The sequence below is a fragment of the Monodon monoceros genome, unplaced genomic scaffold (genome assembly GCF_005190385.1).
Source record: "Monodon monoceros isolate NGI ecotype Baffin Bay Population unplaced genomic scaffold, NGI_Narwhal_1 Super_Scaffold_9, whole genome shotgun sequence".
NCBI classification, from domain to species: domain Eukaryota; kingdom Metazoa; phylum Chordata; class Mammalia; order Artiodactyla; family Monodontidae; genus Monodon; species Monodon monoceros.
In genome coordinates this window covers 30,975,822-31,032,815 of record NW_021703786.1, presented here as the reverse complement: position 1 = coordinate 31,032,815, position 56,994 = coordinate 30,975,822, and the positions used below count along the sequence as shown (strand labels likewise).

General features: G+C 46.9%; 2 protein-coding genes across 4 annotated transcripts in view; both read left to right on the top strand.

Moving 5' to 3' along the window:
- The first annotated feature begins 2,659 nt into the window (after positions 1-2,659).
- LOC114889611 (CMRF35-like molecule 8) lies at positions 2,660-42,585 on the top strand. 3 transcript variants are annotated; one of them, XM_029213004.1, is made up of 7 exons: positions 2,660-2,895; positions 7,921-8,250; positions 8,973-9,114; positions 11,612-11,706; positions 15,600-15,637; positions 16,085-16,192; positions 42,424-42,585. In XM_029213004.1, exons 1-7 carry the CDS (start codon positions 2,835-2,837, stop codon positions 42,433-42,435), a joined length of 786 nt encoding a protein of 261 aa, XP_029068837.1. In that variant the 5' UTR covers positions 2,660-2,834; the 3' UTR covers positions 42,436-42,585. The 3 variants fall into 3 exon arrangements, with proteins under 3 accessions (XP_029068837.1, XP_029068835.1, XP_029068834.1); XM_029213002.1 differs by lacking the exon at positions 42,424-42,585 and adding an exon at positions 25,919-26,078; XM_029213001.1 differs by lacking the exon at positions 42,424-42,585 and adding an exon at positions 17,022-18,658.
- Positions 42,586-52,936: 10,351 nt separating this feature from the next.
- The window catches only part of RAB37 (RAB37, member RAS oncogene family), a 71,234-nt gene continuing 67,176 nt past the window's right edge, over positions 52,937-56,994 (top strand). The window contains exon 1 of the mRNA XM_029213121.1: positions 52,937-53,453. Coding sequence (XP_029068954.1) covers positions 53,382-53,453 — 72 coding nt within the window. The 5' untranslated portion in view covers positions 52,937-53,381. The remainder of the gene's footprint in view (positions 53,454-56,994) is intronic.

Below are 56,994 nucleotides of genomic sequence, written 5' to 3'. Positions count from 1 at the left end.
TCAGAGAGGCCAGAGGAAGGAGGGCGTCTTCTGAGAAGGCGGCTGGGCACGGAGGTGGAGGAGGGGGTCTTCTGAGAAGGCGGCTGGGCACGGAGGTGGAGGAGGGAGTGGCAGGCATGGCGGAGGCTGAGGATGAAGGAATGGCCTTGGGGAGCCGTCCACACCCCTGCCGCTGTAGGTGACCCATCCCTGTGATGACCCTGAGGACTTCATGACCATCTCTTCTGCAGCGGAGCCAGGGGCAGCCCCAGAGGGACGCCACCCCACCCCCTGACCACGGTGCCCAGTGAGCTCTGCAGGCCCCCGGTGCACTGGCTCTCGATCCCAGCTCCTCCTTGAAGGTGGAGACATTCTCTCCAGGTCCAGGTACCTGCAAGGAAGGACAGGGTCTGCGTAGAGCAGGGGCTCTGTGGACAGGAAACCTGGAGGATCCCTCCAAGGGGGGATCAGTGAGGGCTCTCAGGCCCCTGGCTGGCACTGCCAGCCCTCTGCTCACCCACAGCTTCCTCTTCCTCCCTGTCTCAACCACTGCACGTCCAGACCCAAGCAGAACAGCATGGTACGGCCGTCACGCTGGCTGTGGACGGTAGCCCTGGGACTGTGGGCTGCCCCGGAACATGGGCTGCTCAAGCCACCTGGGCCCACAGAGGGTCAGGCCACGCTGGGGTAGCTTCCCTAGAGAAGGGCAGGAGGGTGAGGCGTGGGCGGTCCCGGGGAGCCCCCCAGAGAGGCAGGCCAGGCCAGGCGGGAGCTTCAGGGTTAGGCCGGGACGCCGGTCTCACCCAGGCTGTGGCGGAAGGGAAACTAGATGCCCCCAATCCTCCATCCGTCCCTCCCCGCTGCCCTGCCCCTGACTGCTTCTCATTTGGAGTCCATAACTTTGCCCTACGGATCTTGCAGTGATGAAACTCCGAGCGGGTGTGTTCCACCACCACGCAAGCACTTGGAGAGTAGCAGGTGCTCAGTGGACACGGCAGCCCCCTTCCGCCATCGCCAACTAACCCAGGTGTCAGGCTCCCCTTCTCACCACCAGCCACAGGCACCCGCTTCATCCTGCTTCTCAGCCCAGCCTCTTGGCCACAGTCGACCCACTGCAGTGGGTAAGACACTGTGGGTGAGACACTCCCTCCCTGAAGGCCCCCTGGCTTTCCTTCAAGCTCAGGAGGAAGAAGAGGCAGAGCTGACGGGGAGCTGCTGACCTTCCTGGGGTGGCGGCTCTTAGATTGTGCTGCTGCGCCGAGGGAAATTCCGCCGAGCAGCCCCACCCTTCAATCTTTTCTGGCCCCTCCTTACTGTTCTCGGGGCTCAATGCTGCTGCCGCCAGTCTGCCCAGGGAGCCCCCATCCATCACCACGTCACCCTTGCCCGCTGGTCTCTGAGCATGTGCATCCACACAGGGAACAGGACCCCAAACTTGGTGAGAGGCTCTATGGTTGCAGGGCCTCCCTCCCCCCACCCCGAGAAAGAGGGTTCAGGCCTGCAGCTGGCAGGTTTCATCTTCCCCCACCTCGTGTGCACTAATGGTCACCAGAGAGCAGTGAGGCAAGTGCCACTTCCTTAATTTTCTGATGTCATGCGGTAAATTTGCATCATTCTATTTCTTGCTGAGGGCTCGTGGACAGGTTAGGGCGACCAGGAGGCTGTGGCGGGGATCAATTCCTCTGGCCCTTTCCTCTTTGCCGTAGTTCAAGTGTTTCTCTATCTTTTCTTTCTAAAGACAAGTGCATCCCGTAGACTATTTGTAAAGCATATGTCTCCCTAACAAATCCTATTTTCCTATCGCCTTTCATTGGAGGACAGACTTATTCCGTCGGGAAAAAAACTGGTTTGAGGATACCATTACCCCATATTCAGGTATTTTTATAATTATGATACTATTTACTCCGTCAAATTAGCTATTATTATTATTTTTAAAAATAAATTTATTTATTTCATTTATTTATTTTTGGCTGCACTGGGTCTTCATTGCTGCGCGCAGGCTTTCTCTAGCTGCAGCGAGCGGGGGCTACTCTTTGTTGCAGTGCACAGGCTTCTCATTGCGGTGGCTTCTCTTGTTGTAGAGCATGGGCTCTAGGCGCATGGGCTTCAGTAGTTGTGGCCCACGGGCTCAGTAGTTGTGGCTCACAGGCTCTAGAGCGCAGGCTCAGTAGTTGTGGCGAACGGGCTTAGCTGCTCCGCGGCATGTGGGATCTTCCCGGACCAGGGCTCGAACCCGTGTCCCTGCATCGGCATGCGCCACCAGGGAAGCCCCTAGCTATTATTATTAACATTTTACAGGAGTCACAGGTTTTGGTCAAGGTCACGCCAGCGGTACGTGGACAAGCCACAGCCTAGCTTCCTGCTTCTTCTCAGTCCGGTGCATCTGCCCCTTAACCTTGACATTCAAGACCTTGGCAATGACTTTTGGTGGTTGAACTGAAGGGTATACATTTCTGGAAACTTTAGAGCCAGAGCAGGAAGGGAAGGGCATTCTAGGGACTCCGGATGGCGACATTCGGAGTTGCTGTCTGCAAGCCCTCAGGTGACACATTAGCCCTCCTTACACGTTAGGACTAGTTTCCTATGCTCGTGTGGCCATTCTGTGCGAGCTGGGGGCACTTGTCACGAGGAATATGTGTGTGTATATTTAGAGTCTGAGATCCCCAAAGGAGGGGTCCCTGCAGGCTTGCTGGACCAGGAACAGAACTGAAAAGAAGCTGAACGAGGAAGCAGCGAAACACGAAGAAAAGCAGAAGTGGGAGCCTGGAGGCCTGACACTCCTCCTCGAGGGGGGACTGAAGCCTTGGGGCCAGCTGTGGCCTGGCGCTGTTGCACGCGACATCTGTGCTGGAGAGATGGCCTGGTGGTACCAGGCCACATGGCTGCCCCTGGCTCTGCTGCTTCTCTGGGTCCCAGGTGAGGGGCTGCGGTGGAGGGGGTGCGGGGCAGGGGCGGAGGGAGGGTGCGAACGCAAGAGCTGCAGGGGAGGTGTCAGGAGACTCAGGATGGGATGCCCTCTGTCCACCGCATAAGACACACATCCTCGGAGGGGTAGGGCTGAGGGTCTGTCTCCCCTTCTGCATCCATCTGGCCTTAGATGAGCCACAGTGGGGCAAAGATGTGGGCCCAGAGGAGGGGCTTTGCAGAAGGTTTGGGGGTGAATTATTACACACCAGAGTGAGTGGCAGAGTGACCACCAAGCGCACCCAGGGACGTGTTTATTGTCAGGAGGCGCCCTGTGGTTCACGGGTCCCAGGGGGTGGAGGAAGTTTGGGGACCGGACAGGGGCAGGCCTTTGTCTCAGGGTCATGGAGGTGAATGACTGTCCAGGGCGGCTCGAGGGGCAGAGGCCTGAGGACTAGGGGGCCAGTGGTCTCCAAGGAAGGGAGATGGGACTTCCATCCCATGGGGAGAGTGGGGCAGAGCAGCTGTGGGACAGAAGGGGGAGGCTTGCTCCGGGCAGAAGAGGGTGTCCTTGCACTTATTTCTCTCCTAAGCCTCCAGGAGCTTTCAGGGCTCTCCTCAGATTGCTCCTGCAGTCTTGCTAGGTTTATTCCCGGCATTTTTAATTTGGGGGTCGTTTTGCTTATAAATTGATGTTTTCTTCAATTCTATTTGCCAACTAGTTGTCGATAGGAAAGCTGTGAGTTTTTGTGTATTAATTTTGAAACTGGTCATCCTCTCACCACTCATTTTTTTAAAATATTTATTTATTTGGTTGTGCTGTGTCTTAGTTGCGGCCGGTGGACTCCTTAGTTGCGGTCACCGGCTCCTTAGTTGCGGCACGCAAACTCTTAGTTGCGACACGCAAACTCTTAGTTGCAACATACATGTGGGATCTAGTTCCCTGATCAGGGATCAAACCTGGGCCCTCTGCATTGGGAGTGGGGAGTCTTAACTTCCCCACCAGGGAAGTCCCACCACTCATTCTTCTACTGACCCTCTAGGGTGTTCACGGGATCTGCCTGCATGGAGGGTTCGCTGTTTCTCTAGTTTCCTCTCTCATTGATCACGGGCTGGTTTGGCCAGAATGATGCCCAGGAGAGAGGCGACAGCAGTCATGCCTGCCTTGTCCCTGACTGGGCCGGTGTCCAGAGTTTCTGTTAAGTGTAAAGAAGGCATCCCCTGTGTTCTTAAAAACAGCAGCATCAGGTGTCGTTCGCCTTTTCGTTATCTATAGAGATGATGACAGGCCACGCCTTATCGCGCTCCATTGATACTGCGGGGGGTCTTTTGGTTTGTTCTGGTGTGTTTATTTGTATTATTTTTACAAATTGAATGTTTGTGGCAAAACCTGCATCAAGCAAGTCTATTGGCTCCATTTTTCCAACAGCTTTTGCCCACTACGTGTCTCTGTCACATTTTGGTAATTCTTGCAATATTTCAAACCCTCCACCAGCAAAAAAGATGACAAGTCACTGAAGGCTCAGATAATGGGTAGCATTTTTTAGCGAAGTATTTCTTAATTAAGGTATGTACATTGTTTTTTGGTTTTTTTTTTGCGGTACGCGGGCCTCTCACTGTTGTGGCCTCTCCCATTGCGGAGCACAGGCTCCGGACGTGCAGGCTCAGCGGCCATGGCTCACGGGCCCAGCCGCTCCGTGGCATGTGGGATCTTCCCGGACCGGGACATGAACCCGCGTCCCCTGCATCGGCAGGCGGACTCTCAACCACTGTGCCACCAGGGAAGCCCTGTACATTGTTTTTTTTTAAGACATAATATTATTGCACACTTACTAGACCATAGAATAGTGTAAACATAACTTTTATAAACCAAAAACTTCACGTGACTTGCTTTATTGTGATATTCGCTTTACTACAGTGGTCTGGAACCAAACCTGCAATATTGTCTAAGTATGCCTGTGATTTTTTCTCCTTTGAACTATTCAAGCGGCGAATTATATTAAGAAATTTGGCTGGATTTTAGTCTTGATGTATTATACGGACTTCATGATAAGAATTAGGGAGGTTTCCCTGTTTCTTTATCCTCTGCAAATGTTTAAATAAAATTGGGATTGTTTGGTCCTTGAAGGTTTTGAGAGAACTAACTTGTGGAACTGTCTGGGTTTCACTCCTCTTGTTTTGGAAAGGAAAGAAAAAGGAACTTCTTTTTTTTTTCTTTCCCCCCAGCTTTACTGAGGTATAATTAACAAATAAAGCTTGTGTATATTTATGGTGTATAATCACGGTGATGTTTTGATACCCGTATACACTGTGAAATAATTACATCACCTCACATAGTTATCATTGGGAAAGGACCCCTTGATAACACTTACCAGTATTGGTCTACATTAAAAAAAATCTTTTCTGGGCTAATACTGGTGATTTATACTTTCCTAGAAAATCACCAGTTTTGCCCAAGTTTACAAGTGTTTTTGTAGAGACTTGCAAATTACCCCGGGCTATTTTCTTTTTAATTGTGTATGCGTGTCTTCTCCTTTTTTTCTTGCTCTAGCTACTCACAAGAATGTCTATTTTGTTGTTTGTTTCTCCCAAAAGAAAAATCAGCTTTTCAGTGTATGTACTAGTTCCATGGTTTTTCTTTTCCTAATTTACTAACTTCTGCTCTGGCTTTACTCTTTTCTCCTGGGTTGGGTGCATATGCATGCGTTCCTCTCTCGACTTCTTGCGCTGGATGATTCACTCGTTTATCTGGGATTTAATGGGATGAGACTTTGTGCTTCTAAAGTAAAACATTAGGACAAAAAGGAGCATCCTGTTAGAAGAGATAGAGACAGACAGATAGACAGAGAGGGACAGACAGACAGGGAGAGAGAGATAATGAGAGACAGGGACAGAGACCCACAGAGAGACAGAGAAACAGACAGAGACAGAAAAAAAGAGACAGTGAGGGAGACAGATGGAGAGAGAGAAGGACAAACAGAGAGACAGAGACACAGGGAGAGAAACAAAGAGAGACGGAGAGGTAGAGCAAAGGGAAGGTAGACCATGGAGACAGATGGTTGGGTACTGTGGGTGGGGTTGATGGGGTGACCCAGACCAGGGAGGGGAGCTGAGAGCCAGGCAGAGAAAGGTGACAATTCACAGTGAAGGAGAGGCAGGGAATCGAGTATGGATGTGGGGGCCAGGGGCAGCATCTTACGTGAAGGAAGGTCTGGGATAGACATTTATCTATTAAGCACTTGGTATGTGTCAATTTTACTGATTTTTGTTTCTCTAGAAAATCACACATTCATCCAGATTTACACATTTATCTGTAGAGAATTTCTGCAAAGGACCGTCTCTGATTCTTTTAATTTTCTCTTTCTCTGTGATTATTTTATCTTTTCGTGTCTTCATTCAGCTGGACAGAGAATTATCTATTTTTATTAGATTGAATTTTCTGAAATTCCTTTTTTCTTCATCAAAAATAGTAGAATGTCAGCAATTTCGTATGGTTCAACCTAATATTATTTGCCAGGCATTTTACACCCATTATCTCATTCAACACCCCCAAATGTCATGTGAGGCTTACCGATCATCACCACATAGCAGATTAGGCATCTGAAGCTCAGAGAGGTTAAGTTACTTGCCACCAGAACACACAGCAGATATGTCATAGTACCGACAAAACCCAGATTCTTCTGCTGCCCTTTCCACTTCACCATGGCCATGGCTGCAGAGCATCTCAGGAAACGTCACACCTGTGACGGGGCTAGGAAAGGTTTATCTGAAGGGCGTCTGCCACCCAGGCCAGGAGAGGACGTCCTGATGGGCACCCGGGAGTAGGAGGATGGGAGTTTGCAGTCAGCTTTGGACACCTGTGGACTGAGAGCTGCATGGGGTGGGAGATGTGCTCACACCCAAGTGTTTGTTGAGGGCCTACTATGTGTCGGGCACTTGTAGACATTGAAGATATAAGAAGGAGGTCCCTGGAGTTTACATTCCAGCGTCTTCATGTGATTTAAGAACCTGAAAAAGCAAGTGAAATTAAAGAGTTCTAACTCTAGCGAAAGAGAGCAAGCCACCCCTCCCCCACCACTCTGGGGGCCTGATCACAGAATTACAGGGGTGTGAGGAGTGGTACCCAAAAGCATCAGGGAGGGGGGCGTGTCCTCGGCTTGGTGGCTAGCATTAACGTCACATGCATCGTCTTCGTCCCCCAACTCCCCTTAGCTGAGGACTCTCTGGGAAAATGGCAGACATAAAATCTTAGAAACAAAACATGAGGTTCCAAAAAAAAGAACAAACAAACACTAGCTTCCCTTGAAAATTAAGTCTACAGGAGCTGCGCAAACGGAAGTAAGACCCAGGATGAAATGATGGCTTTCATCAGTAAACTTTCTGTGTGTGTGAAGGATTGTTTTTTTTTTTTTGCGGTACGCGGGCCTCTCACCGTTGTGGCCTGTACCGCTGCGGAGCACAGGCTCCGGACGCGCAGGCTCAGCGGCCATGGCTCACGGGCGCAGCCGCTCCGCGGCATGTGGGATCTTCCCGGACCGGGGCACGAACCCGCGTCCCCCGCATCGGCAGGCGGACTCTCAACCACTGCGCCACCAGGGAAGCCCGGTGTTTTTTTTAATCCACAAAGTTTACCAAGTGTATCCAGTCTTCTTTTGTGCACTATTTGGCAGCCCTTTCTTGGCCTTGGTGCATATTCCCTCGGTGGGAACAGATTGCTGTGAGGGCTTCTTCAGGTTACTGAGCTGCTCAGGCCTCAGGGCGAGATGCTGTCCCTCAGGAAAAGCCGGGTGCTTGGAGGCGAGCTCTTATTGTCCAGATAAGTTCGGAAGTGGGAGGTGTCTGGTTGGTGAGGGGTGGGAAGGGCAGAGGAAAGGAGCTGCTGTGATCAAATCTTAGGGGTGACAGCGTGGACGGGGAAGGACTCTCTGGCTGATGGGAGGTGGTTGGCATGAGATGGGGGAACACTGGGAGGTGACCCCAGCGCGCCCCTGACCCAAGCCCACCTAGTGAACAGCCAGACTCGGTTGTGTTTTCCAGGCTGTTTGTCCCTGAGGGGCCCCAGCAGAGTGACAGGCGTCGTGGGGGGATCCCTGAGCGTGGAGTGTCGGTACGCGGAGAAATACAAAGACAATAGCAAATACTGGTGCAAAGCCCCATGTTTGTTACCGTGGAAGACTGTGGAGACCAAAGAGCCAGAGAGAGAAGTAATGCGGGGCCACGTGTCCATCAGGGACCATCCTGCAAACCTCACCTTCACAGTGACCTTGGAGAGCCTCAGGGAGGACCAAGCAGGAACGTACGAGTGTGGGATCACGGTACCATTTTCACTTGACCCCACCGTCCAGGTTGTGGTGTCTGTGTCCCCAGGTGAGCCGTGCACACCCCTTCCCCCTGTACCAGCAACAGGGTTACCTGAAGAGTTACCTAAAGTTACCTGAAGAGTGTCAGGTTGGATTAGCCAAGGTAGAAATCTGATCAGAGACCAAACTGTGTGTGTGTGTGTGTGTGTGTGTGTGTGTGTGTGTGAGAGAGAGAGAGAGAGAGAGAGAGAGAGAAAGAGAGAGAGAGAGAGAGAGAGGGAGAGAGTCAGGGCGCTGGCACCTCTCCTCAGTCTTGAGCGATGGGAAGGTGCCTGTCAGGGAAAGGGGAGGCTGAGAGAGTGAGCGTGCAAAGGAGAGAGGAGGGCGTGCTGGGGGTGGGAGCTGAGTGGAGAGGGGGTGGTGGCCGGGTGCCCAGTGCAGTGGGGGTGCTAACAAGATCTGCAGTCCAGACAGCCGTCTCTGGCAGGCAGCGTGTGGCTGTGACTTGGGGTGGGGGGAGAACGAGCCTGGGAGTGGGAGTGACTGTGGGCCCTCCAGAGGACCCTGACCTCATCAGCGGGATGGAACCGGGGCTGTTGGGGACCTGCGTCCTGGTAGGAAATGCTCACTCAGCCCCGGGAGGGTCCTGGGGAGACTTTGGCTGCAGGGTCCTCCATCCTGCCCTCTTCCTGAGTGAGCATTTCGTGTGAAATCAAACAAAGAAGGTATTGGCGAGTGGTGGGAGAGTCAGAGAGCATTCCCTGGGTCTGATTTGTGTTTCTGCACCAGCACCAGTGCCAACCCACCCTACTGCTGTGGCCGAGACCTCGACAATCACAATCAGTATTTCAACAATGTCATTCACCGCCCTGGCCATGGCGCATCCCACCTACAGCGCCAGCAACGAGGAGGAAGCCATGCAGGGGTGGGGGTAAGGCACCTGAGTCCCCATGTCTTGGAGGTGGGCTTCCTCTTGTCCATTTGGGGCCAGGAGCCCCATCCCTTTGGCTGGGGACCTCTGGGTCTCTTTGCATCCAGGCTGGAAGCCGGTCTGCATCTCCTAGCTTGGGTTGTAGGGGTCAGGGTGAACCTGCCTTGGGCTCTGAGAGAGGGCTCAGGCAGGGCAGAAGCTGGGGGGTGGCTGGAGGGAAAGTAAATTTTTTTTTTTTTTTTTTTGCGGTACGCGGGCCTCTCATTGTTGTGGCCTCTCCCGTTGCGGAGCACAGGCTCCGGACGCGCAGGCTCAGTGGCCATGGCTCACGGGCCCAGCCGCTCCGCGGCATGTGGGATCTTCCCGGACCGGGACATGAACCCGTGTCCCCTGCATCGGCAGGCGGACTCTCAACCACTGCGCCACCAGGGAAGCCCGGAAAGTAAATTTAATGAGAGCTGATGATATCCTACCAGGCTCGTACTAAATGCCTCACGTGAATGTTCGCACTTGTTACTCACAACCTTTACCATTATTACCCTCATTTTACAGACCAGTAAACCAAGGCTCTGAGAGGTTAAGTGATTGGCTGGGTCACGCAGCCACAGAGGCAGGCTAGGCTCCCAAGCCAAGTTTGTGAGATTCCAAAGTCTTAGTTTCTTTCTTCTAAATTCGTGATTCTCGATCCTTTTTTTGGCGGGGGGGGAGGCCAAAAACCCCAGGAGAATCTGACAACATTTATAGATTCTCTCCCCAGAAAATACATACTGTCAGAAACCATTTCTGGGGTTCACAGACTCTCTATTCTGACACCACCTGGTGCCCTGCAAGGTGATTCCGGCACTGACCACCTGGAATTAGCACAGACCCCAGCGTCCCATGAGACTCCTAAGGCTCACTGCCATAAGACGGCCTGACTTCAGAAATGCCAGAGCACTTTGGGGATTCCCCAGGTCATCACATTTCTGATCAATTGGATACAAATTTGGGGGTTCCCATGGGAAGTGCTGTACTTACGGTTTTATCATAAAGGATAAATGTCAGGACCAGCCAATGGATGGACACCCAGGGCGAGGTCTGGGAGGATCCTGAATGCAGAGTTTCCGTGCCCTTTCCCAGTGGAGTCAGGGGGCATCACCCTCCCAGGACATTGATGTGTTCACCAGCCAGGAAGTTCCTCCAAGCCTTAGTGTTCATCGTTTTTATTTGGGTTTCATGACACAGGCCTGACTGATTAAATCATTTTCCACATGACTGACCTCAATCCCCAGCCCCCCTTCACCTCCCTGAAGGTCAGGCTGGCTCAGAGCCCCAAATCTCTGATTACGTGGTGACCAGCTTCCATCCTGGGTCATGCCATCTCTCAGCAAGAACTCAGGCAGATCTAAGGGGCTCGTGAATAACAAACGTACTCCTATTACTAGGAAAATCCCAAGGATTTAGAGTCTTCCTTCCAGGAGCCAGGGGCAAAGGCCAGTCAGGTTCTTTATTACATGACACCCCCAAGGCCCCTCCACTGGCTTCCTGACAACCCAAGTGACAATCCTAATAACAGGCAAGGTGAAATTCAGCCCCCAAATATGCCACCTGGCTCTGCAGATGCACACCTGGGGGACAGAGCTGGGTTTTGTATGGCTGAAGCCTATGCAATTTACGGGGGGCGGGGAAGTGCATCTTTAAGAAAAAGACTAGAACATTATGGATGCAAACGAGGCATTAAAGAAGGGGCCTGAGCAAGTGAGGGACCAGAAACTCCAAGTTATGTCAGCATCCCAGGAACTCAGCTGCTGCTTGGCCAAGTGTGAAATGGTATAGTTACAAGGTGAGTTTTTGCAGCCATGTTTGTAATTGCAATAGACTGGGAGAAATGCCCATAGAGAGGGAAGAGTTAAATAATTTATGGTCCGTCCATGCAATGGAATACTATGCAGCTGTAAAAAAAAAAAAAAAAAACACCCTGAAGGACTTCTTCATGTACTGACATGGAAAGCTCTCCAAGATGCATTGTTAAGTAAAAAAACTAGTGTTTAGGGCTTCCCTGGTGGCGCAGTGGTTGAGAGTCCGCCTGCCGATGCAGGGGACACGGGTTCGTGCCCCGGTCCGGGAAGATCCCACATGCCGCGGAGCGGCTGGGCCCGTGAGCCATGGCCACTGGGCCTGCGCGTCCGGAGCCTGTGCTCCGCAACGGGAGAGGCCACAACAGTGAAAGGCCCACGCACCGCAAAAAAAAAACAAAAACTGGTGTTTATACCCTGCCTCTTTTGTGTGAAAAAAAGACATATGTAAAAATAATGTACATTCGTATTTTCTTGTATCTGAATAAAGAGCCTCTGGAAGGTTCTTAGGTATACCGTGTGTGTGGGGGGGGGATTTAGGTAGATGGGGGATGTGTAGAAAGGAGACCTTATACCATCTACATTTTTTCAATGGGACCTTATCTATCTATTGAACAAGAGAGGGAAGGCGTGATGCCCCACCTCACCCTCTCTCCCCTCAGGCTCCAAGTGCTGCTGGCCTTGTTAGCACTTCTGCTGCTTCTGTTGGGGGGCATCTCACTGCTGGCCTGGAGAATGGTTCAGAGACGGATCAAATGTGAGTGAGTTCCTTACACCTGCCGCCCCGGGGTAGGCAGGCCCCGCCCACAGCCTCTGGTCTCTGAGGCTCTGTGTCCTGGTTCCCAGAATGGTCTTCAGATGCATCCCCTGACACCACATATCCTGGGTGACCCTAGAGGGCAGACCCCAGAGGCGGTGTCCTGGCATGGCAGATCCAGGCTCTGGGAGATGGCTCCCCGAAAAGAGGCGTTTCCCACAGCGGGGCCTGGGGTGGGTGCTTGTGAAGCAGTGTCCCTCTTCTGTCTAAACCCTTCTGTGACCTCCCACACTCTCCAAAGTCCAGGTCCCCACAGGACACTGAAGGCCCTCTGCAACCTGCCCAGCCTTACACTCTGGAACAGCTGGAAGGCAGCTGTTTCCCAACTTCTTCTGCGTTTGCTCTGGGCGCCTGGGGTGCCCCCCTGCCTCTCTGTGGCTCACTCCTGCTGGGCCCTAAGCACTGCTCTCAGATTTCCTTTCCTCTGGGACTTTTCTTGGCCCCCCAAGAGCAGCTTAGGGGCCCTTTCTGGGTGGACCTCGGTTCTTCCACCACGAAAGCCCTTTTCACACCAGATTGTCACACCTGCTTCCATGCCTGCCTGTCCACCAGCCCGTGCGACTCCTTAAGATCAGGGACCCTGACTCGAGAAAGTACAGTATTTGTTGAATGAATGTATTATTTAATATCGTCACGTTGGGCACCCCAGGAAACTCCAGGCATCTTGTGGTCCAGTCACTCTTCTCTGAGCTCAGATTAAAAGAGAGAACGTAGGGTGCACCCAGCATCCTGTCCAGTGCTCAGTAAGTAGGTGCTCAATAAACAGTTGAGCAAATTTAAATAAACAGAAGAACAGAGGAACCAGTGAAGCTGTGGTCCTGTTGCTGGCTGGAGGCCCAGCTGTCACCTGGAGGACAGTCGGTTTCTGCCCGAGATGGAACGTGAGCCTTAAGTTTTCTTACTGTGCTGACGGTTCTTGATTCCATGCGCACAGGGTTCTGGGGGGATGTTCGTGCGTAGTTACAAATGCTGAGCCTTTCAAGCTTGCTCTGCTCCATAGCTGCAGTGCTAACTGGGAGTTGGTACTTTCTGGGGGCCGGGTAGAGGGGACCCTGCATTACTCTCTCACCTCCAGCATCCCCGTGGGGTTCAGCCTCTCCCCCCAGCATAGCTCAGGCCTTTAGGAGAGAAATCAGCCTCAGCATATGTATCCTTGGTGGATGGAAAGAAAACCACTTCCTCTTCCCCATCTGCTGCTCGCATATCATTTTTGGGAACCCTCCCCCTAAACTTCAACCCATACTGCTTACCACATGGGGATTTTCCCAGCCTGGATTGCCTCAGATCTGTGGGTCCCAGCCATCTCCACGGTGCCCTTTCACCTAAAAAGCACCGCCCCGCCCCCCCCGCTTAAAAAAGGGATGCGTGATCACTGTAGAAAATTGGAAAAGTAAGTAAAGCACAAAGAAGGAAATAAATTCACCCTAGTAAATAAAAACGGAAGCTCGCACCACCTAGAGAAAACCAATCACGGGCATTTGAGTCACATCCTTGCAGTCCCTTTTGCACATCTGACTTCTTAAAATGTTTGCATCGTACTGTAATTCCACTTTTAAACCTTAACGTATTGTATGATTTTCCCTGCTAACAATGTTCTTCCGAAAATCCCTGACTCAGAGTTGACTTGTGCGGGTGGATCACACCTTGTTACGTGATCTTTGTTTAACAGGAGAAAGGTTTTCTCTTCATGTAGCCTGACTGTCCCTCCCCTGCTTTGCGTCTCAGCTCCTGTCTCCTGGCTGCATCTGGGGTTGTTTACCCAGTGTCCTTGCCCCTCCCGCCTCAGCCTGATGCCTGCCCTACCACCCACTCATGGTTTTTCCCCTCAGCCCACTCTTGTTCATTCGTTCATTCACTCACACAGCAAAGCTGTCCTGAGCACCTATTGTGCACAAGGGCCTGTACCGGGCTCTTGGGGACACTGTCATGACCAGGGTAGACTGGCTCCACCTTCAGGGTGCTTCCCGTCCAGCTGGCTGCCACCCAACTCTTTCAATGCCAACTTCCCTCCCCAGGAATGGACTCCCATCCCTTCCTCACCAGCCCCCTTCCTCCTTATCATCAAATCACCCATCTTAGCTGAAGGGACGGAGGGTAGTGGGGCACCCGCCTGCAGCATTCGGAACAAAATGTGTTCATATCTCAGAGCCCCTGGTTGCATGTTCTGCTGAGTCAACTGATGGGGCTTAGCAAACACTTCTGTCATACGTGCCCTTGTGTCTCCTGAAGGTGGGTATCTCACCTTTGACTTCGGGGCTCCCTCCCTGAGGCTGGACAGTGTCTCCCCGCAGCGTTTAGTGGACTGGGCTCTGGAGTTGCCTGGCGGTGCACCTAGACCTATAGGACATTCTGGCTGTGTGTGCATCACCTGTCCCCATCGGCTCCTGGGGCTCCAGGTTGAAAGGGCCAGGGGTGCACAGAGTTTTGCTCGGAGGCAGGACACCTGCAGAGCCACGCTGCAGGAGCCAGAAACAAAAGGTTGTGTGACCTGAGCTGCGATCCCTCAGAGCTGACAGGGCCTCATGTCTGGGAGGGGTGGACGCCCAGGCCAGGGGTCAGAGCAGATGACCCTTGTGACTTTGTATAGTTTGATGTGGCTCTAGGTCTCCACAAGAACACTGCCTTTTTCCGTTGTGGAGCACAGGCTCCGGACGCGCAGGCTCAGCGGCCATGGCTCACGGGCCCAGCCGCTCCGCGGCATGTGGGATCTTCCAGGACCGGGGCACGAACCCGCATCCCCTACATCGGCAGGCGGACTCTCAATCTCTGCGCCACCAGGGAAGCCCAAGGACACTGCCTTTTATTTTATTATTTTATTTAAACAAATTTAGGGCTTTGTTAAAACACAGATAGCTGGACTTCATCCTCACCGTTGATAATTTAGTACATCAGCAGTGGGGCCTGCAGATCTGCATTTTTTTTAATTGCGGTAAAAAAATACGTACCATAAATTTTTTTTTTTTTTTGGCTGAGTTGGGTATTTGTTGCTGCGTGCGGGCTTTCTCTCGTTGCGGTGAACTGGGGCTACTCTTCTTTGCGGTGCGCCAGCTTCTCACTGCGGTGGCTTCTCTTGCTGCGGAGCACGGGCTCTACGTGTGCAGGCTTCATTAGTTGTGGCTCACGGACTCGAGGCACACAGGCTCAGTAGTTGTGGCGCACGGGCTTAGTTGCTCCGCGGTATGTGGGATCTTCCCGGACCAGGGCTCGAACCCAGTCCTCTGCATTGGCAGGCGGATTCTTAACCCCTGCACCACCAGGGAAGCCCCTGCCATAAAATTTGCCATCTTAACCATCTCTGCATTTACAGTTCAGCAGTGTTATGTATATTTACATGGTTGCAAAAGAGACTTCTAGAACTTTTTCATCATACAGACACTTCCTTTTAAATGAGTGTCCTTCCTTTCTTGTCTCTCCTACCTGGGAACTTTTTTTTGTTTGTTTTTGGCCATGCTACGCAGCGTGTGGGATCTTAGTTCCCTAACCGGGGATCGAACCCATGCCACCTGCATTGGAAGCGTGGAGTCCTAACCAGGGGACCGCAGGGGAAGTCCCTGGGGAACATTTTTATGAGTGACTGTTTGGAGAACTACCTTTGTTTGGCCCCTCTCCCCAAGCTGGATCCTTCCTGCTCATTTGTTTATTCATTCATGTCCTCATTGACTAATTCACCCATTCAACAAACCCTTGAGTTCCTACCATGCTACCGCCCTGAGGCAATAGGTCTCCAGGGCTGAAGTCTCTAGGGAAAGGCCTTCCTCCAGTTGGACCGTAGGGATCCCCATCCCTGCCTTGCGCTGGGATTCGACCTCCTTTCTCTTCTCTTGTCTCTTTAGCTGGTGAGAATCCAGAACCTCCCCAGAAACCCAGTCAGGTAAGAAAGGCTACTGCAGAAGGAGTGTCTGGGTAGCTGCGGGGAGCACAGAGGATGTTGGGGGCCTGAACTGTCCCATCAGCCAGTGGAGGTCTGTGTGGATCACACATGGATGGAGCGAGGTGCTCACCCCGAACGGGAAGAACAACGCCTGGGAGATCTGGTCATTGGGTCATCATGAACTCTAGCCAGTCTCTTCCCACCCCAGGGGAAAGTGGAGTGAGGGAGGGTCCTCCCAGCCCAGCTGTTGACCTGACCATTCAAATTCTCCCCTGAGAGGACCAGCGTGTGGGAAGGGGGAGGCCGAGTGGGAAGACTGGGACGCTCAGAGCAGAGAGGGAAAGGGGAGATGCTTGCAGAGAAGGAAGGACAGGGGGCACTCTGGGCTGGACCACGGAGGGGCTCTGTGGACACCCACCAAGCCCTCACACCTCCTGCCCACCCTAGGCTACTGAACAGAGTGAACCCTGCTATGAGAATCTAGAGCTGCAGATGTGGCCCCTTCTGGAACAGCCCGTTCGACCCACACAGGAGGAGGTGGAATACAGCAACTTGGTGAGTGCAAGGGCCCAGCTCCTGTCACAGGGACCCCGGGCTATGACAGAGACATCACCTAGTGGGGTGGCAGCAGGCAGAGAGGGGAGTGAGGGGATCAACACTGTTTCTCTAGGACAAGGACACGTAGAAAACGGGGCAAGTGTAGATTTTGCCAAAGGTTGTCCTTGTAGCTGGGGGTGGGGGGTGGGGTGGGAGATGAAGGAGCTCTTGAAATGGCCGGTGATAATCAGTACTCAATAAAGTACAGCATTCGTCAGGCACCGACCATGTACCATACACCCAATGTCAAAGACTGCGATTTCTCACTGCTTTGGTCCTATGATCTCTTTGGTATGAACTCTGCTTTTCAGGTTTTTATCAATGACCCTCTGTGGGTCAACCCACAGCCATTGTAAAGTAGAATAATGGAAGAGGCTGCCTCCCAACCCCACCCGGCCCAGGGTCGTAAGCCTCCCATTAGTGGAACAGTTTAGGCAGAGGCTGAGGGATCAGTTGTTAGAGAAGATGAGGGGGAGATTTAAGCATCAGACACGTGGCCCTGAGACTAACAACATCCTTGTCTTTCTAACTTGGTGACTAATGACCTCAAAGTAGACCCCAGGGAATCCCCCGGCTCTGAGGCCTGGGACTTTGTGCTGTGTCTTGACCAGGTCGGGTGGAGCAGGTGGGTGGACAGGATCTTGGAGACCAGCCCTTGCAAGAGAAAGAGGCCAGGACAGTGGGGGAGGGTGGAGCCACCGTCCCCCAGTGGAACCTCTCTAAGGCCCTAAGCTGGGGGTTCCTGCTTCCCCTGCCTCTCCTGAGCCTCTGGTCTCTGTCTCTGCAGGGCCTCCCCAGTGAAAACGTTCACTACACCTCAGTGGTATTTGATTCCCGAAGCCAGGATTCTAAGACGGACAGAATTCCCTCCCAGAAGCCCCAGACGCAGGAGCCAGTGTACAGCGTGGTTAAGAAGACATAAGCTTGTGTCTCCAGCCTTGCCAACTGGAGGGCTGTGTGGGTCACAGGAGGCCCGGGGCTCAGCCCCCACCCACGTCTGCCTCCACCTGCTCCCCTTGATGGTGACCGACAAGGCAGCTGGGCTCCCCAGGACTGTCCCTCTTGTGCCATCAGCCAGGCTGGCTTCATTGAGGATGACCAGGAATGGGGCTCTGGATGGACCTGTGGGAAACCTTCCATCCTACTGGCTCTCGATGCATCTTTCCTGTCTTAGCTCTGTGTGTGGACGGCAGGAGGTCAGCCCCATGTGACTCCAGGAAAAGATGTGGCTCATGTAGGGTGGTACCTTCGAATAGCTTTGTAAATCACAGCCCCATGGAAATGTCTGGGATTGCTGGGGAGTGGGGAGAACAGATGCAGAGCCAGAAGCATATAAAGGCACTGCAGGCTGGGTCCTCCTCATCTTACAGACAAGGAGACTAAGACCCAGAGAGAAGAGAGTCTTGCCCATGGCTCCCGAACTAGCGGCACGTTTCTCTGGACTCTTAGGTTTACTGTTAATATGAGAGATATTAATAAAGCTTAAAGTATCTTAAGAGAGAAGAAAAAATTAAAAGAAAAATCCTTTCTTTTGAAGGCTGAATAATATTCCATTTATGTACATATCACATCATGCTTATCCATTCATCTGTCAGTAGATACTAGGGGTGCTTCTATGTTTTAGCTCTCGTGAAAAATGCTGTTATGAACACGGTGTACGAGTATCTCTTCGAGACCCTGCTTTCAATTCTTTTGGGTATATACCCAGAAGTGAAATTGCTAAATCATAGGAGAATCTATTTTTAATTTCTGAGGAACTGCAACAGTCTTATCTGCCATAGATGTACCGTTTTACATTCTCACCAACGGTGCACAAGGGTTTCCAATTTCTCCACATCCTTTTCAACACTTGGTTTTTATTCCTGCTTTTTGTCTGTTTGTTTTTTAATAGTAGCTACCCTAATGGAGGTGAGGTGGTATCTCATTGCAATTTTGATCTGCATTTCCCAAGTGATTAATGATGTTGAGCACTTTTCATGTGCTTATTGGCCATTTGTATATCTTCTTCGAAGAAATGTCTATTCAAGCCTTTTGCCCATTTTCAAACTGATTTTTTGGTAGTTGTTGAGTTTTAGTTGTCTGTGTATCCTGGATGTTAATCCTTGTCAGATACATGATTTGCAAATATTTTCTCTCATTCTGTGGGTTGCCTTTTTACTCTGTTGATAGTGTCTTTAGAGCACAAAACTTTAAAAGTTTCATGAAGTCCAATTTGTCCATTTTTTCTTTTGTTGCCTGTGCTTTTTGGGTCATATTCAAGAAATCATTGCCATAGCCAAGGCTGTGAAGACTTTGTCACATATTTTCTCCTAAGAGTTTAATGGTTTTAGGTCTGACATTGAGGTCTTTGATCATTTTGAGTTAATTTTGTATATGCTGTTACGTAAGGGACCAACTTAATTCTTTTTTTTTTTTTTTTGCTGTATGTGGGCCTCTCACTGCTGTGGCCTCTCCCGTTGCGGAGCACAGACTCGGGATGCTCAGGCTCAGCAACCATGGCTCACGGGCCTAACAGCATGTGGGATCTTCCCAGACCGGGGCACGAACCCGCGTCCCCTGCATCGGCAGGTGGACTCTCAACCACTGCGCCACCAGGCAAGCCCCAACTTAATTCTTTTGCATGTAGATATCCAGTTTTTCCAACACCATTTGTTGAAAAGACTGTCCTTTCTCCATTGAATGGTCTTGACCCCCAAGTCAAAAATCATTTGACTATATATGTGAGGGTTTATTTCTGGACTCTATTTTATTCCATTGGTCTATGTGTTTGACTTTATGCCAGGATCACTCTCTCTTTTTGAAAATCTATTTGTTTATTTATTTATTTTTGGCTGCATTGGGTCTTCGTTGCTGTGCACAGGCTTTCTCTAGTTACAGCGAGTGGGGGCTACTCTTTGCTGCGGTGCGTGGGCTTCCCATTGCAGTGGCTTCTTTTGTTGTGGAGCACGGGCTCTAGGTACACGGGCTTCAGTAGTTGTGGCTCGCGGGCCCTAGAGCACAGGCTCAGTAGTTGTGGCACACGGGCTTAGTTGCTCCGCGGCATGTGGGATCTTCCCAGACCAGGGCTCGAACCCGTGTTGCCTGCATTGGCAGGCGGATTCTTACCCACTGCACCACCAGGGAGGTCCCCAGGATCACTCTCTTTTAATTACTGTGGCTTTACAGTGAGTTTGAAACCAGGAAGTGTGAGTCTTTTAATGTTGTTCTTCGTTTTCAAGATTGTATTGGTTATTGGAGGTCCCATGAGATTCCATATGAATTTTTGGATGGGTTTTTCTATTTCTGCAAAAAATGTCATTGGAATTTCGATAGGAATTGCATTGACTCTATAGATCACTTTAGGTAGTATTTTTATCTTAACAACATCAAGGCTTCCAATCCATGAACATGGGATGTGTTTTCATTTATTTACGTCTTCTTTAATTTCTTTCAGCAACGTTTTGTAGTTTTCATTGTACAAGTCTTTCACCTCCTTGCTTAAGCTAATTCCCAAGTATTTTGTTCTTTTTGATGCTACTGTCAATGGAATTGTTTTCATGATTTCCCTTTCAGATTGTTAACTGATAATGTACAGAAATGCAACTGATTTTTGTGTGTTGATTTTGTACCCTGCTACTTTGCCAAATTCATTTATTCATTCTAACAGGGTTTTTTTTTTGTGGAATCTTTTTGGGTTTTCTACATATACAATCATATCATCAGCAAACAGATAATTTTACTTCTTTCTTCCCAATTTGGATGCCTTCTATTTATTTTTCTTGCATAATTGCTCTGGCTGGGATTTCCAGCACCATGTTGTATAGAAGAAGCCAAGTGGGCATCCTTAGCTTCTTCTTAATCTTAGAGGAAAAGCCGTCATTCTTTCACAGTTGAGTATGATGTCCACTGTGGGTTTTCTATATATGGCTTTTATAACGTTGAAGTAGTTTCCTTCTATTCCTAGTTTGTTGAGTGTCTTTATCATAAAAGGATGTTGAATTTTGCTAAATGCTTTTTCTGCATCAATTGAAATGATCACATGGGCCTTTCCCTTCACTGTGTTAATATAGTGTACTATGTTGATCAATTTTTATGTTGAATCATCCTTGCATTCCAGGAATAAATCTCACTTGGTCATGGTGTATAATTCTTTCAGTATTTTGCTGAATTCTGTTTGTTAGTATTTTGTTGAGGATTTTTGCCTCAGTGTTCATAAGGGAAATTGGTCTTTAGTTTTCTTTTCTTATAGTGTCTGGCTTTGATATCAGAGTGATACTGGCCTCATATAGTGATTCTGGAAGAGTTCCTTTTTTTTCTATTTTTTTGGAAGAGTTTAAGAAGCACTGGTATTAGCGCTTCTTTAAATGTTTGGTGGAATTCACCTGGGAATCCATCTGGTTCTGGGCTTTTCTTTGTGGGGAGGTCTTTGATTACTGATTTAGTCTCCTTATTTTGTTATTAGTCTGTTCAGGCTTTCTATTTCTTCTTTTTTTTTGCGGTACGCCGGCCTCTCACTGTTGTGGCCTCTCCCGTTGCGGAGCACAGGCTCCGGACGCGCAGGCTCAGCGGCCATGGCTCACGGGCCCAGCCGCTCTGCAGCATATGGGATCCTCCCAGACCGGGGCACGAACCCGTGTCCCCTGCATCGGCAGGCGGGCTCTCAACCACTGCGCCACCAGGGAAGCCCTCTATTTCTTCTTGATTCAATCTTGGTAAGTTCTAGAAATGTGCCCATTTTATCTAGGCTATCCAGTTTGTTGGTGTACAGTTGTTTGTAGTACTCTCATAAACGTTTTTGTTTCTGTGGAATTGGTAGAGATGTCCCCACTTTCCTTTCGAATTTTGGTAATTTCAGTCTTCTGTTTTTCTTAGTCCATCTAGGGAAAGTTTTGTTGATTTTGTTGATCTTTCAAAGAACAAACTTTTGGTTTCGTTGATTTTCTCTCTTTTCCTCTATTCTCTATTTTGTTTAGCTCTGCTCTAATATTTATTATTTCCATCCTTCTGCTAGTTTTGGGTTTATCCTTCTTTTTCCAGTTCCTAAAGTTGTAAAGTTAGGTTTTTTATTTGAGATCTTTGCCACCCCCCCCCGTTAATGTAAGCATTTAAATTTCCCACTTAGCACTGCTTTTGTTGTGCCCCATAAGTTTTGGTAGGTTGTGTTTATGTTTTCATTTATCTTTAAGTGTTTTCTAATTCCATTTATGATTTCTTCTTGGATCCATTGGTTGTGTAAGAGTGTGCTGTTTAGCTTCCACAAGTTTGCGAATTTTCCAGTTTTACTTTTTTTCCCTTTTCAAGTGTTTATTGAAAGATAAATAAACATAAATTGGTTATGTGTCAGTGTCAATTAGTTTTTTGAATTCTGTCTTATAATACTGTGTAATCTCTTATAAGAAAAAAATTTTTTTTGAGCATTAAGTAATGCCCTTGCAGTATGAATTGGGCCAACCATCAGATGTGGCTCCTCTCCTGTCTCAATATGAATAAAATGCAGTTAAAAAACAATGAAGAGAATCCAGTTTAACATTTGTTATTTATTTCTAATTTCATCCTGTTGTGGTCAGAGAAGAAACTTTGTGTATCTATCTTTTTAAACCTATTAAGAGTAAGTTTGTGGCCTCATATATGGTCTATCCCGGAAAATGTCCCATGTGCACTTGAGAAGAATAAGTATATTGTTTTGGGGTAGAGTGTTCTGTATGTATCTGTTAGATCTGGTTGATTTATTGTGTTAAGTTCTCTATTTTCTTACTTATCTTCTGTCTGGTCATTCTATCCATTATTGAGAGTCGGGTAATGAAGTCTCCAACTACTATTGTAGAACTGTCTATGTCTTCCTTCAATTCTGTCTGCCTTTGCTTCACATATTTTGATGGTCTGTTGTTAGGTCCATAATTATGTATAATTGTTGTATCTTCTTGATCTTACTACCTGTCCACGTTTATGTTGTATGAGACAAGTAAACCTGAACGTCTTTAGGTGACTGTTTGCTGGAGTTTCTGCGATTTACAGGAAACTACATTCCAAACTGAGGCAGAGCTCTAACCCAGAATCTTTTCCTATTTTGTCAGGGATGTTTGTTAAAACGTCACCATCCACCCAGATGGAGGAGACATCTGTTTGGAGTTCCCCCAGTATGTTCTAATCAAGTCTGTATTCATTCGTTTGCTCATTCACTCATCCATCTACCTAGTCATTGGTTCAACAAAAATTATTTGAACACTCAAAAGTACTATTAAATGCAGCAGTGAAACTCTAGCAGCAAATACAGTAGAGAAAAAGATACACCATAAAAATAAATAAATAAATTAAAAAAAAAAGATACACCATACCTGTTTTCAGAGAGCTTGCTGTCTAGTGGGAGCAATATTAAATTACAAAATGAAAACAGCCAGAGGAATAGCCAGGTGGCCTCATGCATCTGTGAAGCCTGACCACGACACGACAGTAGGTGGAACCCTTCACATACAACACGGTGTTGAGTGGTGTCCCCTGATGCCGTGCAACATGGACTCCTGGCAATGAGGATTTGAAAGGTGGATGTGAAGAGTGTTGAGGGGCCCCATAATGTGGACAGGGGCTTAGTCATATACCTGTGCAGAGTAAGTGCTCAAAAACATTTGTTGACACGAACTGAATTCGGTCCAGTCACATTCCAAGCTTGACCGAAAGCGGCCCTTAGAGGTATCCCATTTCCAATCAGACAGTGACCTCTGCAGGGTGGTTTAAAACATAGAAGGACATGGTAGAAGATAGACTCTAAGACCTAAGAGGTTCTTTGCAGGACTCTGTCCTCTCAAATGGAGTGAATTTTAAGATATTTATTTAGTCTGAATTTTCACCAATTAGAAAGAAATCCTCTGTAAAATGCGAATATCTAGGGTATCAGTCAGGGGAATTGATGCTAGCTGCTGTAACAACCACAACCATGAAACTGGTTGGCATGGCAGTGGGGGCCAGGTCAAGATGGTATTTCTGTTATAGCTGCATACTGTCCCCAACCCCTGTCCCATGAATCTCTAAGGTGTGGTGTAGGGATGTTTCCCAGTGTAGACTGCCCAGCATGGTTGCTACCCCTTGGGAGTCCTTAATATCACTTCCTGACAGTGGGTCTCAGTTGAGACCATCCCAGTTCTCCAGAGGAGGTCTACCAGAGAAAGTGGGGCTGGCTCTCCATCTTCTTTTCGCAGAAGTCTGGTTGCCTTAATCTACACAGATTTGCCCAACTTCCTTTCAGGAAGCTCTGCACACCAAAGGACATTGGGAAAGGCAATCTTTGCAAGCCAGATATTTTTTCAAGTTCTCTTATAGCTTTCCTCCAGGGCTCCCGGGGGAAGTGTATCGTAACTGCGTCAGGAAGAGCGGCAACCTGGTGACTCTTCCCTGAACAAATACCTGCTCTAGGGTGATTTGTCGGGAGATGCCTCAACTTACCTTCGACTGGATTTCATATTTTAAGTTGTATTTATTAAAAATTAGGCATCGTATTACCCAATTGAAAACTCAAAATTTATAGGAGAATGTACAGTGAAAATCAGTGCCCTTATTCTTGTCCCTAGTCATCCAGAGATAATGTTAATATTTATTATGTTTATTCCCTTTTAATCATATAGCATATATCTATACAGCATATATCTCTAGCTACCTACCTATCTATATATCTATCATCTATTTATCTATGATGTATATGATATATATAGATATATAGTATATATGGTTTGATACATGATATATGACATATATGTGTCTGACCTTCAGTTTTCTTATCTGTAAAATGGGGGAAATAACACTATAAATCTTTGTATGTTTGCGATGAGGATAAAATGATATAGCAGGGTACTTAAATCACATAACACAGTAATAATAAATGCAGCTGATATAAAATACTACCCCTGCCCACAGGGAGTTTACAGCCTGTCCCCCGGCACCTTTCCCTCCCTGGTCCTCCAAGCCAAACCATCATTCCCTAAACTGGCCTCTGCTCATCCTTCTTACATTCAAGCAAGCAGCTGAAGAGGCTGAAGGATCGGAGCCTTGACCTGAAAAGAGGAATCTGTTGACCCTGAATTATCGCCTCCTGGTGGAATTGGAAGAATTTTGGGGGAAATCCTTTTTCTACTAGGGAGCTGCCCACTGCTCTCCCCATCCCCTGCACCCCACAACACAGAAAACAAAATTAAAGGAAAAAAATACTTTGCTGTACGAAAATAGTTTTGATTCAGTTTTGTAGTTCCTGGTAGTTCCTTCTAATCCATTCAGTCCACTGGGTTTACTGCCCTCACCGTTCAGGGAAGCCTGGGCACCGCAGAAAGCAGAGGATAAAGGTCACTTGTCTTTGTAGTTCCAAAACTGTAAAGGTTTTGTTGGAAGAGGAAGAAATGTGCACTGACCATAGATTTGAGGGACAAGTGAGGAGCGAGAGAAAGCTTTCCAGCCTCAGACCAGAAAAGAGTAGCCTGGATGGGGGCTGGGGCTGGACCCCAGCTTGGAGCTGCCCAGAGAACCAGTGCTTCTGCTGTTCACACTGAGGCAGCCATGGGACACAGGTGGGTAGTAGCTCTTGAAATGTGCTAGCTCTCAAATAAGATGGGCTGAGTCCAAGAAGACAATGAAAATAAGAGGATTTAGAATATCTCATCAATAATTGAACACAATGATTACATATTGAAATGATAATATTTTGGATATATTGTAAATAAAATATACTACTAAAATCAATTTCACTTGCTTCTTTCTTTCCTTCCTTCCTTCCTCCCTCCCTCCATCTTTCTTTCTTTTCTTCCTTCCTTCCTTCCTTCATTCTTTCTTTCTTTCCTTCTTTCTTTCTTTCTTTTTTCTTCCTTCCTTCTTTCCTTCTTTCTTTCTTTTTCTTTCTTTCCTTCTTTCTTTCTTTCTTTTTTCCTTCCTTCCTTCTTTCCTTCTTTCTTTCTTTTTTCTTCCTTCCTTCTTTCCTTCTTTCTTTTTCTTTCTTTTGTTCTTTCTTTCTTTCTTTCTTTTTTCTTCCTTCCTTCTTTCCTTCTTTCTTTTTCTTTCTTTCCTTCTTTCTTTCTTCCTTTCTTTTTTCTTCCTTCCTTCTTTCCTTCTTTCTTTCTTTTTCTTTCTTTCCTTCTTTCTTTCTTTCTTTTTTCCTTCCTTCCTTCTTTCCTTCTTTCTTTCTTTTTCTTTCTTTCCTTCTTTCTTTCTTTTTTTCTTCCTTCCTTCTTTCCTTCTTTCTTTCTTTTTCTTTCTTTCCTTCTTTCTTTCTTCCTTCTTTCCTTCTTTCTTTTTCTTTCTTTCATTCTTTCTTTCTTTTTTTATTCCTTCCTTCTTTCCTTCTTTCTTTTTCTTTCTTTCCTTCTTTCTTTCTCTCTTTCTTTTTTCTTCCTTCCTTCTTTCCTTCTTTCTTTCTTTTTCTTTCTTTCGTTCTTTCTTTCTTTCTTTTTTCTTCCTTCCTTCTCTCCTTCTTTCTTTCTTTTTCTTTCTTTCCTTCTTTCTTTCTTTCTCTTTCTTTCATTCCTTCTTTCTTTCTTCTTTCCTTCTTTCTTTCTTTTTCTTTCTTTCCTTCTTTCTTTTTCTTTCTTTCCTTCTTTCTTTCTTTCCTTCTTTCTTTCTTTTCCTTTCTTTCATTCTTTCTTTCTTTCTAGGGGAATGGGTGAGCTGAGGTTTATTCATACAGTGGAACACTCTACAGCAGTGAAAAAAATTGGATTCTTTGTTTTACAGAAGAAGAGACACAGGCCAGAGAGGTTACCTGAAACAACCAAAGGCACTCAGATGGGTGGCCGCTGAACCTGCGCGTCCAGAGCCTGTGCTCCGCAACAGGAGAGGCCACAACAGTGAGAGGTCCGCGTATGGCAAAAAAACCCACAAAAAACAAAAGAAAAAACCCAGAACCTTTTATTATTTTAAAACAATTTCAAATTTACAGAAAAATTCTGAAAACAGTAGAAAGCACTCCCATATATCCTTTATCCAGATTCACCTTTTTTAAAAAACACATTTTGCCACATTTGTTTTGTTATTCTGTTTATATCTAAACATAATTTTTTTCTGAGTCATCTATGAATAGATTGCTTATACTATCTCTATTGGACTAAGCCTGCTACACTTAGATGCCCTCCTGGCGTGTCTTCCAGTGACGTCTGATAAAGTCCTCCCTGAGTTGTGTCTTTTTTTTTTTTTTTTTTCCGGCTGTGCCGGGTCTTAGTTGCAGCACACAGGCTCTTCATTGCGGCATGTGGGATCTAGTTTCCCAACCAGGGATGGAACGCAGGCCCCCTGCACTGGGAGTGAGACCACCAGCACCACCAGGGAAGTCCCTCCCCCAGTTGTGTCTTGTCTTTGTTTTACAGTCCATAGTCCCTCTCAAAATACAGCACTGTGTTTGCACAGGGTGCCAGCATGATAAATATTTGCAGTATTAAATAATGTTAGGTTAATCATGTATTCACAACTGGTCTAAGGAATTGGAAGGTATTTCTAAATTATCCCGAGTCCTTTAGAAAAATGACCCCGGGCTGCCTTACTCAGGGTTAAGAAAATGACTACAAAACTATGTTTGTTTTTAAACCTTACTACCCAGCTAATGCACTGTTGGGTAAACCCTCAATAAGGCTCAGCCTTGGAACAAGACATAGGGATTGACAACCATGTGTCTCCACCTTGTGGCCATGTCTGTAATCACACATCCTGGATCCCAAGCCCATTTCAGTTGCTCCAGCTGGTCTGTCAATGCAGAAGGAATTCTGTATTTTCCGGGTCCATGCAGCTGAGAAGGGGAAGGGCCTGAAACAGGGGAAAGGACAGGAAAACTCTGCTCAGCTTTTCAATTCCTCCGTTGCAATTCCCACCCCTTGGATGTCATTGTGCTGAAAGAAAAACTTCCTCCTCAACCTTGACTTCACTTGTTTGGTGCCCAACTGCCTTTTTCCAATTCCTGGATTTTCCCAGCCCGACTTCAGCAGGTCAATGGGAAGGGCAGTCATACCACCTGTGGCTGATGTAATGGATTTGGGGTCAGACAGAGCAGGTCTTAAATCTCACCTCTGCCCTTACCAGCTCCAGGGTCTGGGGCTGTCATCTGAGGCCATTGAGTCTCTGTTTTCTCATCCAGCGACCACTAGTGGCCCCTCCGTGTTTTCTACCTCGCCAGACTCAGAACCAAGCTCTTCTTAAAAGGCCCTTTCCACTCTGCGCCCCCTGCCGTCCACGCTGTTTGTTGCCTCTGAGATTCCTTCCAGGGGCCCTTGACCTGAATTCTTGGTGTCTGCAAGTTATCTGTTGCCAATTCTTTGATGTAACGCTCTTCCCAGATCTTTTGAATTTGACCCTCAGGACTCTTCCCCTTTCCTTATGGGCTGCAAATCTGGGCCACCTGGGGCAAATGAACCCACAACACTTCCTAAAACCCAGGCCAAGGGCAAACCCTGGGTTCCCATGTGTCTGGGGGAAAAGCGTAAAAAGGGCATGATGGCGCTTTCAGGATTGTTGAGAGTCATGGGGATGCACCGAATAGAGGCCTTGAATCAAAAAATATTCTCCGTATATGTGAACGACCTTCCTCCCTCCCTCCCTCTTCCTTCCTTCCTTCCTTTCTTTCCTTCTCTCCTTCCTTCTTTCCTCCCTCCCTCCCTCTCTCTTTATTGGTAATTGTTAAGAAGTCTATAAGGCACCACGACCTTTATTTTAATAGTTATAAGAGGGAGCATAGCTAGTTGCCCTCTACAAGTAAAACTCAACAGCGCGTGTTGGTTGATTTCAGTGATGAAATGACCCAGTCGACCTCAGCTGCCTAATGCAAGCTGTAATAACGTGTATTTAATAGCCACATAACGAAAACAAACTGTAAGGATGCTGGCTGTACCAGCCAGACATGTAACAGTTCAGTAAGTAAAGCACCACGTTGGCATCGATGAGTTAGTGTGCGCAGGTGCATGAATCTGGAAGGCAAGTGAAGAGGAGGGATGACAGGTTATAAAGAACGAGCAGGGAGCTTGGATTGACAAGGGTCTCTGATCACCTAACACTCGATGCACTGAATTCAAGGTGAAAGTCACCAGTGAGACTCACAGATACAGAGAACGAAGTAGCTGTTACCAGTGGGGAATGGGGAAGCGGGGAGGGGCAAGAAAGGGGCAGGGGATTAAGAAGTCCAAACTACTATGTGTAAAATAAATAAGCTACAAAGATATATAGTGCAGTGCAGGGAATACAGCCACTATTTTATAATAACTGTAAATGGAGTAGAACCTTTAAAACTTGTGAATCACTACATTGTACATTTGTAACTTATATTATATTGTACATCAACTATACTTCAATAAAAAAGTCACCTGCAGAATATCGACTGGCTACGCTGCTCTTCACTTCCGTAGTGGCAGAGCTGTCCTCACAGTGTGGGATCGGTCAGTGAGAGGGTCAGACATGTCCTAAACTTGTCAGATTATCAAACTCATGGGCTGTCTGCTGATCAAAAGGATATGGGGTCAGGAGAAAGGTCTGCATAAAATTCTCTACAAATATAAGAGAAAGAGCTCTGGGGCTTTGGGGGCTCTTTCCATTCATGTCACAAATGAAGTTGACACGGCGTCATCTTCACTAAGACCAGAGCCGGCCACTCAGCATCTTAGGGTCACCTTGGAAGGTGTGTGTGTGTGTGTGTGTGTGTGTGTTTGTGTGTGTGTGTGTGAGACAGAGAGGATCAAAAATCCATACATCCATCCTTGGCCATCACGAACCACGTTTTTGTACATGTGTCAGGGTGTATATCTGTGACTGTAGCTGTCAGAAAAAGTCCCCTCGGTGGAAGGGATTGATAGATATTGACAAGTTTCCCTTCAGAAAGGCCTTGCTCTCTTACTTTCTTGTCAAGAATACCCGAGAGCCCATTTCCCTTCACTCGTGCCAATCTTGGATATTTTCAGAACTCTTATCTTATTTTCAGTGTGATTGGAGAACATAGTATCAATTTGCATCCCCTCGTGGGTGAGGTTGAACCCATTTTCATGTTTACTTACCGTTTTAAGTTCTTATCCTGTGGACTACCCATTGGACCCCTTGGCCATTGAGTTGTTCACCATTTTCTTATTGAGTTCCTACCTGAGCGCTTTGTAAATGAAGGCTCCTTGTCAAACGCCTGCAACGTTTCCTCCCCAGTTTGCCATTTCGTCCTGAATTTGTTTGGGGTATTTTCACCCAGGGCAGCTTTATGTTTTTATGAGGGCAGATGCCTCCATCTTTTGCTTTATGGCTCACGGGGTCCAGGTCCTTACATCTTTCCCATTTCAAGATTCTAATAGATTCACCCATTATTCTAAAATTTTTAGTTTCATTTTATTTTATTATTTTGGTCACACCTCATGCCTAGTGGGATCTTAGTTCCCCGACCAGGGATTGAACCCGGGCCCTCGGCAGTGAGATCACGGAGTCCTAACCACTGGACCTCCAGGGAATTCCCTAGTTTCATTTTGTATTTAAATCTTTCGTCTATCTGTAAATTATTTTGGCTAAGAGAGTGACATATGGATAGAACTTCATTTTTTCTAAGATTCAGCTGGTTATGTCAGTGCCATTTATTGAAAAATCCTTCCTTTCCCATGCGTTGTACAAGGCTCTGCTGTGCTCCATTGGAATCTTTCCAATACTTACCCAGTGTTGGAAACCTCTTCTGTTTGGCTCAAAAGTCCACAGCCTTTCCTTCCTGCCTTGATTTTTTGACCACTGCTCTTTGTTTTACAAGTGATAGCAAGTCCTGAAGGGTCCCACCGTCCGGGATGGGTCCCAGGTCTGAGCTATTTGCTGCTCTAATTGGATGTGAAGGGTCTTTAAGGGTGAGGTCACACACAGGAGTGGGACCCCAAGGCTATGTCCTCACAGGGAGGCAGCTGCCTCTGCTGGGTGCTGTCGGGGGGGCCCCAGAGAAATCCCAGACCCCAGCAACTCTCCCGCCCACCTGTCAAATCACCTACGTCCCACCTGTGCAGGTGGGAGCTATTTATTTGGATCTGCAACTTTAGAAGACTTTGTTCCTCTGGGGAGACTTGGGAGCCTCTGGGGCAGGAGGGGTTTGGACAAAGTCCTAGACGAGGCTCAAGATCAGCTGGGGTAGCAGAGGGGATGCCCCTGGACTTTGCGACTTTCCTCTTGAAAAGGTGTAAGGCTTCTAATAGGAAGCCTCTCTCACCTACAGAGATGCAGCCAGCAGTGGGAGTGGAGGGAAAAGACTCAGGAGGGAGAGGCCAGGGATCCAGACCGCGGTCCAAAATCCTCGAGAAGGAGGGAGCGAGAGTTTTCTAACCCCAGAACCCGGGAAACCGCCACTTTCACCTGGACCCCAGGTCAGGTGCCACCAAGCGCTAAGCCATGTTAGTAAGTGTGGGCAATCGTCACGGTCACTGTGAATGTGCATCCCCGTGAAGTCCCTGAGGGACACAGCCTCTCATCACGTCCAGCTGAGGCACATTTCAGCTGGAGCCCCAGGCTGCCCTGACACCCCTGTTGCCCAGAAGCCTTCCACCTGGTTCGAGTGACCCTCACTGCTCAGCCCACGGGATCCCATCCATCCACTGTGTGGACTCTGCCCACACAAGCAGAGATGCCCAGTGCTCTGGAACAGCCTAGAGAATGCCAGCCTCAGACCCACGCATGCAGGGAACACAACCCAAGTCCACGTGCCCGAGGGAACTGTCCAAAGTCTACATCAGGAGCTCCTGGTGGAAACTGGCCAGGAAGGTGTGCAAACAGCAGGACTTCCTGCCTTCCTGGGACTCTGGCTTAGGGACAAACACCTGTCCTCACCCTTGTCACTGAAGCATCTTTCTTCCTGGGGACACAGCTTTAGGGGGTTGACTTCAGAAGGAGCCACTCTCTACCCACAGATATCTGAGGTAGCAAGTCCTCCGATTTCAAATTCTCTGCCGACAGAGCAGCACAGCCTGGTCAGTGATCAGAGAGGCCTGGAATCAGGTACCAGGAAACGGGCATCCTGTCCTGGCTCAGAATCATGGGAAGTAGGGGCTGGCAGGGGTGAAACAGGTCACGCATCATCCATTTCACAGATGTAAAAACTGAGGCCCAAGGAGGTGAAGGGATGCCCCCGAGTCTGCACTGTTTGCACAGAGCCTGGATTCTGGACCAGGCTCTAAATAGACCTCTAAGTAGACCTGAGTCTATCCTTTTTTTTTTTTTTTTTTAATTGAAATATAGTTGATTTACAATGTTGTGTTAGTTTCTGGTGTACAGCAAAGTGATTCAGTTTTTTTATACACGCATACATATTCTTTTTCAGATTTTTTTCCTTATAAGTTATTACAGGATACTGAATATACTTCCCTATGCTATACAGTAGGATCTTGTTATTTAGCTATTTTATATATAGTAGTGTATATCTGTTAATCCCAAACGCCTCATTTATATCCCTCCCCCACCTTTCCCCTTTGGTAACCATGAGTTTGTTTTCTATGTCTGTGAGTCTGTTTCTGTTTTGTAAATAAGTTCATTTGTATTATTTTTAAAGAGTCCCCATGTAAGTGATATATCTGTCTTAATCTGACTTACATCACTTCGTATGATAATGTCTAGGTCCATCCATGCTGCTGCAAATGGCATGATTTCATTCTTTATTTATGGCTAACATTCCCTGAGTCTATTCTTTGAGCTGAATTCCTTCACATGTGAAGTGTTGGAAAGGACAGGTGGGATGGATGGGTAAAAGTGTGGTTTGAGCTGTCAGCACGTGGTGCGTCCGTGTTACAAAACGTTATTACCGACCTATGCTGTGAGTTTCCTGCCCTCCCCTGACCATCTGCTCACAGCGTGGTTGACTCTTTCTGACCTCCCTCAGTGGGCCCTTCTCCTTGCTGCTGAACTTTAGGCTCAGGACAACGATTTAGTGAGGACATGCAGGGGTGATGCTGAAATGAGATCAAGAGGGTATGTAGAATCGAATCCAGCAAGGAACCAAAACCTGTGCCGTCAACGTCAGGCGTGAGTGAAATGGCAGTTTGCTCTCCATCTCCTCTTGCTGACGATCCTTCAGCTCTACCGTCTCCCACCTCCTCTCCCTCCTCCAGTCAGTAACTCTTCTTGCCTGTTCACTCCGTGCCAGCCCCTGTGTGCCAGCTGTTGTACTGGTACTACTGTACTTTTCAAGGTACTGTGCTGTGAGATGAAATATGCTTTATTTTTGGGGTTTGCATTATTTGTGTGAAAAGTATTATAAACCTATTACAGTACAGGACTATATAGCCGATTGTGTTAGTTGGGTACCTAGGCTAACTTTGTTGGACTTACGAACAAAGTGGACTTAAGAACGTGCTCTCGGAACGGAACTTGTTCGTATGTAGGGGACTTACTGTACATTGTAGGATGTGTAGCGGAATCCCTGGCCGCTACCTGGTAGATGCCAGCAGCAGCCCCCAGCCCAAACACACACAACTGTCATGACAACCAAAATCGTCTCAGACACTGACAGATGGCCCCTTGTTGTCTTGTCCCTGGTTGAGAACCTCTGGTTTAGAGGGTTTCTTTGGCTTATTAAAGTGAAGTCGGGAATTCCCTGGTGGTCCAGTGGTTAGGATTCCATGCTTCCACTGCAGGAGGCCCAGTTTCGATCCCTGGTCAGGGAACTAATATCCCCACAAGCTGCTCAGCACAGGCAGAAAAAAATAAATAAAAAAAATAAAGTGAAGTCAGGTCATGGCATTGGTCCTTTGGGCCTGGCAAACATTCCACGTGTCTTTCTAAATTTCCTCCCTCCCCAGCCCCCAACACTGAGTTTTATTTTAATGTATTTTTTTAAATTAATTAATTTATTTATTTATCTATTTTTGGCTGCTTTTGGTCTTCGTTGTTGCACGCAGTCTTTCTCTAGTTGTGGTGAACTGGGGCTACTCTTCATTGCGGTGCGCAGGCTTCTCATTGCGGTGGCTTCTCTTGCTGTGGAGCACGGGTTATAGGTGCGCGGGCTTCAGTAGTTGTGGCACATGGGTTTCAGTAGTTATGGCTCGCGGGCTCAGTAGTTGTGGCTCGTGGGCTCTAGGGTGCAGGCTCAGTACCTGTGGCACACGGGCTTAGATGCTCCGTGGCACGTGGGATCTTCCCAGACCGGGGCTCGAACCCGTGTCCCCTGCATCAGCAGGCAGACTCTCAACCACTGCGCCACCAGGGAAGCCCCCCCACTTCTTCATTTTAAATATCTTGAATTTTTTCACTTTATTTCCCAGCAAGCTCAAGTGGCCCACTGACCTATATGCTACATCAGAACGCTGTCTACCCCTCCCACCAATATTCCCTAAAGCAGTGGTTCCCAACCAGCAGTGATAGTCAGTAGCTGAGATATGGCAGTGTTTGAAGACATTTTTGATTATCACAATTGCTGGGGGCAGGGAGGAGGGGGAAGTTGCTACCCTTGAGCGGGTGGAGGTCAGGGATGCTGCTAAACACCCCACAGTGCACAGGACAGCTCCCACCGGACAGAGATGAAGCCCCAGTGTCAGCAGTGCTGAGGTTCAGGAACCTTGCTGGGGGCGGCGTGCAAAATGCCCAGCCTGAAGACCTCCAGACTCAGGCTTGGGAGTTGGCACGGAGCCCGCTCTGTGCATTTGCTGGTGTTCTGGGCCCAGGCTCTGAGGGCACTGGTTAGTGATCAGTGAAGGGAAGCCAGAGGGCGGGCATGTGTGCCAAGTGTTCACCGTTCCCGGTCTGAGCTGTTCCAGAGGCAGATCCTGTAATAACTCTGTCTCCGTGACTCTGACCCCTGAGGATCGGAAACGATTTCACCCTTGCTGTTCAGCCAGGTGAAGAGTCGTCCTCACTGAACCTGCCAGGGTTCCTGGCCCCTTAGGGACACGGGGCCTGGATGGAATCTGTTTGCGGTTTTAGCACCTCCTGGAGCCCTCAGCTCCCATCTGACCCAGCAACACCAGGAAACCTCTCTTAACCGCACGCCACCTAAGAACCACCCGCATGGCTGCCAGGCCACCAAGCAAGCAGGCTGGACCCAGGGGCGGCCCCCAAACCCTCTCCCCACACCCTTTCCATCACCTCCTTCTCACCTCCTTTCCCACCATCTGCCAAAATGAAAAGTCAGTCTTCAAGAACAAATCCTGAAAAATGAGTGAATATGGAAAACCAGGTTAAGAGGAAAGTATCACTTAGGCTTAGAGCATTAAGAGGGGAAAAGTCTAGAAGGAAACTTGAATGAAGAGAGGCAGTGTCTGAGGGGAAAGCCAGCAAGAAGTTAGAAGGGTGGAGTCTAGTCCCGCTTCTGCCATTCCCCCCGGGTCTGAGGGTTCCCACCTGCAGAAGGAGGAAACAAGACCCAGTGAGGGAGCCAGACCTCACAGCTCCCACCTGAGGTCCTGGCCCCCCTCAGAGGTCGTCTCTAGGCCTTAGAGGGAAGGGCTGATAGAGCCAGCCTCCACGGAGCCCCCCTGCTTCAATTAAGGCAGCTACCAGGTGAAATTTTCTGCAACCTACAAAAATAGAGTATTAAATATTTCATACAAAGAGTATATATAACCTAGAAGTACATGATAAAGACTAATAATAAAACGCACACCTGTATGCCCCCCATCCAGCTTAAGAAAATTTCTTTAGTTTTTTTTTAATTTTTAAAATTTTTAATTTTTGTTTCCTCATTTAAATGTAATATATGTTCACTATAGAAATTCCGCAAGATCCAGAATACTGGGAAAATAAAAATCATCGCAATCCCATTACCTCACTGCTAATGCTCTGGTAATAATACTTCCCCATTTATTCTGGATATACTATTTTTCTGAAACTGAAATCCTATTATACAAAACGTCCCCTTTTGTCATCATGCCCACTTTCCTTGGACCAGCTAATCTCTCAGCATCCTTCCACCTCTGGGATGCCAAGAAAATGACCCCCATATACTCTTACTTTTGACCTGAGAGTTGTTTTTCCAAAAAGAAGCAGATGCGGGAATTGGTGGATGGGGGAGATCTTTCTTGTCTGGCTTCCACCCGAAACATGAACTAAATTAAGAGGTTGATAAAGTGCATCCTGTCATGTCTGGCACAGGGCGGTATCTGGTGAATAAATGTTGATGGATGATTGCCTCTAACGAGGCTGAAAGCACCTCTGGAGATGAGAGGGAAAACAAAAGCCAGTGCTTTCATGATAAGCAAAAATGCCTGAGAAGCCTTCTCTTCAGCCCAAGCCAAGTTCTGGGTCCAGGGTGGATCCTCAACACAGACCAAGAGTTCTCATTGCCTGTGCCTTGTCATTGCATCTTTGTTTCATCATAATTGGTCCAGAGAATAAGACACAGTGTTGGGGGCTTTGAGGCAGGCAATGAAGAAGCTGGCATGGGTATTGCTTTGAAGGAGTTAACAATTTAATGGGGAAAGTAGGACACGCAGACAAAAGTCTCTATACCCTTTGTAGCCCAGCTCCCTGCGCACAGTTGGCTTCCTCCGAGAGAAGGAAAATACAGCCACTGACCTCTCCCAAGTTTACCTTCTTATGGGTTTTACTCCCAGAGAGAGTCTTACTCCCTTACTGAGTCTCAGTTAAAAGAAAATAAGAAATCCTGGGAAGAACTGAGATTGGCCTGGCTTTCATCAGGTGCGCATCCTGGACTGTTCCACTGTGGCCAGGTGGGCAGGGCCCTTTAAAAGTGATGCCACAGGGCTTCCCTGGTGGCGCAGTGGTTGAGAGTCCGCCTGCCGATGCAGGGGACGCGGGTTCGTGCCCCGGTCCGGAAAGATCCCACATGCCGCGGAGCGGCTGGGCCCGTGAGCCATGGCCGCTGAGCCTGCGCGTCCGGAGCCTGTGCTCCGCAACGGAAGAGGTCACAACAGTGAGTGGCCCGCGTACCGCAAAAAGAAAGATGTGATGCCACAAAAAAATAAATAAGTGATGTCATGCTTCCTCCGTTATAGCCATGGGGGATATCTGGGGCCAAGAGCAGTGGGACTTGAATCACGACAGTGGCTGAGATCACCCAGTGAGCGTACACAAAGAACAGAAGAAAGGGAGGACAGAACCCAGCAGGAAAATGAAACATAAAGAGTAGAAAGAAGGAAGGGAAAGAGGAAGGAAAGGAAGAGGGAAAGAGGGAATGAGTGACAAAAGGAAGGGAAGGAAGTGAGTGACAAAGCGTGTAGGTGGGGGACCAGGACAGCCCAGGGTCACAAGAGCCATGCAGACTAGGGTTTGAAGGAGGACAGAGAAACCAACAGAATGGAGTCCAATAAAATATGCAAAGAATGGCCTTAGGATCTAGCGGCATAAGGGTCATTTGTGATTTATCCAAATGCCACTGAGTGGAGGTGTAGGAGTGGAAGCCAGTTGTCGATGAGGCAATGCAGACCATGAGTGTAGTTCTTGAGGAACTTAGAAAGGAAGGGTGGAAAAGCAGTGGGAGATGAAGTGACAGAGGTGAGGGGACAGTCCCCTCCACCTGAACCACGTGGGCTGATGGAATCGATACCCCTTGACACTAAACCCTTTGCGGGCAGCTTCCCATTATGAAATCAGCCACCACATTAAATGCTTATGCTGTGCAATATAATAAACTATTTCTAGTAATAATAGCTAATAATTATTATCATAAATTGCACAGATCTGACGCAAAACTCATATTCTCACCCATTCTTTCTGCTACCTCCCCACTGCTGGATGCAATATAAAGATGTAAGTTGTCCAGAAGGAGAGGACAGAGCCACAGAAGCCAGCCCCTTCCTTAGGGCCTTCCACAAAGAAAAGCTCTCTGCTTCTATGTCCGCCACCATCTACCTCCATTCCCACCAAGACTCTCTCCCAGCTCACCGAAGGAAACAAAGCTCTATTTGAATTGTTTTTAGGCACAGTCATTGCTTGGATCAAGCAGCAATTCCAGACAACTTCAACATCCAGTTGGCTGCCTCTTGTGCCCGTGACCCATCCCTGGAGTCTGGATCTCCCCTTTTGCATGCCTGTGCTATGGGAAAACTGCAGGGCTGCCAATGAGGTCATGTAATGACTTGATCTATAACAGACATAGACAGCACCAGACTCTGGGAGATTGCTCCAGGCTGACTTTATTTAGTGTGTCTCACAGCCAATGATCACCTGGCAAACTATGATGCTGTAGCTGATAGGACAAGACAAAATAGCTCTGACACCTGCATTGGCCTCCTGGAGGTGGGAAGAACATGAGACCAAAGTCCCATCCTCAGAGCTTGTCTTGGAAATAGGTTCCCCCTCTAGTTCGGCCACAGCCATTGCCTGGTGACCTCACTTCAAATGTGGCTGGGAGGTGTCAGGTTGCTCGTACTCACCTGACTGTCACAAGTCCCTGTCCTTTGTCACAAGCTCCCTGTTGAGTGCAGTATTTTTGTCCCCGTCTATGCCTGGTTTTTTTTTGTTTTTTTTTTCTGGTTCGCGGGCCTCTCACTGTTGTGGCCTCTCCTGTTGTGAAGCACAGGCTCCGGACGCGCAGGCTCAGCGGCCATGGCTCACGGGCCCAGCCGCTCCGCGGCATGTGGGATCTTCCCGGACCGGGGCACGAACCCGCGTCCCCTGCATCGGCAGGCGGACTCTCAACCACTGCACCACCAGGGAAGCCCCTATGCCTGGTTTTTAGAGCAGTTGGATGAAATAAGACCTCCTGTCTGTTCCCACTTCTAAAATATCGGGTGTAAAGAAATATTCTCTCTGAATCAAAAATACTCCACGTTGAACCGTTAACTTGAAGGTTACCCCTGACTCTCCTTTTCCCTTTCCTCTCTTCCTTTCTTCTCCTTTAATTCCTCTCCACCCAACCCCATCCAGTAGTTCCTAAACTTGTCTTCACATTAGAGTCATCATAGAACTTTATAATAATGCAAATTCCCAAGCCTTACGCGCCCCCCCCCCCAAGAGATCCTGATTCAGACAGTCTGGGGAAATCTGTATTTTTGATAATGGCATCCAACCGTCCCCCCGGTTCCAAAGGAACTCATCTGAAGTCTGTATTGAGAACTATTATTAGACTCCCTCCCTCCAAATCCAGGATTTGAATCTCTTCTGCAGAGTCCCCACCCAGTGGACACTCGGTCTATGCAAGGAGCTCACACTACACCCCAGGTTAACAACAGCACCTACTGTGAGCCAGGCACCAGCCCAGGGATTTATGGATTATCTCATTTAATCACACAAAAGCCTCAGAGCTCAGGATAATTCCTAACCCCCACAGGGAAGCAGAGACTCCAAAAGCAAAGTAAGGTTCCTGAGGTCATAAGCAGGTAAGTGGCGTGGGCTAGCACAGTGTGAACTCTGACGTGTTACCTCAAGGGGGCATACTTACTCTCAGGCAGCTCTGCGTCTCCAGCTATGCTCTGATGTCTCACTGTTTCTTGCATGTTATTTTCAATCCTCAGATATATCATAAATTCCTCTAAATTGAGAATTGCATGCTTTATTTCTGTTATTCTGATACTAGGTACAACAACATAGTATTATAGTAGATTACAGTATATATGATATTGTATAGGAATAATGATAGCACCTGGGGGTTGATATAAATGAAGAATGAAAGAGTAAGCATATAGAGAGCACCTACCATGTGGTAGGCAGTGCTTATCGCATTTATTCCTCACAACCCTGTGAGGCAATATTATTGCTCCTCGTTTTAAAAACGGGAACACTGAAATCCAAAGAGGTCAAAAATGCTTCATGTCACATACCTAGTAAGTGACCCAGGTGGACCTTGGATCAAGTCTGTCTGAGCCAGAATCCCAGGTTTGTCTCAATATGTCACAGCCCTTTCCAGCAGAGCGCCCTGCAGCTCCGTCCCCCCAACAAGGTTTGATGTGAGGAATGCCACACTCTCCATGATGACCAGGGCAGTACATGCGGTGGGTTTGAATAAATACTTCTCCGATGGAGAAATAAAGAGAAACGCTTGCACATGTACAACGAGACAGTTATGAGACAGTTTACAGCAGCGTTGCACATAACAGATAAAAACCAGGAACAGCCCACGTGTCCTTCAGTACGAGAACAGATTAAAAAAAATGTGGTCTATTCATTCAACCAAACACACACAGCAGTCAAAACAACAAACGACAGCAAAAAGCAAAAATATAGAAGAACCTTAGCAATGTAATCTTAAGTCAAAAAAACTAAAAAAAAAATGTATTTTGAGAAATGCATATAGATGCAACAAAACTATCTTTATAAAGGAAAGAAGGAAGTGATGGACACAGGAGTCAGGATGATCATAACCTCAGATGCCGGAGACAAAGGCATGGGTGGGATGGGTGGAGGGAATATGACCAAACATAGGTGATTGTCAAGGTCCTAGCTTTTGGTTTGGGTTTACAGGTTCCTACTGCATTATAATGAAAGAAGGAAGGAAGGAAGGAAGGAAGGAAGGATGGAAGGAAGGGAGGAAAGGAAGGAAGGAAGGAGGGAAGGAAGGAAGGGAAGGAGGGAGGGAGGGAGGAAGGAAGGAAGGAAGGAAGGAAGGAGGGAAGGAAGGAAGAAAAGGAGGGAGGGAGGGAGGGAGGAAGAAAGGAAGAAAGGGAGGGAGGGAGGGAGGGAATCATTCATGGATGAATGATGAATGTACTAGAATTCAATTATTTTGATTATCCCAATTCTGTACACCCTGAGGTTCAATTGAAAGAAAAAATAGGTTAATAGATGAATAAATAGCTTGAGATCCTTGCATTATCAGCTCTTGGAAGGAGGGATTGAATTCTCCTCTTCCCAGTTTTGACGTTCAGTTGTGTGCCTTGAGGAGAAACTCACAGTGGAGAGGGAGCACGTAGGAGCCCAGAGTACCTTCTGCCTCTTCTGAAAAATACCTGAAACTGAATCTGCGGATTCCTGCAAGCAGGTGGCAGGCTGCATAAGACGGCCTGCTGGTATAGGATCATGGCCAGGTGGTGCGTGATTTCAGCAAAGAAAGACCCTCAAAGAAACATGATGCCTCCTACACAGAGCTGTACAGCACACACCTGCTGCTAACTATGGGTAAAATCCTCTGTTAATTCTCACAGCCAAGGCTGAAGCCCAAAGAACAAATCCCTTCCCAAAAGGTGATATGTGCACTGAAAAGCATATTAAGATGTAAACGACAGGTACCTTCACTTCCTAAAAGTATATTTCTTATGTGCAAAGGGGCCCAAGTTCCACAAGCAGGAAGGGCTGGAGCAGAAAGGGTAGCCGAGTGAAGCGCAGGTAAACTTCGCCCACTTCGTCGTCTAGTCTGGGCTTGCCTGACTATTGGGCAAACACAGCCCATCTCCCCCGATCTCCCCCCGGGGCTTCTGACCTTACAGTCCTCCAACAGCACAGCTGCCAGCTTCTGTGAGCCCGCTGGGGACAAATGTCCACAAGGAGGAGACAGTAAGTTTCAAAGGACTTTGAGCTCAGTAGGGAGCCTGCCTGGATGCTCCGTGGGTCCGGAGGTCTGTGCAGCTGGTCTGTGCATGAGACAGGACAGCACCCCAGTACTGATGACCCGTAGAAGGGCCACCGGTTTGTGGGTCCCAGCCCATGGGGGTTATCACACTTGCGCAGATTCCAGGTAAGAAAGGCACTGGGACACTGCTCACAACTTTGTGGCAATCCCCTGTATGTGCCAGGTATGGGGGTGCTGGAGAAGATGCATCAAGACCACCAGCACTTCTGTGCCTCTAGAGAGGCAGACCCCCTTAGCTTTTCCTCCCCTGACCCTGACTGAGTGGCAGAAAAAGCTGGAACTTAGAAAAAGTAGTGTATGTCAGAGTGTGTTCCCAGTGATGGAGCTTAAAGCACTGAGTAAATCTCTACAGTCCCTTATGTAGAAAAAGAAAACCACAATTCTTTTTTTTTCTTTTTATAAATTTATTTATTTATTTATTTATTTATGGCTGTGCTGGGTCTTCGTTGCTACACGTGAGCTTTCTCTAGTTGTGGAGAACAGGGGCTACTCTTCATTGCGGTGCACGGGCTTCTCATTGCAGTGGCTTCTCTTGTTGTGGAGCACGGGCTCCAGGTGTGCGGGCTTCAGTAGTTGTGGCACATGGGCTTCAGTAGTTATGGCTCGTGGGCCCTAGAGCGCAGGCTCAGTACTTGTGGTGCATGGGCTTATTTGCTCCGCGGCATGTGGGGTCTTCCCGGACCAGGGCTCGAACCCGTGTCCCCTGCATTGGCAGACGGATTCTTAACCACTGTGCCACCAGGGAAGTCCCCACAATTCTTGACTGATGATTCTATGCAAATGAGGCAATTGCAGGATGTGAAATGCATATCAGCCTGCGGCCACACTGCAGGGACCAAATCTCAGTTCTGCCTGCTATCTGCATGATCTCGGTGATTAGTGTCCCTGAACTGAGCTCACTTCCACCATCCATAAAACCGGAAGAAGAGTAGCCTCCTCCAGAGGATTATTGGGTTAGATTAAACTAGATACCTGAAAAATACCTGAAAAATACCTGAAAAAGAGTCTGGCAGATGGTGATCATAATACAGGTTCATTCCTTATTCACCCTTGCATCTCCCAGAAAGCAGCCAATAAAGAAGCCAAGGCAGCAGAAATCTGGTACCATGGTTAAGTTACCCCAGTGGCCTTAGAGTGAATTTCCCTCATTGGAGGCTCTTGTCAATGGTCAAAAATGTGACTCCTGGGCTTCCCTGGTGGCGCAGTGGTTGAGAGTCCGCCTGCCGATGCAGGAGACGCAGGTTTGTGCCCCGGTCCGGGAAGATCCCACATGCCGCGGGCGGCTGGGCCCGTGAGCCATGGCCGCTGAGCCTGCGCGTCCGGAGCCTGTGCTCCATAACGGGAGAGGCCACAACAGTGAGAGGCCCGCGTACCGCAAAAAAAAAAAAAAAAGTGACTCTTTGGAGTTCTGGGACAAGGGAAGATACTATCTGGGGGCCTTTTTTTTTTTTAAGATTTTTTTTTTGATATGGACCATTTTTAGTCTTTATTGAATTCGTTACAATATTGCTTCTGATTTATGTGTTTTGGTTTTTTGGCCACGAGGCATGTGGGATCCAGTTCCCCAACCAGGGATCAAACCCGCACTCCCTGCATTGGAAGGCGAAGTCTTAACCACCGGACTGCCAGGGAAGCCCCTGGGGGTCTTTCTCAGGAAGGAAGTGTCAGTGCTTGGAGATCCCTTCCTGGATGAAACCCTCCCTGACTCCCACCCTCTTCCTCATCTCCAGGCAGAGAGCTGATCACCATCTTCTCCAGACTAGCAGCACACGTTATTCTCAATATTATTATTCTCAATATTTACCAGGTACTGAGATGAGCATTTCCCGTGCCTTATTTCATTGAATCCTCACGACAACCCCATGAGAGAGGAAAGTGAAGATTACCAAAGTGAAATAATAGAGTCGTCCAGACAACAAACGGCAGAGCTGGGATTCAGGCTGCTGACTTCAGTGTTGCACTGTCCCCCTGACATCCCCTCATGGCCCGTATCACATGCTAAGCTCTTTCTGTATCTGTTAGTCACACCTCGTAGACTGTCAGCTCTTCAGAGGCAGAAACCAAGAGGCTCTTTTATGTATTTATCCCCAGCACTTAGCACAGTGCCTGGCTAAGAATGAATGAATGATCTTCTCCAAAGCCCCAAGGAAGGAGACCGCACCATTGCTCCTCCTAGGTCAATATGACTCATAACCTCCATCCTCATTCAAGCTTGTTGGGGGAGGGGGTGGATTTGGGGGAAGGGACAGGTGGCTGCATATACAGGCTGCTCCTTCCTATAGTGCGTTTCTCACCCACGCCAAGAGCCCAGAGCTTCATCACGGGAACTGAGCCAAGCCCTTCACTAGGGGAGAGATGTTGCTGCATCTTTAATGCTACAAAGGCCATCCCATCTCCTCCTCTCACAACTTTTTGCGGCATTAAATCATCATGGAGTTGATTCTGGATATCAATAGTTAAAGGGAGAAAAAGGTTAAATCAAGAGAATTATCCAAAGAAAAAGGAGACACTCATCTTCAAACTGAAAGGGTCTACAGAGTACCTAGCGCAGCAGATATAAAAAGGTATACAATCTATACTCGTGCTTCTCTTCATAATTGAATGAATCATTTGCTTTTTACTAAAGATTCATATAGGGATGGAAAAGCATGACTGTTGCCTCAATTTTTTGAGGCCTTGTGGGAATAAACAAGGCTGATATTTCTGTGATAAAAATAGATCTAGGGGCTTCCCTGGTGGCGCAGTGGTTGAGAGTCTGCCTGCCAATGCAGGGGACGTGGGTTCGTGCCCCGGTCTGGGAAGATCCCACATGCTGCGGAGCGGCTGGGCCCGTGAGCCATGGCCGCTGAGCCTGCGCGTCCGGAGCCTGTGCTCCGCAGCTGGAGAGGCCACAGCAGTGAGAAGCCCACGTACCACAAAAAAAAAAAAAAAAAAATAGATCTAGCGATGGACCTTCCTGCTAGTCCAGTTTGTGAAACTCGGTGCTCCCGATGCAGGGGTTCCGGGTTTGATCCCTTGCCTAGGAGTATGATCCCATGTGTATCCAGCAACTGGGAGTTCACATGTTACAACTAAGGAGCTCTCCTGCCGCAACTCAGGAGCCCACGTGCCGCAATCAAGACCCGGTGTAACCAAATAAATAAATATTTTTTAAAAAGGCATACAATTAGGTAAATTAATGTGAAATTTCAGATTTCTGTTGGCAACACTTCCAATTAGCAATGCTCACTTCGATTAGTGCACCTGAGGACACTGCAGTAATGTCTTCAAACTTGGGGGAAATAGTCTTCAACTGGAATTCCAAATTCAGCTGAAATTGAGTAAGAGGAGAACAAACACATTTTCAGATGTGTCAAGACTCAGGAAGTTCACTTCCCATACTCCCTTTCTTAAGAAGTTATTTGAGTACATCCTCAAGTAACTTCCTCAAATACTTATTCACGAGAAGTAAATCAAGAAAAGTAAGCCAAGTTCATGAGGGGGTAAACAAAGAAAGAGGAGGAAGGTGTGAATCACGGGGAATACGGAATCCACATGGGAATAAAACTGAAAGAAAGCAGCAGGCCCAGAAAACAGCCAGCTCAGACTGGAGCAGGAGTATAAAGTCCTAGAGTGGAGAGGTTATGAGAGAGCATAGAAGTGAACTTGGAAAACGAGGCTTGAGCATGTGATGAAGGCCCAGAATTCAACTTTTTTTTTTTTTTTTTTGCGGTACGCGGACCTCTCACTGCTGTGGCCTCTCCCATTGCGGAGCACAGGCTCCGGATGCGCAGGCCCAGCGGCCATGGCTCACGGGCCCAGCCGCTCCGCGGCGTGTGGGATCTTCCCGGACCGGGGCACGAACCCGTGTCCCCTGCATCGGCAGGCGGACTCTCAACCACTGCGCCACCAGGGAAGCCCCAGAATTCAATTTTTAAAAGCAATTAAACACTCAAGGAAAAGGAAATAAATGTAAGAAAGTCATTATCTAAATACAAAGAAACCAGTCCATATCAGACCCGGAAGTCACTGAGATTCAAAAAAGGAATCGAATGAATACCGCATAAAAAGAAAAGCAAAAAAGACGGAAAATCTGGGAGCTATAATAAGAAAAAGGAATGTATCTCCTATTCCAACAAGCATAAAGAAAGGCAACATCAGAGAAAAGACAACAAATATACAAAAAAAAAAACCCAAGTACATATTAAAACAATGCATGATTTTGAGCAATGGGAGTATTATAAGAATAATCTTTTTTGAGCTTGATGATATAAGCCTTTGAAAATGAAATGAAAACATAATCGTAATGTACTATCTGCTCTTCTCCGAGTAAACTGTACTTGCCTCTACCTATAGCAGTTTAAACACCAGCGTTTGGAAAAGGATTCAAATTTTAGAATAAGTCTATAAAGAATCACAAAAGATTAGAGTATAGTTACATATTATATTACTATGATTACATAAAATACATTCTATCAGTTGAGAAACTTTAAAAGCAAAAGTACACCTGACAGGGGCTTCCCTGGTGGCTCAGGGGTTAAGAACCCGCCTGCCAGTGCAGGGGACACAGGTTCGAGCCCTGGTCCGGGAAGATCCCACATGCCACGGAGCAACTAAGCCCATACGCCGCAACTACTGAGCCCGCATGCCACAGCTACGGAAGCCCACGGACCTAGAGCCCGTGCTCTGCAACAAGAGAAGCCACCGCAATGAGAAGCCCACGCACCGCAACAAAGAGCAGTCCCTCCTGGCCACAGTAAGAGAAAGCCTGAACGCAGCAATGAAGACCCAATGCAGCCATAAAGTAATTAATTATTTTTTTAAAAAGTACACTTGACAATATCTCAGTAGCAACGAACATATCAAGCACCCAGACCTTGTTCCTAATACTTTCTCCAACAAAAGGAACCAGGGGTTCTTAGAGAAATGACTGATTCTAAGTCTGGGGTAGAAAAGTATAAGATAACCCTAATTAACAGATACACACTACTGTATATAAAATAGATAAACAAGGTCCTACTGTATAGCACGGGACTATATTCAATATCTTGCAATAACGTGTATGGAAAAGAATCTGCTTTTATATATATAATCACTTTGCTGTACACCTGGAACTAATACAACATTGTAAATCAACTATACTTCAATAAAAAAAGAGGGAAAAAGAAATATACAAGATAACCCTAGAGCTAGGGCCCTGGAATCCTAGGAATCTTAGTTCCAGAAAGAATGAAGTATTCCAAAAAAAAAGAAGGATGTTAAAGAGGAGATAGGGCTTCCCTGGTGCCGCAGTGGTTGAGAGCCCGCCTGCCGATGCAGGGGACGTGGGTTCGTGCCCCGGTCCGGGAAGATCCCACATGCTGCGGAGCGGCTGGGCCCGTGAGCCATGGCCGCTGAGCCTGCGCGTCCGGAACCTGTGCTCCGCAACGGGAGAGGCCACAGCAGTGAGAGGCCCGCGTACCGCAAAAAAAAAAAAAAAAAAAAAGGACATACAAACAAAGTATGGACTTTAGTTAATGATAATACATCAATATTGGTTCATAACTGTGACAAATGTACACGGGTTAATAGTAGGGGAAACTGGGTACGGAGTATATAAGAACTTTCTATACTATTTGTGTAACTCTTCTATAAGCATAAAATAATTCTAAAAGGATATTTTTAAAGTATATCTGAGAGAGGTTGGGAGATGTACGGGGAAGAGAAGCGAAAGGAAGGATGGGGGTGCTAATTATTCATCCTGCACCTTGGGGACTAAAAAGGTACAATCTACGATTAATGAAGCAAGAAATGGAGGTTTCAGTCTGTTACACGAAATGGCAGAGTTAACTAGTGAAAGAACGGAAGACAGTGGCATAACTATATCAGGAAGGATGAGTGGGGAGATATAGGGGTACAAGTCAACAGCAAGTGTCTGTAGTTGACAAACATAAAATTGACATCGTAGGAACTAAAAACGAGAAAGAGCTAGAAAGGGTTTGCCTTAAAGGAGAGAGATTGGTAGTGGAGAGAAGAGCCTTTTCTCACCGTTTTATTTTCCTTTTTATTTTTTTTTCTTTAATATAGCATTCTGGTTTTGACTATAGGCATTTATTGTTTGTTTTGTACTTTTTGGGTTTTTTGGCCACGCCACATGGCATGTGGGACCTTAGTTCCCTGACCAGGGTTCGAACCCGCCCTCCCTGCATTGGAAGCGTGGCGTCTTAACCACTGGAAGTCCCTATTGCTTTGTTTAAAACTTTCAAAATGAAGTGAAAAAAATAAAATTCTTTAATGTCGTTAGTTCAGTCATGACAGATAGGGAAAGGGAATCCACCAAAAGTGATTGTCTTTCCCAGACAAAGGACTGAAAGCTTCCTATTAAAATGTAAATGAGTGCTCGTAAGAATCCCATCTAACAGGGAGTTGCTGAGAGAGATAAATTTCTCAGGGTGGACATAACCTGCCATTAATATAAAAATGTGGATTGCAAACCACAAAGGCAACTGAACCCACATAACCCAACAGCGCTGATCACTGGAGTTGTGCAGAGATAAGGAAGGGAAACTGAGCACAGAAAATTCAAATACTCACTGACCCCGAAATCAAGGGCTGAAAGAAGAGACTCTGAGAACCACAGGCCCTAGTAGAATTCTAACTCCATTTCCCAACAGAGGGAGCTGGACCAAGAGGCAGACCCCAGCATGGAGAATAAGCAGTTGGCAACAAACCTGGATTTGCAGTGTAGTTGCCTCTCTGCCTCTTCAAGGAAACATGGCGTCAGAGAATCCATGCGCAAATAAATTACCTCCTCAGCACATGGAGACAATTGTCGACAAAAAACTGAATCCAAAAACAAATTTTTTTTGGCTGCGTTGGGACTTCGTTGCTGCACATGGACTTAGTTGATCTAAGAAAGGAACAGATAATTTTATTCAAGACAATCTAAGGGTTATAACCTGGGAGACAGTCTTTCAGAAAGCTCTGAGGACTATTATATATGTTTCTGAGACAAAGGGTTATACATCAAATGAAGTATTGATAGTTTATCCAATCCAGATCTGCACGTACAAAGCGAGTAATGGGTCATCGTGACCACTTACAAGATTAAGAAGGAATGTTATCGTCTAAGGAGGTCTGGGTAATGCAGATGCATGATATACACTAAAAGGGAGGGAGGAGACCCAAACAGGCAGAGAAATATGTTAGATTTGAATTTTTCTTATCTTGCCATAAAATATGAATTTTATTTCATTGCAGTGTAAGAAAATGTCACTTAAAAAATCTCCATAAAATGAATCACTATCCTGAGATAGGTCTGCTAACGTGTAGGCAGATAGGGTTGGGGGCCCCCAGAGGAAGAGAACCAGACATAGCTTTCCTGACATAAAAATGGCATCTTAGGCCTGAGCCATTTTGTGACCTAAGCCTGACCACAACGCTCACCCTTGCAGAATAGGTCTCAGTCGTTAATGATTTTAAGAGGAATAAAGAATGTAAGAACAAACAGCTATTACCAGCCCAGAGAGATAACTTAACCATATCGGAGGCAATATATCAGTTACAGACACTCCCAGTTCTGTTTTGAAGGTAAAGAAAAAACTTTTAGCTTAAAGCACGTTCTTGAGCTGTTTTGCAAGATCCAAACCCCTTAAGCAATCAACCACCAGACGAACTGGAACCTAAGGAATGATGATGCTAACCTTTGCCGACCATCATGACTTCAATCAACTAGAGCTTGGACTCTGTCGACCCAATTCTATGCTGAATTCTCCTCCGCTCCAGCCCCTTCATGAACATGCATGCACTCTTACCTTAAAATTTTCCCAATTTTGCTGTTCGGAGAGACACTGCTTTGGGAAAGATCCTTAGTTGCTGAAAGTAATAAATCCTTCCTTCTCCCACACTTTGGCTTGGTTGTGTCTTTTTTTAGACACCCCCTCAAGAGGCAAACCCAGTTTTCAAGTAACAAATGTACTTTCCAATGACACTTGAGCAGCTCCAAATATTAAAAACATACCAATCCAAAATGTAATTACTGTGAGAATAAGGTGTCTTTGAAAATTATTATGTTGATTTAAAATGTTACAAAAAGGTCCAGAAGACATGAAGCCCAGGAAAAGAGATTGGAAATCAAACTTCTGTTTGTTTGGCTGGTTGATTTTTGTATTTATTTTGGTTTGTTTTTTGGTATTTTTCCCAGGAAAGATGATACTCTAATTCTAAATGAGGGACTCGTGGTTTTAACTCTGATAGGTAAGAGTTGGAAGTCATCACTCCCATCCTTACAGGAAAAAGCAGGACAAACTAAAAATCAACTGCTTTTCTGGGACCTATCAGAGAACTGAGTCTGCAGGGAAAACTGCTACCCTGAAATCTGGAGAGACAGATGAATCCAGAAAGTCACGGTCGAGATCTGCTTCCCTGGAGGAGAAGACACTGGAGCCATGAACTGACAGGAACTCTTAAATGGTAATGTTAGGGGAACCACTGACTGAAACCGCCCACCCTGGTCAGGCACCACAGTAACCATCTGTATGAGTTGTCGTGCAACAGGAGGTCCTGGTAAGGAACTCAGAACTAACAAGCCACGTCCAACCGGAAGAATTCAGGAAAGGTCAAAAGGAGAGAGGAGATACCAGTCCTACCAACCTCCCAGAATCCTTCTCGCTGGAATCCATCTCAGCTGAGTGATGCACGCGCCACCAGGAAGGACCCTGATTCAGAGTGATTGGCCAGAGACAACCTGGAAACTAACCCCATTACCATTAGGCTTCCCTGGTGGCGCAGTGGTCGAGAGTCCGCCTGCCGATGCAGGGGCCACGGGTTCGTGCCCCGGTCCGGGAAGATCCCACATGCCGCGGAGCGGCTGGGTCCATGAGCCATGGCCGCTGAGCCTGTGCTCCGCAACGGGAGAGGCCACAACAGTGAGAGGCCCGCATACCGCAAAAAAAAAAAAAAAAAAAAGTAAAGGGATGGAGGGCTTCCCTGGTGGCGCAGTGGTTGGGAATCCGCCTGCCAATGCAGGGGGCACGGGTTCGAGCCCTGGTCCGGGAAGTTCCCACAAGCCGTGGAGCAGTGAGGCCCATGAGCCACAGCTACTGGGCCTGCTGCGCTCTAGAGCCCGCGAGCCACAACTACGGAAGCCCGCGTGCCTAGAGCCCATGCTCTGCAACGAGAGAAGCCACCGCAGTGAGAGGCCCGCACACCACAGCAAAGAGTGGCCCCTGCTCACCACAACTGGAGAGAGCCTGCGCGCAGCAATGAAGACCCACTGCCGCCAAAAATAAATTAATTTAATTTAATTAATTAATTAAAGGAAAAAAGTAAAGGGATGGAGAAAGTTATACCACGTTAGCACTGATCAAAAGAAAGCTGGAGTAGCTATATTAATTTCAAACAAAGAATATTTCAGAACAAAGAAAACTGTCAGTAATAAAGGAAGACACTTCAAAATGATAAAGGAGTCGGTTCTCCAAGAAATGTGTATGCACCTAAGAACAGAGTGTCAAAATACTTGAGGCCAAAACTGATAGAACTGAAAGGAGAAAAAGACGAACCCACAATTATAGTAGGAGGTTTCAAAACCTTCTGTCAGTAACTGATAGATCTAGCATGCAGAAAATCAATAAGGATAGAGTTGACTTGAAAAGCACTATCAATCAACTTGATCTGATTGATATATTTTTTAAACATCTTTATAGGAGTATAATTGCTTTACAATGGTGTGTTAGTTTCTGCTGTATAACAAAGTGAATCGGCTATACATATACATATATCCCCATATCTCCTCCCTCTTGCTTCTCCCTCCCACCCTCCCTATCCCACCCCTCTAGGTGGTCACAAAGCACCAAGCTGATCTCCCCGTGCTGTGTGGCTGCTTCCCACTAGCTATCTATTTTACATTTGGTAGTGTATATATGTCCATGCCACTCTCTCACTTCATCCCAGCTTACCCTTCCCCCTCCCCGTGTCCTCAAGTCCGATCTGATTGATTTTTATAGAATACTCCGTCCAACAACAAAATACATATTCTTCTCAAGATCACCTGGAATGTTCAGCAAGATAGATCATAAAACACACCTTAACAACTTTAAAAGAAATCATAAAGTTTGAAATTCTAAATTAATAGTATTAGTTATTTGAACATAAATAGCCCTAGAATAAAGAAAATCAATTTATCATCCTATCACATTTTAATGGACACAGTCCCTAAAGAATATCTATTTTTCTTTACTTATATTGTTTGCTCAACAATACAATTTCTGATATCCTCTGCCTGGCTAACACCTACTTATGCTTAATCCAAACTTAAAGGTTAAAAACTTTAATATGGTACAATAAAAGCATAAGCAAAGTTAATCATTAGAAAACAATCCACAGAAAATGATGAAATATTTATGACATAAAAGATTAATGTCCTTAATATATAAAGAGATTTTAAAATCAATATAAAAAGATGAGCACATTTATTCTTGACTCTTAATCCATTCTCTACACAATAGCCAGAGTAGTATCTTTAAAACTCAAATCTGGCCACGTCACTTCCCTATTTAAAGTCCTTCCATGGTTTGAATTGCTTAGAATAAAGTCCAAAACCTGGCCCACAGATATGGTCCTTACCTCTCTAGACTTGTCTCCCATCATTTTTCTCCCTTCCTTTTCTGGACTCCAGCCAGACTGGCTTTTTTTTTTTCAGCTCCTGACCACCGTGAAGTTTTTTCACATGCTGATCAATGTGCCTAGAGATACACCACCACTTCCTTCACCTGACAGATGCCCACTCTTCCTCTAGATCTCAGCTTAAACATCATTTCTCAGGGAAGTCTTCCATCATCAACTCCAGATCAGTCCAGATCCTCCATTATGTGCTCTTTATAAGCCTTGAGCAAACAGATGAAATCATGTTTATGAACCTTCAGCACTCAGAACCAGACCCCAAGAAGTGGTGACCCTTCCCAGGAATGTAAAGTTCAGGGCTAAGCAGCTGTTGGCTTCTGGAGCCTTCTTAACTACAGTAGTCATGGATGGTGAGGAAGCTCAGGGAAAAGTTATGATGAGAGTTTCTTTTAAGCTGTTGACCCTTAAATTTTTTTTGAATAGACAACTTTGAAAACATAACGAAATCTATGAGACTTCTCTCCATAAAAATCCACATAAGCAAAACTTTTCATAACATTGTTCCATCAAACAATGTTTCACAGTTCACCTAAAGTCCATCTGTTCACCTCAGGTTAAGAACCCCAACCACAGGACTACTGAGAATCTCATACATACAAACACAGTTTCCCTGGCTTTGTTCATTTAACTAATGCTTATTGAGTACCTATAGTATAGAGATTCCAGTAATACTAACACCTGGTAAGTGAAAGTTATTTTACAGTTTAAAAAGAAAGTAAGATGTTCACATAATTGTCTCATTTACTCCTCACAAAAACCCAATGAGGTAGGCACACATAGCTCTACCTATTTTACAGATGAGAAAATGTTAGCGATCCCAGAGAACTTAAGTGATTTGGTTAAAGCGACCCAGCCAGAAAAGGAATTGAAGCCCAGAAGTAAATGCACCCTTTTAAACTTAGGCCTGGCCCTTTCCCTCCATATTAATATTGACTCTAGAGGCCAGTGGTGATAGGACTTGTGTCTAATGAGGTAGCTGCCTGCTGAATGCTAAGGTCATCATATTAGGAAAACCTCTGAGACCACAGTCTCAGCTCCCAGTTCCCATGGGGTCATCTTCATGCTCACCTTTCCCGGTGGTAACACAACTCTGCACATTGGTGGTCCCAGCAGCAGGACTCTCCTGGTGTTTAGGGGAGGTAGACAGACCTCCCATCCCCTTGCCCAGAGAGCACAACGGCTAACATTTTTTTGAGTTCCTAATATACGTCAGGCACCGTACTAGGCTCTTTACATAAATAAACTCATTAAATCCTCAGAACAACACCATGGTGGAGGTACTCTTATTATTTCCATTTTGTGGACACTTAGGGGAGGTTAAGTAACTTGCCCAAGGTTACACAACTTGTAATTTTCAGAGCCATGATTTGAATTCTGGAGTCTGTGCTCTTAACCAAACAACCCTTCTCCCTTTCCCAAGACAATTGTTCTTAACTTTGGGGGGGCATATGCATCCTAGAGAGTGTAATTTAAGCTCTGGACCCTCCCTCTAGGAAAATGCAGTTAAGCAAGATTTTGAAAAATATTTCAGAAACGTCAGGGACCCCTCTGGGTGATCATCTGTCGACCTCATATCATACATACTGGAGGGAACTGTCCAGAGACCAAAAGAGAAGGGGCTCCAGCGCCGCAGGGCTTTGCCTCTGCAACCGCGGGAGGAGAGTTGAGCGGCGTGGTGTGACGGGCATGCTCGGTCACTAAGAATCAGGGACGGTGAGCTCCCGGGACCGCAATACCCTGAGAACGCAGCTGGGTCGCTGAGCCTCCGGATTCCGGTAGCTGAATGAGATACGCACGGGTCACCGGCTAGATTGAAATCTTGCGTCCCTCCCAGCATCCTGGAGTCACGAGACAGGGGACTAGGACAGAACTCTGGTCCCAGGCGCGCAGGGACTGTATCGCTGTTCCTGGTGCTGAAACGCCGCGGTTGCCGAGGGCAGCAGCCGCCTGCTCTCAGGGTACCGCGCCGCAGCGGCTGCGGGAGCTGTCCAGTGCTGAACCGGATGCGGCCCGGTCCGCGGGGCTTAGACCCGAGCCGGCTGCACCCCGCAGAGCCCGGACAGAGCTTCTGGGAGCACTGACTGCAGAGCGCTGGGAGAGTGGGGAGCAGCGGGCTCCAAGCCAGGCATGGATCTGCAGAGACTCGACTCCTACCAGGGGGGAGCTGGCCCTGACTTCCATGAGCACGTCCTGTATAAGGTAAGGATCTCTAGTCCCAGGCCCCCATCTCAATCCTGGGAGAGGGTGCCGTCACCAGTTCTCTCCGTTCCCCTCGCTTTGCTTTGGAACTTAAAGAGAAACTAGCCTGTATCTGTGAGCCTAGAGAACGCTTTCTGCGTGATCCTGTTTGCTGCTCAAAACAGATGCTTGAACGCGGGGGAGGGGCCGCCCCCAGTGGTTCAGAAGATCAGGAGCTTGGTTCATGCATTTAAATCACCTGTGTCCCTTTCTCACTCACTCTTCCTGCCTCTCAGTCCTGTGAACCTCGAGCACCTTTGCCCTCCGTTAACCCTTGTGGGAGGCTACATTTGTCCTCCCACCCTTACCTCACAAGCTCCGGACCCGGTAAGTCCGGTAGCTGCGGTCAAATATCTGAATTCCTGGCCAACTTGGCTGAGATTAAACATAGAAATGATCTGCAGCAGAAATAAACTGTTGTTTTCAATCCAGATTCCCTTGTGCCTCCAGAAAGCTGCCCTCCAGCCATGACTCACTCATAACCTCCTGAAAGTGTTTGCGTATTTCATTGCTTGCGCTCATCCCTCGCTTCCCTCATTCAAGTTTTTTTAGACAACTAAGTTATCAGTAACATAACTAGATTATAACTAAATTATCAAAAACATCCTCTTGAAGTGATGGTTGGGGAAAAGTAGCAGCTTCTCTCTAGGCAGCACTTATGGATCCAACATCCATCACTCTGAAGCATCAGAGCCTTATATTTGCCATAAGAAGTCTTTATTGTACCTCATCCCTTTCTCTGCCCTCCTCATTCAGCCCTTATATTTCCCACTTCGCTAATACCGGTTTATCTATTAGTCCCCTGAAAGGCTGTACATGGTCCTATAAGTGGAGATGTTGTAAAATCAAAGTATCCCTCTGAAAATTCCATGAATGTAAGCTTCGAAGTCATTGCATGCACTTTGGTCCCCTATTATACAGTTGACATTTGAGGAAACTCAAATCCGGAGAGGCAAAGTGACTTGTTCAAGAAAACAAGGCCAGGGATTATGATTCAAAGCGTAATATTCCTTTCCCTCTACAAGTTTGGTCCATAGTCCAGCAGCGTTGACATTACCTCAGAGCTTGTTAGAAATGTGACATCTCAAGCTCCACCCCAGACCTGATGAACCTGAATCTGTGTTTTAACACGATCCCTGGAAAATAAATATGCACATTAAAGTTTCAGAAACACAGCCGTGTGCCACACTGGCTATTTCTGACACAAATTGCAGAAAACCAACTACTAAGGGAAGTGGGCTATAGATTTGAAGAGCCCAGTGACTTCTCCCTCCAGGTCCCTAAGCCCCTAGGGTATAGAGAAGGAGAAAAGTGTGTGACTTCCCCAGTCAGGAAGTTTAAAAACCACTACAGTTTGAAGTAAACTAGAATAAGATCTGTGTTCTTTGAGGTGGTGAATCTAGCCTCAGTAGAAAATGCATGCAAACAAAAGGGAACATAATTACAAATCAATTACAAAAGCATCCTGGTGACTAGATACATGGGTCTCTCCAAGTTTAAACCATCTTATAAAGATATAAATATTCATTTTAAAAGCTTTAAGATTTGGTGGTTAAAGATTTAAAATTATTGATCAAGTGTGGTCTTTCCCACCTCAATTACCCACGCATGAAATGCAGGATGTAGCCCATGAGAACTTTCACTTCCTTTGGGTTTATTGATTACCAAATTGGAAGAGAGCCTTTTCCTACGAGTTCCAGTATATTTGAAGACAGGTGTCTACCCACCACTAGTAAATACTCGATATCTTCAGCTTGGTTGTAAGCATCTTGAGAGCAGAAGCTGGCCTTAAACCTTCTGTGATGCTCAACAGAGTAAGATATGTGTAGCAATTTTCCTTTTCCTATAATACTGGTCACCTCGTCCTAATATTATTTTATTTTTGTACATGACTTTTTATTATGATACGCTTAGAAACCTTTTTGTAAAGGGGTAAGGTATCAACATATTTGTATTTTTAAAATTAATTTATTTTGTTTATTTATTTTTGGCTGTGTTGGGTCTTCGTCGCTGCATGCAGGCTTTCTCTAGTTGTGGCGAGCGGGGGCTACTCTTTGCTGCGGTGCGTGGGCTTCTCATTGTGGTGGCTTCTCTTGTTGTGGAGCACGGGCTCTAGGTGCGCGGGCTTCAGTAGTTGTGGCGCGCGGGCTTCAGTAGCTGTGGCTCACGGGCTCTAGAGCACAGGCTCAGTAGTTGTGGCGCACGGCCCCAGATGCTCCGCGGCACGTGGGATCTTCCCGGACCAGAGCTCGAACCCGTGTCCCCTGAATTGGCAAACAGATTCTCAACCACTCTGCCACCAGGGAAGCCCCTGGAGGGGACATTAGTCTTAAGGTCAAACATTCCCCATGAGTCATGTATACATTATAATGCTTACTGTATACATTTCACTTGATAAAGCTAATTACATCACATTATTTGTGAATATCCAAATTTTAAAAAGTCTTAAAATTAAAATGGCAGTGTGATACAACCAGCATATAATATTGGTCCCCACAAAGTCTGATGCCTTATTCCTTGTTTTCCTTCTTTCTTTTATCTTCCCACTGAATCAAAGACTCAAGTTACCTAGATTTCCATCTGATAGTCTGATTAAATTAATTGAAACTCATATTTGAATTAATGATAGATCAATAATCTTACTAATTTTCCCAAAACTATAAAAGATCTCCAGTTGACAGAGTAAGAAATGATGATTTTCCCGGCATAACTCCAGGCATTCTTCTTAATCCATAAAATGGCAGGCATGTCCTTCTCCTTCCTTCCATAAATATCGAGTAAACCTGCTAGCGTTGGAGGGTCTTCTGCAGAGGCGGGGGGTGGCCGTGGCTCACCGTGAGGACAAGGACACTGGCAGCAGAAGTTCTGGACATATTTGTATTATTTTTAAATGTGCTGTGTAATAGAGTCCAGGGAATCCTGATGATTAATTAGAACATATTGACCATGGGAGGCAGGGCTCCCCTCCAACATTAGTTGCTAGGAAGGATTTTTTAATTAAACATTTTATTGAAGTATAACAAACACAAGAAAAGCCCAAATCATATGTGTATACCCTGATGGGGTATAACCTGATGGGTTATCACAAAGAGAGCCGCTCTGTGCAACCACTATCAAAATAAAGGTAGACCCTTACCAGCTTCCCAGAAACCACACCGCACATACCCCCTTCCACACACACTTCCTATTCTCCTCCCCAGGGGTCACCTTTATAGAGGGGGAAGTGTTATTTAATGTTTTGACAGGGCTATCAGATTTTATGTAGGATCGTCTTAGAAACCTGCCAGGAAACCCCCATTGCTGTATGATGGAGAGAAACCCCAGGCTTGGAATCAGACCTTGATGTGACTTTGAATGGCATCTGTGAGCCTTTCTTTTCTTATCTATAAAATAGGAATAGTAATACCTGGCTTATTGGGGTTTTTTGAGTGAAAATGTTAGATAACATAATGTAATTTCTTTCTTTCTTTCTTTCTTTCTTTCTTTCTTTCTTTCTTTCTTT

Bases quoted from the DNA above. Each gene is read 5' to 3' on its own strand.
- LOC114889611 (XM_029213001.1), top strand. From the start codon at position 2,835: ATGGCCTGGTGGTACCAGGCCACATGGCTGCCCCTGGCTCTGCTGCTT. The intron at 15,638-16,084 runs GTAAGAAAGGCT...TGCCCACCCTAG, and splicing joins CTCCCCAGAAACCCAGTCAG to GCTACTGAACAGAGTGAACC. The intron at 16,193-17,021 runs GTGAGTGCAAGG...CTGTCTCTGCAG, and splicing joins AGGTGGAATACAGCAACTTG to GGCCTCCCCAGTGAAAACGT.